This window comes from Lytechinus pictus, chromosome 3 (genome assembly GCF_037042905.1).
Source record: "Lytechinus pictus isolate F3 Inbred chromosome 3, Lp3.0, whole genome shotgun sequence".
In the NCBI taxonomy this organism is placed as follows: domain Eukaryota; kingdom Metazoa; phylum Echinodermata; class Echinoidea; order Temnopleuroida; family Toxopneustidae; genus Lytechinus; species Lytechinus pictus.
In genome coordinates, this window is record NC_087247.1 from 67,557,762 (window position 1) to 67,611,647 (window position 53,886).

At 34.1% G+C, this 53,886-nt stretch overlaps 2 protein-coding genes across 3 annotated transcripts; one reads left to right on the forward strand and one right to left on the reverse strand.

The window, feature by feature from the left end:
• Nucleotides 1–3,406: 3,406 nt before the first annotated feature.
• On the forward strand, nucleotides 3,407–40,281 carry LOC129256786 (MYCBP-associated protein-like). Of its 2 annotated transcripts, none has more exons than XM_064097624.1 (20): nucleotides 3,407–4,063; nucleotides 19,100–19,260; nucleotides 22,647–22,815; nucleotides 23,422–23,528; nucleotides 23,894–24,065; nucleotides 24,526–24,645; nucleotides 24,978–25,041; nucleotides 25,454–25,536; nucleotides 25,865–25,986; nucleotides 26,388–26,506; nucleotides 27,038–27,266; nucleotides 27,872–28,135; nucleotides 28,594–28,740; nucleotides 29,521–29,634; nucleotides 32,663–32,784; nucleotides 33,218–33,327; nucleotides 33,961–33,990; nucleotides 38,640–38,731; nucleotides 39,091–39,321; nucleotides 40,079–40,281. In XM_064097624.1, exons 1-20 carry the CDS (start codon nucleotides 3,922–3,924, stop codon nucleotides 40,184–40,186), a joined length of 2,706 nt encoding a protein of 901 aa, XP_063953694.1. In that variant the 5' UTR covers nucleotides 3,407–3,921; the 3' UTR covers nucleotides 40,187–40,281. The 2 variants fall into 2 exon arrangements, with proteins under 2 accessions (XP_063953694.1, XP_063953693.1); XM_064097623.1 differs by lacking the exon at nucleotides 3,407–4,063 and adding an exon at nucleotides 17,213–17,962.
• A 5,074-nt stretch (nucleotides 40,282–45,355) lies between these two features.
• LOC129256788 (anaphase-promoting complex subunit 15-like) lies at nucleotides 45,356–48,612 on the reverse strand. Its single transcript, XM_054894953.2, has 3 exons — nucleotides 48,514–48,612; nucleotides 48,021–48,134; nucleotides 45,356–47,465 (listed from the first exon to the last, which is right to left on the reverse strand). The coding sequence occupies exons 1-3, from the start codon at nucleotides 48,607–48,609 to the stop codon at nucleotides 47,412–47,414; spliced, it is 264 nt and encodes an 87-aa protein (XP_054750928.1). The 5' UTR covers nucleotides 48,610–48,612; the 3' UTR covers nucleotides 45,356–47,411.
• Nucleotides 48,613–53,886: the final 5,274 nt, after the last annotated feature.

Genomic DNA, 53,886 nt, shown 5'->3' on the forward strand with positions numbered 1-53,886 from the left:
GTCACGCATGGTATCCATTCATCAATGGAAGTGGTCCCCCCGGGGCATTTCCTCTGACCTTACTCCGACCAAATTGCCTTTGTCTGAACACGGCTTATGATGAATACAAGGATTATAATAGTTATGAAAAGACACTGGCAGGATTCATGCATGAACATTTTTAAAAATGTATATTATGAGGGGTAATATGAATGAACAAGTTGATGGATTGCTCTGAGTGGTCTGCAAATATGTAGATCAAATCAAAATTTAATCAAACAAAGCTTGGGGTTACTAGGTAACCACAAGTCAGTACCAGCGGCTGGCATTTGAGTTGCTAAGGCAATTTAGAAATTGAGAAGTGTTTGGATCTTGAATTTTGACAAGGTTAACAATGTAAATGTTTACCCAAGAATATTTGAGGAGATTCCTTGCACTGTTAGTTAAGGTATTTTCACATGCTATCCCTAAGCTACTTAACTGTAAATCTATATTATACATGTATCTTGTTAGGCTATGAAAGACTTGGAAAGAAGGCACTTGAAGTTGAATTTATACCTGATTATCTTTTCTTTTATGAAAAGTAAGATTTCATATATGCAGTGGTCTGTTGTCTTGAAATCTTCCTAATATACCTGTATAATCTGCAATGTATGGCTTAACAAATACATCCATCTACTTTTGGCATACTGAGAGTCACTTGTGGAAACTATGTACATTTAGGATTACATTTGTATAAGTGAGGAGCCTTTTATCATCCTTTCCATGGTGTGCATTTCAAGAGTTTTCAATTAACAGCCAATATGTGTGCAGATAGATGCCTTGGTTTTGTTTGTAAGGTTAAACATTTTTACAAGTTCTGAAAACCTTCAAATTAATACCAGGAAATGTACATGTAGGATTTTTACTGCAGGAAGTGATTGTTTGGTATTTTGTTGGTAAGATTTCTCAGACAATGTAAGAACCGTGTTGTTATAGGAGCTCAATATTTCCCTTACAATATCGAGATTCAGTATTTTTACGATGGATGTTATGCCTCCTAAAGCTGTACGGAGACACACCATAAGCACTAATACCTCTGTTCCTAAAGTGAAAGTAGCTGTTAATTCCAATCGAAGGAAGACATTGATACCAGGAGCACTTGTTCAAGATCAAGAAACTTTTCTCAGTGAGTATAATGATCAGAATGAGAAAGAGATTGGACGTACTAATATATATCAGTATTTATAATTATGTTATTTATGTGAATTTCATTTAGAACCAAAAACATGAGTGTATACACGCTTGTAGCAACTTTTCCATCAAAATTGCCATATGTAGTTTCTATAAGTGTAGTAGATTTTCAGAGTCATTTTTGGAAAAGGTGCACCTGACATACATTCACTTCCATCAATCTCATACAAAAGTGAATTCAAGCCAATTGGATTACAGTAGAACAGTATGAAATAGAATGAACTGAATTGCGTTTCCAGCTGTAGTGTGTTTGACATATCAGACCAATCTATTTCATTGTTCAAACCTACCGGTAACCATTCTTCCCATTTATATGTTCTTAAATATTTTAACTCTTGAATTATTAACAATGAATGTACACCTTGTTAAATATAATCACCGGTAATTTTTCATTAATCTCAAAGTAAATTGTTTGAAAACACCAGCTATGATCTCTTCTGGATTGTTGAACCAGTCTCAATATACATGTACATTATATTTCATGTATTTCATTCATTATTTAATGCCAAGTCTTTGAACATCTTTACATTATTCACCCTTCTATTCAACTGAGAAATTATATTACAACTGTTTTGTTGCCAGAGTTTATAATGAAAGAATGGTTGGGATTCTTAAGCTAAAATTCTTGTTCCACCAAACATATTCTTGCAGAATTAAGCTTCATATCTTTCAATATAGAATCTTTTTTCTTTTCTTCCAAATTTGAAGTTTTTAAAATCAATTAACCCTTTTTCACTTTGCTAAATGCAGACTAGGGTACTAGTGTGACTCATGAAAACATAATGAAAAATTATCATAAATAATTATCCATATAAGACTATTGAGTCCAACATAATTTAAATCAATTCATTGTATTTTCATTAAAAGATAACAATGCATGGCATCCTGGAGGCTTGTTTTACATGGTAGATTTACATAATTATATACAAACATTCTGACTTTCTGTACATTTTATGAAAATAAAAAATACAAAACCATTATTCATGAATATTTTGAAGGGTCGAGACTAAAACCAAGATGTATTAAAGAACACATAAGAGTAAGAGTAAAATTAAGCCTCCAAGCAGATAAAAATGAAAACAGTTTCAAAGTTGTCATTAATTATTTCAACCTGTTCAGTAAGACCTCAGGAAGGCAGTGAAATATTTTGAAAAATACCTTTTAGAACTACTCTCAGTAAAAGAGAAAATAACAGATAGTGGATTTGAATCTTTTGTATATTTTTTATCTTTTACAAATTTAGATACCGACAATTGATATATCAGTATAAAAATGAGGTAAAGTGTGTTCATTGTAAGGGGTATATAAATTATTTCTTCACACCCGGTAGGATGTGAAAGTCATTGTAGCTTGTCCAGTACTGTGTGCGCCTCACTGGCGACTGACTGGAATACTCCCCAGGGAGTGGAGGATGTGCACACATTGTGTGCGGGAATGACTGATTGAATCCGATGACCGGGGTAATAATATATCTGTAAAGCGCTTAGACACGTTGTTCCGATGTATTAAGCGCTATATAAAAAAAACGGATTATTATTATTATTATTATTATTTCTTTAAAAATGTGACTACCATTGTCATTGTTAAAAGTAAATTCTTATAGTAATTGAATAAAATATAATTCCATCAATCTTGTATTTCAGAGAATTTGTGAATAGCTTTCATGCAAATTATAGAGAATTCATTCTTTTTATTATTATTAGACCTTGAACTGATATTTGAAATAGCAAGGGTAACCGTATTTGGAGGGGGGGGGGAGCCATGTACATGTAATTGGAAAGCTTGTTTTTTACAGATATACATTTACATCACTATCCTTTATGTACATCTCAACCAGAAATGCAGCATTAGCCTTCGGTCCAGTTCATGCAGCTGTCATATTTTTAAAAACAATTTCTGTCATGTGGTTGTTTAGTTTTTAGCTACATGTAGTGTAGGCCTACTGTACCTACTTGAATCATCCCCTCCACTTCTTCCTGTACTTCATTTTTTTCCTTGAAACATTTTAAATGTTGTGTCTGAAATTGAATTCATGATGGCTATTGATATTGATTGGATTCTGACAGGCAGGCGGTTTATTTCTTTTTCTTATTATGTCAAAGCGTCAGGTAGTAATTCAATTTTCTGCTTCATGGTGCATACTTTTTCATACCTCATTAAATTTCATGAAATCAAATATCCATTTATCCACAGTAAAGTTGAGAGAAAATTGAAAATGTTACCTCCTAAACCTTGATGATGGCAGTTGACATCAGTCCCTTGGTTTGAAATTACAAGCCATTAGAGAAATAATTGAAGTGTATCTTAAGTTACTGCTGAACACTTCATATGTTTGGTCTTACTAATGGCCTTTGGAAGCATTCATTTGCTAATTGTATAAATATCTTATAGCTGTACATTGTTTCCTTGAGGATGGAATAATATTGGAGAAGTATGTATTTTACGGATTAATCATTCAGTCTTCTTCGTGGCAGAGCTTTTGACCAATACTGAAGACTTTCTGCTTTTAGTCAACAACGCATTCTATTAGCAGGCAAATGAGTTGCATTTTCTGAATTCTTGTCAACAAAATTATCTGTCATTGGGATGTCACTGAGCACTGGATATGTACAGTATCACAAATAAGAATTTTGGCTGGAAAAGCTTTGATAGTGAGAAGATTCTTTTAAGGAAGGAAGACGTCATTGATAGGAGAGTGTGAAGGTTACCATGGATGGGGTAGCCAGGAATTCTAGGAGGCACTCCCTTGCAGTCAATCTTCTACCTAAGATGAGGTTGTTTGGGAGTCAAAGTGGGAGAAGGAAGACTCTTTTCACAGGAATAATGGCCCAAGATCAGGAAAATATGTTGAGTAAGTCTAGGAATGATGCATCATGCATGGAGTAGTACATGTAGTTCGAGACTTTTCAATTACAAGATACTAGTGTTCAGTGTTGGTGCATGTCTATCAATACATTTAGCCATCACATGTACAAACCACCAAAATAAGCAGAAAAAAGTTAAACTTAATTGAGTAAATTGACCATTCAAATATTTGTATGTATTCAGAACAAGCGCCAAATGTTTTTGGTAGAAAAATGAGTTGAGCATTCAGTCCATAGAGTCTTTTTTCCAAGCAATTATAATGTGTGCTTTATCTGTGTTCTCAGTCTTATACTGTCAAAGTTGACGAAAGTTAAATTGAAACTTAGGACATCTGTTATAATTTGTAACAAATAAAATTGAATTCTGAAGCCTTTCTATTAACGTTATTGCTTATTTCATCTACTTGACTTTTAGTGTATCCTGGAATTATTCCCAGTTTTGTAATTCAACATGTCTCTTGTCAAAATCACAAGGTAGAATTTTCAAGATAAAAATATGAACAGTTGGTATTATAGATTGAAGTATATAGCCTATTCAACATTGAATTTATTAATCTGTTCATTATTTTTGTTGTTTCAGAAAAATAAAGAGGAAAAGCCATCTAGATAAATAGAACGAATAAATCATAAATATAGCTTGGAATACTAGTTTTAATCTTGATGCCTTTCTCAGCAAGCATAAAGTACTAGAGTTTATTAAGGCATCTATAATCTTGTTTAGATTCTCTGTTTGTTGTTCTCTACTGCTGTTTCACACATATATGTGTCAACTATCATTTTAGGCAAAGTTCACCGAGGTCTCCTTGTAGCTTTATGAAAGGCAATTGTTTTCAAATATTTGGTCTTTCTACTTTATGGAATATTCTCATCTGAGTGGACTTTGCATTGATAATGATGATGATCATCATCATTTCTTGCTGACCTGCTTGAGCTATATATTGACACTAAATGCATACGGAAGGGTCATTAAAGAATTCACAATAGAAGGCTCAGGAGGGCTTGATTTTTTAAAGATTGAGAGAGGTGTTCATGGGAAATTAACTTTTGTATTTCAGGCTTTACATGTATTTCACCCAATCTCTTCCAATGGATGTTCAATGTATGTGGATATGATTTGGTTCAGCTTTGAAATGTTATGTGAACAGTTGATTTATCAAAATTGTTAATCAGCAAGTTTCTACATTTTAGCAACAAAAATACTGGATTAGTGAGAGTGAAGATACAACAAAGTTGTAATCTGGATTTGAAAATACCATTGATAATTCATGTAAGACTGCTTTCTCCATCCCTCCATGGAATATTTGACTTAACTGATCTAGTCATCATTGGTACTGGAACTTTGCTGGTTTTGATAAACAGTGATTTATAAATATGAATAGAACACCCACTGATAGACTATCAAATGATATATATCCAAGGAGACATCCAAAACCTATAAAGGGAAGAGAATCTTCTATGAAACTACCTCATTCCAAACCTAACTCAAGAGAAGACAAGAAATCTAGTCATGTTACAAGCAGAGAGTTGGCTAGGACAGGTGAGAAAGTAGATGAACTGTTCCTCCCATGTTAGACATTTTATGTTCATGAATCTTGTATGTTCAAACATATAATCATTGTTTTGTGGGCATTACTCAATAATGAAGATGTAAACAAAACTCTGTTTTAAACATTATTTTAAACCAGGGCTTTATAAGGAGCCATGATGAATTTGTAACTGAATTAATTTATTGTAAACTGCATAGTGGGTGGTGCTTTCTGCTAACTGTGCAAGATAACAAAATTCTAACTCCTCCCCCAAATGAATGAATGAATGAACGAGTGAGTGAGTGAGTGAATAAACAAATAATTCAAAAAAATGAATGAATGGATAAATGAATGAATGAATTAGTAAATAGATAGATAGATAGATATAGATGAATAGATGGATGGATGAATTAATATATAGATTAATTAATTAATCAATTGATTAATAAATTAATTGATTAATCAATAAATAAATTAATTTATTAATCAATGAGTGAAATAAGAGGATGAATGAATAAATGAATGAATGAATAAATAGATATTTTAAATGAATAAATAAACAAGTAATTGAATAAATAAAAAAGTAGATAAAAAAAGTGAATAAATAAGATAAATGGATAAAATAAATATGTTAAAATATGGAAGGTAAATCTTCAAAAATACTTGTAATGACATTCAGGAATATTTTCAATTTCAAATGCCCACAAATTATTCACAATTCTGTACTGGGTAAGACATGTATTCATGAATGTAATTTAAAGATAAACTAATGGAATCTGAAAAACTTAAGCTTTACATCTTATTCTTGTTTTGCACAAGTATATTTGAATATGAAAATCAATTTGCCCTATCATGTCTCTAAACCTGTGACATAACCCCAAAATGTATAAAAAGCAAAGTTAAATCCCTTAATAATCTTACCTTTTAAACATCTTTGATATATGATATCCCAAATCTTCCAATTTCAAGTTTAACTGTTAATGATGATGGTTTCTAAAATGATAGTGATCTTGGGGCAAGTAGTGTGCATTTTTAGACATTCCATTCTGTGTACATGATGACTTTTACCATTTAAGCTTTCATATTCATAGACCATTAGTTTCACCACAAGCAATCACTTTGATATAATCTTCACTGTTATTTAATATTTTCCTATGCATAATGTTCTATATAGTATATATTTCATCACAGGCTATGCAAGGTTAAGAGTCCGTCAGTATCATAAATCTATGCTGTTTATAATGCTACCAATATTCCTGTGAAGAAAATTACTTTTATGAATTGTGTATGGTTATATTGTATCATACATGTAGTATGACACCAGTGGCCGTTTCATCATGGACCTAATACGAATGGACATTCAACGAGTGCATTTTATGACCACCACCTGTTTCCAGCTGTCAAAATTGCTGTCTAACCCTTAACTTTCTCTTTACGCGGTTTTTACGACGACCGCCCGGGGCGATTGTTTACACAAGCTCCTTTCGCCCGATGATCGTCACCGATTGATCACTGGCCCTCTTTCGACCAAAGACGGTCATGTTGTAGCCCCGATTGCCAATAGGGAAAGTCCCTACATTACCTAGAATGCAATGCGCAATTCATATCCGGTTTTTCAGTACATTATTTTAGGCTGTCTATAATGTGCGATTGTCGTCTGTCCATCAAAAAAAATCCCGTTAAATTTCATCAATCCTGTGGAATTTTATGCCCAAATGAAAATCAACTTCTGACCAAAGGTAAGCGCTACTATCGACATCAAAAAGACAATCAAAAAGATGAAATTTTAACGTTTTTCCGCAGATTTTTTCGTCGAATTTCAACTGCTTTTTTGCCGTAGATATACGGATCTGCAAGGTGATGTCAATGCATTTCATTTTCGGGTTGTTAGCGATGTACGTAAAAATACGTTTATGCACACCTGTTTTCTTGTTTCTGCTATCATTTTCATAGCGCTAACGTTCGCTGCTGTGCGTTGCTTTTGATAAAGTGAACGAACAACATCGCAATGGGTAGGAGCAGCGTACAATTGATTTCCGCTGTCCATCAGTGAGAGCGAGTTTTACGACCGGCTTGATGGGTGTCAGCTGCCAGCGCTCTGTTTATAAAAGGATTGGGTCAAAGGAGGGGATTCGTTGAATGTCCATTCGTATTAGGTCCATGGTTTCATCAAAGAATCCTGACCAAGAGCAGGTGGTTTGGTTTTCCTGATCTTTTTCATTTTTTATCACCTTCATATGTTAGGCCTACCATAAAGTAAGAGTATAAAAGAGTGTAAGATTGAAATGTTAGATTTATACTTGAGTATATTTAACACAGACCCTTTAAAACTAGTGACTACAAATTATCTTGCATTAGACCAGGATGTTATAATGCAAGATTAACTTTTTTTCCCATTCTGCTTTTTAGATTACTTCTTTTCCTTATCAAAGCTGCCTAAATACAATGTATAAATCTGTTCAAATTTTAATGTGTTAAATATTTTGTTAAAACCAATTATGAAAAGCTTCCTTCCATGATCTCTGATCATTGTCTCACACATTTGACTTAACAGAGGAAAAAAATAATCTTCATTCAATTGTTTTATAATTAACTTTTTCTTTGCTATGAAGAGATACTCCTTTAAGTTGAGAAGATCATATTCCAACTGTATGTCTTTCTCCTTTCTGTCTATTACATGTACTTGTGCAGTTATAGCCTCGGTATACAAATAAGCAGAGTAGAGTCATACTGTACACAATTCTCTATTTCACTCTGAAGTCTTTTTAGTGTGATATTAAATTATTTTATCTATCCATAGTATGAATTCATAGTGCACTTTTTAGTAGGCCATGTCTGATTGAGTGTGAAATTGATTTTTTTATGACCTCATTTTTATTTCTTACTGTATTGCATAGCTTGTTTTACCTGTAGCTAGTCATGAAAAGTCTTTTGTTCTTACAAAGTTGTTTACTACCCCTGGGTAAAATGGGTTGATTATGATTTCTTTATTAATCAATGCTCAATTGTCTGTTACATTGATAATCACTGTGATGTATGAAAGGCTAGTCAGCAGCGAAGTTTAATCTGACCTGTTCCGTTCCCAGGCCTGCCATGGCAACGGCCAACTGCATAGAATATTACAGAGAATAGGATGATCCCATCTGCTCTATGAAATATGGATTGATGAATAGAGACGCAAGCATTCATACTGGATCATATATATAGGCATGGGAGATATCATTTGTTGTTTATCCATCCCTTCATCTAGCCATCTGCTTCTCTTCACTGTAAGCTGTCTTGAAAAAGAGTTTCATGTTGTAGTTACATTAACTGTACCATATATAGTTCATCTATTGGGCTGGTTGTAAACGATGAATCGGAGCAGAAAACCTAGCACTGTACATTCAAGTATCCCAGGAATTGGTAGCCGCAGACAATCTATAATAGGTGGTGATAGCAGATCCCGGCATGGTAGTTCAAGTAAGTTGAAAAGTTAACTGCAGATGTATGCATATTGTTCGTGCGAGCAAAACAGGTCATTATGAAGCACAGGTTTGATGTACTTTCACAGTGAAATTCTATATTTTTAGTGCAGTTCTATACTGCTGCAGAGATCATTTTGTGTAGGTATATAAAATTTTGAATGCATGAAAGTAAATGTTTGGTGAAAGAGTCATATTTAGGCACCTTACTAAATGGTGGCTGTGTATTTTACATGAGAAACGGGAAAGCCATTGTAAAAGAGACATTATAGCAGAAATTAAAAATGCGTGCATTCTTCACAGCGACTTTCCCACTTTGCCCATTGCATTCATTGTCAATGGAGAATGTGAGTTTTAAAGATTAATACTTGGGAGATTCCTGCATGAAAGATGTGGCTCTGATCAGTTACAATGTATGGTAATGTGCCTTTTATCCCTAACATTAGTTACACACTTTAGAATTGCTAGGGCATGATGTGACTGTAATAAAAGGAATAGAATCAGTCAGGAGATATAATTTTATGAAGCCTTGAAACAGTAAGGTTTGGAATGGGATAAAATATTGTTCTTTTATTACATGTATTTTGTAACAGTTACATTCAGGATAATGTATATAATTTTACTTTTACTTGATTGAAAATCTGATCATTGAATGTATTGAAGCCAAGTGAATGTGCATGTCAGCATTTTAAATATTGATGTTATTTGCTCATCTCTTAAGATGACATGGTGAAGAGGGTGGTGCCAGTCTCTCTTAGGTGGCTTCTTGACTTGATAAGAGTATCTCCTGCTCTCAGCTGTCAATCATAATATCATCCAAGAGCAATGAAATTCCGCCCCCTCTAGCAATCAACACCTTATACAATGAGATGTTCTCTTTTTTCACTCTCTTAATCCACTTGCATCTCTCTTTTCAAGCTATTCATCAATAATTCTCTTTCTTTTGTATGGTCTCATCAACTACTTCACATTTTCCCTTTGATGTTTTGGAGGACAAGCACATAAGTTGCGAAGTAGTAATAGTTTGTACGTCTTGATGTGCAGAAGGTTATTTAATTGTGAAAATTTTCAGAGGAGATCTCTTCATTTACTTACACTGTATTTGTCAGATGAGCAATTTATATCTTATCAACCAAATCAGTTCAGGTGGTTCAAAAACCAGAAAGTTCTACATTTGTGATAACTAGTAACTGTTGAAAGTGATCATACATACTGGAAGTGTTTCCATGGTAACTAGTTCATCTTTTCTGGATATAATATTTCATGGCAGAGTCAAAAGTCCATGTGCATTTCAGCAAATCTCTTCATGTTGGTAAGCATTCTTATATTTGGTTTGTAACCTAATCAACTTTGAAAGGAGCCATCTTGACCCTAGTTTTGTGTTCTTGCTCTATTCTATAAATAATGGGTTGTGCCTTTCTTCAGTGCTTAAACTTCATGATGGAACAAAAATAAAACTATTGTAAGAAAAAAAAATCTCACCCTTCTCATCCATCTCCCTCTTTATCTCTATCCCTTCCTCTTGAACACTTCTCCCTTTTTAGGTGGTCTGTCGATGACAGATCACCTATTGATTTCGTTAGAATTTTCTTTCTTTATTTATTTATTCTTTATTTATTTTTATTTCTTCCGTACACTTTTTTGTACACACGTTCACTCGAAATCGACATGGTCAATTTCCTTCAAATTTCTGTCAGTCATCAAGCCCTATGATTTCAAATTCAATAAACTTTTTCAAGGTCATTAGGTCATCGTGACGTCATCCAGGCGCCATTTTGTAAAAATCAGGTCATTATCATATCTCGATAACGAGTTATCAAAAATCAACTATATTTGGTATACATCAACTTCAGGTCAACGGTCAACTAAAAATTTCATCAAATTCCGCGCGCGCACCTCGACGCGCACGTACGCGCGAATTAAAATGTTAAAATGCTCAAATTCGTTCCAAATTAATTTTCCATACGTTTCAGGCCATTTTAAGCATTTTGCAAAAAAACTGCGTGCGCGCGCGTAATTGCATCTTCCAACATAGAATCGCCAAATTTTTTCTGTCATCATATTTGGCACATTTTTTCAAGCATTTTGATACCTTGTTCAACTTTTTCTGCCCATTAATAACGGAACGAGCGTCCGTTTAAGATAATTACCGTGCGCGCGAGCTTTTGTAATACATAGCATACATGGGCAAAAACATGCCTGTACAAAATCCATTGTAGCGCTTTAGGATGCAAGGTGACCCCAAGTTTTTTTTCATATTTTGATAGAGTATGAATCGGAGATATGATTTCATGTTTCATTTGACCCTCAATTAGCTCATGACGTCATCATAATGGCCTCCGAACTCAAAATTTAAATTTTCATATTATGACGTCAGCAGATTTTTGGAAAATTGATTGTATCTCTGCAAATGTTGATCAATTTTCTTTCAAAATTTGATATGTTCTACCTTAGAATATTCTCTACAAATGTAGTCACCACGATATTTCATTTTGACAAAGGCATCATGGCGTATTTTTGCGATTAAAGGAGGCATGTCAATTTTTCACATTTTGCGTGTATTCTCTATGGGACATGACTTTTTCTCAAAACTGGATTCTACATTTTCGTCTTTCGCGAGCAATATCTCTGTCGTTTTATCTTTGTTTACGCTGAGCTTTGAGTATGTTGTAGCTGAGACAATAAGCTATCACAAGTGTGCCCTTTATTTTTCGATCAGATGCCGAGATCATGCTCATATTTCACTTGCAACGTGGGATTTGAGAATTCCATTTCTCGTTTACGTTTAATCGCTATGGGAAATGTTTTGGTATATTGAAATTGAAATTGAAATTGAAATGGTTTATTAAGAAAACTTCATCGCAGCCGAAGGCTGAATTGCGAAATTCTGTACAAGGTAAAATACAAAATATATACAATAACAGTGACTATAACAAAATGACATGTAAAAGTAATAAAATAAATGTTATATGTTGAAATTTAAGAAAGGAGAAGAGTAGAATAATTTTATACATGGGATAAAAGTAATCTTGGATAGTTGTAACAACAGTATGATTCTGTGGGGATAAAGCCAGTAATTCATAAGCTTGCATGAATGAAATAAGTAACAGAAATTATAAACAAATGGCATTTCTTTAAAGAATTGAATATGAAATATAACTGTGCCGGAATAAGGGGGAAAATGACGATAAGGTTGGTAAAACTGCTCAAAGGGATTTTGTCAATGAGATAGGTGCATTTCACCTGGCTTACAAGGAAATAAGAGATATCATAAATCTAATGATTGATTAAATAATTTCTGGTTGTACATGTATAAACATGGAATTAGCATATTAAACGATTATACCAAGATGGGGAAAAAACAACTATGCCCATTGAAAACAAGCAATGCTAGATGTGGTAAAAGTAATATTGAGCACAAATATGTAAGCTTTATTATCGTTATCATTTTGCTACAAAGAATCGTAACCAGAATTTAAAGTAAACGAAAACATAATAATAATAATATTATCGGTAACGCACTTGACTTCGGACCTCGAGACCCCTGGTTCGAGTCCGGGCGTCTCCAACAATTTTCTCCTTCACTTTTTTTTTGTCTATTCGACCTTTCACTGTACAGTACCGTCTCCTTTGAGTATTGAATCACGTAGAATCGCAAATAATGTAATAAACAACCCTATTTACTTTATTATTACCCTATTATCACTTGATCCATTACTTTTGGCGTGTAATCCTTTAGTCCAGAATCTGGCCTATTTAATTTTGATCTCCACCACACTGACGCTACCTCTCCCTACTTACTTGCTACCAGCCGATGATGGCGTGATCATTAAATTAGGACGCCCGGCGAAAAAGGCTGGGCGGGCTGCGTAGCATTATTATGAGTTTGTTGATAACGCCATCTTCGACGGCTTGAATCAAGTGTGTAGGGAAAATAAGGACCGTGCAGATTCTGGACTAGTAATCCCTATGCGAGATGACTTTTTCTCAAATCTGGATTCTACATTCCTGTCTTTTGTGAGCAATTTCGCCGTTATTTATGCTTGGATTTTGTTGATTTTCGAGTATGTTGTAGCTGAGACTATATGCTATCTTTATTATTATTATTATTATTATTATTATATATTTTTATTTATTTCCGCCAATTTTTTGTTCCAAGGATAACTCCAGATCGGTTTTGTCAATTTCTTTCAATTTTGGCACAGTTAAAGGTCATTGTCATAAGACGTGAAAATAACATTTTCAAGGTCATCAGGTCATCGTGACGTCATCCAGGCGCCATTTTGTGAAATCACATTATCAATCATATCTTCATTATCAATTTTAAGAAATTAACAATATTTACATCACATTAACTTCAGGTCAAGGGTCAACTGTCCATGTCATTAAAGGTCATGTAAAGGTCACGACGTGCGCATACGCGCGCGTCAACATTTTAAAATGCTCAAAATCACTTTTTGACCAAAGTAGAGTACGAATCAGGTCATTTTAAGCATTTCAAAAAATTGCGCACGCGCACGGTTATGCGCGCGTTTTCGCGCGTAACGGCATTATGCAACATAGAATCGCCGTCTTTTTTCACATCAATGCACCGATAATATAATTCTGAACATTTTGATACCTTGTTCACCTTTTTCTGACCAGTAATAACGGAATTAGCCTCCATCAAAGTTTACAGCACGCACGCGCGCGCGCACTAACCATAGACAATATATGTGCAAAAACATGCCTATACAAAACTCATTATAGCTCTTCAGGTAAACCGTTGACCCCCGATTTTTTTTTCATATTCAAATAGTGTATAGATGGGAGATATGATTTCATGTCACATTTGACCCTTAATTTTATCATGACGTCGTCATAATGGCGTCGGAACTCAAAATTCCCATTTTGCTACCTATGACGTCATCATAGTTATGCAAATTTGACACTAACTCCTCAAATATTGACCAATTTTCGCTCACTTTTCAATATATTGTAGCTGAGGACATACTCTTTTTAACTTGATGGCTATATTTTCTTTTAAAGGAACGGATCATCCTGAAAAATGGCAAGTTATAGAGGCATGTCATTTTCGCTCATTTTGTGTGCAATCTCTATGGGAAATGACTTTTTCTCAAAACTGGATTTTACATTCTTCTATTTCGCGAGCCATATCTCCATTTCTTTTTGTCGGTTTTCTCTGAGCTTGGAGTATGTTGTAGCTGAGATTGTAAGCTATCGCTAATGTGGTCTCCATTTTCCAATCAGATGCCGAGATCATGCCCGTATTTCACTTGCAAAATTGGATTTGAGATCCTCTCAATTTGCTATGTGTAAAGTCTATGGGAAAAAGTGCGTATGTGTAAAAGTCTATGGGAAATAGTGTAGCTCAGTTGATAAGGCATCAACCTTACAATCCTAAGGTCGAGGGTTGGAACCTCGGGGTGAACATTTTTTTTTTTTTTTCTTTTTTTTTTTCAACATTTCACAAATGGTCCTTCATGACCATTACAAGGTATATAAGTTAAAACATTGCACAATAAAATAGTTTAAAAAATCCTTTTCATATAACATGTACATGTACCATGTGTATCATTTACACCTATTTTCCAAAGTTTCTCATTTCTTTCTTTTCAAGAGTATTCAACACGTTCTTTTCGTAAGAGAAGTTCAGTTTTCATCATGATGATCATATTGATCTCAATAAACATGCTGATTGTCTTCCTGATCATGAAATTAGAGACAGATCACCTAATTCGTCCTCATGACGAATTAAAATTCTAGTTTCTTTTTTGTCTCGCCCACCAGAGGTGAAGGCGAGACTTAGGGATCCAAATGTCGTCCGTCCGTCACAAACTTATAATGACACATAACTCCACAACCGTAAGTCGCTTTTCAACCAAACTTAGATGGTAGATGGACTTGGGGGACGTGCATGTTTTGCTGCAGTCTTAGGTCACATGGTAAGGTCAAAGGTCATTTTCAGGTCAACGTAAAGTTTATATGCAAGACTCTCTTATGACACCTAACTCCGCAACCGTAAGTCACTTTTCAACCAAACTTGGATGGTAGATGGACTTGGGGGACCTGCATGTTATGCTGCAGTCAGAGGTCACATGGTAAGGTCAAAGGTCATTTTCAGGTCAACGCTAAAGTTTACATGCAAGACTCTCTTATGACACCTAACTCCGCAACCGTAAGTTACTTTTCAACCAAACTTGGATGGTAGATGTACTTAGGCGACCTGCATGTTATGCTGCAGTCGGAGGTCACATGGTAAGGTCAAAGGGCATTTTGAGGTCAACGTTAAAGTTTACATGCAAGACTCTCTTATGACACCTAACTCCGCAACCGTAAGTCACTTTTCAACCAAACTTGGATGTTAGGTAGACTTGGGGGACGTGCATGTTATGCTGCAGTCAGAGGTCACATGGTAAGGTCAAAGGGCATTTTGAGGTCAACATTAAAGTTTACATGCAAGACTCTCTTATTACACCTAACTCCGCAACCGTAAGTTACTTTTCAACAAAACTTGGATGGTAGATGTACTTAGGCGACCTACATGTTATGCTGCAGTCGGAGGTCACATGATAAGGTCAAAGGTCATTTGCAGGTCAACATTAAAGTTTACGTGCAAGGCTCTTATGACAAGTGTTATTCCATCCCAGTCATTTCACAATGAAGTTTTGATATAATTCTCTTGCGTGCCCTCGCAAATCACGATATTTCTGGTTATTTTTATAAGTGGGCGAGACACAAAATTGCTTTTGCCTTGTTTTCAAAAGTAGTTTCCCTCTCATTTTTCTTCAAATCTTTGACTCTTCTTCAATGCATTCATTTGTATTGCATGTAATTAAAGATGGCCACTTCGATGTGGAACTTGATATTTCCATTTATCTCTGAAACATTCTTTCTTTGATTTGACCATCCACTTGACATGTAGATATTGCTTCCAGTCACTTTTCTAAAGTGATTGTATTTTTCTATTCTTTCCTAGTAATGGAAAAGCATAAAATACCTTGTAAATAACAGTATATGATCTTGCATACATGTACATGTAGCTTTCTGATATTTGATAGATTAGTTATTTCTGTAATTGTTTGGAAGGGTAAGTATGAAAGGTGGTTAAAACTATTTATTTATAATATCATTTTTCTTGCATCAACAGGTGTATAGATGGCTTTGATCAGCTATGTTCTTATGGTAATTAGTCATTACTTTAATAATGGTTCATGATGTTGAGCATGAAAAATATAATCTTTTGTTATGGAGTTATAATGAAATATATTTTTTCTTTTGTTTGATGAAAATGACAAAAATGCACTTGAATAATAATGACCTTGAATATAGTGATCCTATATAAAGCCAGTTTCTCATGGAAGTCTGCAACTAATCAAAGTTCCATGCCATTCTCGAGGGACTGATCTGATATCTATTTTTTTATGGATTGAAGGGGTACTGGGGCGGACATTTTCATATCAAGAGTAAAATTCACCAAGCACAATGCAAAAAATTTAATCAAAAATATGATAGCAAATAAAGTTATTGAACGTGTGAATGAGTTGCAGCAATGAATACTAGTATCTAATGCACTCAATTAGTTGTCAATCCAATTTTGTTTTTGTTTGGTTTTGGAAGACATGCATAGAACTGTTTCTCTGAAATAATGCAAATCTTTAATAACTTTGTTATTACTTGTCCAATTTCAATCAAGTTTTAAGTGTTTTGTTTGATCTTTCATTATCTGTTCAAATCATATTATTTTTCAGCCTGAAGAACCCCTTAAAAAAAATGAAATAATTGAAGGAGACAAAAATTGTATGAATTTGGTTAAGCATGATTTGTTTTTCAGTGATAAGTACATATGATAGGTCCAAAGTAGTCTAACACAGAAAAGTGTTCAAAGATGGCTGTTGATAGCTTGCTTAACAACAGTGTTTAATGATTTCTTGTTATATTTGCATAAAGAAGCAATAAAAAGGGAAGGTAGCACAATTAGACACTAGCGAATTCTTTATAGTGTGCATTGCTTTCTTGGATACTGTTTGTTCTTTCTTTACTGAGCAAAGACAAAATACATTGAGCCTGAAGGCTGAGTACTATGTACCATGGATTAAAAGCAACCTAATATTTGTTTCTCTCCTATGTACATGTATCTCATGCTACTCACTTTATTATCTCTCAGTTTGTATTGTAATTCAACAAACACATTATGGTGTATCACTATCTGGTTTAGTTTGTTACAGGTTAGATATTGGTAGGATAGTCATCCAAGTCATTTCCATGGGAGCTAGCTAGTAGACAGAACTATTAAACAAGACATTAATTAAGATATCACAGGAAGATCTCTGTCCTCATTTTGAATTTTCAAGGAATTTCAGTTTTCATGATCTGGCTACCAACACTTTTGTGCTTGTTTCACATCTCTGGAGTAATCTTCAGTAGCCATTGTGATAGATCTATCATCTACTTTTTTCTGGATTTCTTGTGTGTTCTATGCTGTCTTGGAAAACTTCTGATTGTAACACTCAAGGATCAAGGCAGAAATATTGCAAAATCTTGAGAGGACCACCTTGTTATCGATGACATGTGAATGTGAAGTCTTCTCTAAGTAGTGTTGTCATGGTAATTGACAACCATTAAGAAGAATGAATTTATTAACCAGCCACTGAAACGATCTTTTTTTATTTCCATTTAAAAACTTGTTCTTATGTACATTAGTTAAAGTATAAGGATATTATGTCTGAAAAAACTAAAATGGATAGATCTACCAAACGTCAGAAATCTCCATCTCGTTTGAGTCCTTCTAGATCATCTTCAGTGAATAGCCTTTCATCAGGAATAAGTGGAACAACATCAAGGAAAGGACGAAACTCTTCCCTCAATGCACATGTTTTACATTATTTTGGTGCAAGTCAGTAGTACTCTTTTGATTCATTAGTAATCTGAATTTTTCTTAATAGTTAACAGCATATGGACTTGTACATGCACACACAGATTATTTTAACGGTATTGGACATGTATTATTAGGTTTGGAACTTGATGGATGTTGTTTGTTTCTAGTATCCTGCATGTTTTAGAAGGTTTAAAAGCATAGAGCTCAATGGTTGACTATAAAACTTAGTCATTTTTCTTGGTGTGTTCAAATAACCTCAACAAGTATTTTTGCGTGGGAAGTGCATTAGAAATTTAACATTAATTGCCTACATCTGCATATATCAAGTTTGGAATTGATTTGCCAACCCTTACGTTGAGTTTGTTAAAGAACAACAACTGAAAAACACGATAAATACCGCTTTATGAAAGAGTTTTTTTTAATTCAGTTCTGTCACTTTTGTGTCACATGCGAGCAGCTCTTGCATGATTTTATATGATTATCTACTGTATAAATCCATAAACTGTCATTTTCTTTTAAAATAGTACAATATTTAGTTTTTGGTAGTTCGATTTTACTTAATTCATTCAAATCGTATTATTTTCACTTTCCAGCATGGAGTAACCCTTTTTTCTGTTTTATTTATGTAAAAAAAATACTTGATATCAAGATTCACTTCCCACTACAGTAGCAAATTTACACTGAAAAAAACAAACAGTTTTGAACAGTTTTGAAGTGAGGAATGGATAGTGATATGATGATGATGATGATGGTGGTGGTGATGATGATGATGATGATGATGATGATAGTAGGGATGGTTGTGATTTTATAGAGATGTTTTAGTTCACAAAATTATATCATATAATTTGCAAAGTAAGATTGCAACACATTCAAAATCAAATTCACAGAAATATATACTGCCTAAGTTTCCCTGGGCTGAGAGAAGAAAAAAATCTGTTGTATTTTGTTTGAATGCTATCTCTGATATTTTTTTTTCCTTGGAATTCTCATGTTTATGTAAATGAATGAAAAGTTAGGATACTTAGTACTGCATAGATGTTCACTACATTACATATCATTTTGTCCATTTTCATTTTCGTAATGAGTACTGAGTAGATGATGCATCCATTATTCTCTGCATTTTCTCTCTTTTTGTTTCTATTATCACTTTTCCAGACAAGCTGAGGAAGAATCGCCGTGAGGGTACACCAGAGAAAGCAATTAGTCCAAACAACTCTCAGAGTTTAATAGAAGAAGAGGTGATACCTCCTAGCAAACAAGTTATCAATGGAGAGGACATTCAAGCACTCGCCATTGACCCCCAGGAGATGGCTAAGGTAAGATCTTTAAAACAAACAAAATAATTGTGGTTTAGCAAAGTTATACTTTTATTACAGATTTTACTTGACACTTAAGGACGTTCCGCAGTTAAAATTATGTCCTTGTCATTTTCACCAAATTTTGCAGAGAGTTACTGTGGTATCTATGCATTATTAAAATGCAAAATATAATATAGGTTCATGTGCTTATTTTTTTTCTACGGGACTTCAAATTCGCCGTATTTGAATGATGTGAAATGTTGCGCATTTAAGAAAATAATGCCTCTCTTAGACCTCACGGATTCATCAAATGAGCTCAAATAATCTTTACTCTGTCGATATCGCATCAAACTTCATCAGACATTCAGGATATGTAACTAAATGGATACTAAAGTAGTAGAATATGTTTTAATTGGCAAAACTATATCTATTTGGAGTCAGCAGCGCCCTCATTTGACAAGAATGGTGCATAAACTTCCAAAAAACAAATCTTCAAAAGACGTGAATCTACTTGAAAATTAAAAAAGTATTTTGTAAGCTGCACTTTTTTCAAAATCCATGTCATTTTCATCAAATTCGGTTAAATTGTAGAGGAATGCGTATCGAAGGTGTAGGGAAGTTAAAAATATGTTGTCCATGTGCTCGTTTTTAAACTATTGGTGTCCCAAGTTGGCTTGAAAATCGCCTAAAAAGTGCCGAAAACTTGCAGTCTCTTAATACCCGCTAAAATGCAAATGGTTCCATATTTCGCTCCCAAACATTCAAATCCATGTAATTTTCATCATTCTCTCTACATTTGTAGAGGAATATATTCTAAAGGCGTTAAAATATTAAAAATATGGGGTCCATGTGCTCGTTTTTAAACTATCAGTGTCTAAATTGTTGGGAGTTGGCTTGAAAATGTTGAAATCCACCTAAAATGCGCAGAAAAGGCGCAAAAGTCTAATAATACCGTCTAAAATGCGAATGGTTCCGTAGTTTGCTCCCTAACATTCAAAATCAATGTCACTTTCATCATACGCTCTAGATTTGCAGAGGAATATATTCTAAATGCATCAAAATATTAAAAATACGGGGTCTATGTGCTTGTTTTTAAACTATCAGTGTCTAAACTGTTGCGAGTTGGCTTGAAACAGCCCAAAAATCAGTCGAAAACAAGCAAAAGTCTGTTAATACCGTCTAAAATGCAAATGGTTCCATAGTTTTGCTCCCAAACATTGAAAATCCATGTCATTTTAATCATACTTTTCACATAGATACTTTAGCACCTGAATATTCCAAATATGCAAAAATTAACATGGGTCCATGTGCTTGATTTTTTGCTATAGAGCTTCAAAGTTAACCCAAAATGGATGATGTTCTAATGAATTGCGCATTCAAAAGAATATGGCATTTTTAGACCTTCCAAGATCACAACAATGAGTTTAAAGCTCCATTACTCAGTCAAAATCCATGAAAATTTCATCAAATTTTGCAATATGATTAATAGTCATATCCGTAAGATGGATAATGTATTTATATTGCTGTCAATTGTTTGCTCATTGAAGTCTAACAACATTCTCAGTTCTTAGAAATTGCGGGAAAGATACTCAACCTAAAAAATGTCAAATTTCAATAACAAACTTGAGAAGTAAAAGACATGCTGCACTTAATTCAAAACCCATGTCATTTTCACCAAACTTTGCAAAGTTGTAGAGGAAGGTATAACTAAGAGGTGCAAACATTACAAAATATGGGTTCATGTGCTTGTTTTCAAGCTATCAGCACTCTAATAAGAGCAAATTTGCTTCTTAAAACACCCGAAAATGCGCCAAAAGCTTTGTATCTATGTGAGGAAAATATCCGAACCACTTTCCATTTATTCAAACTCGGGGTCATATTCATCATACTTTGCAGCACTACAGAGAACAGATAAATTATTTTGTAATTGTAGAGGAATAAAAAAAATGGTCCATGGAATAATTCCAGTTTATTAGCTTCATAAAATAACACACCAGATCTGCAGTTAGTGCAGATAAGGAGAAAAATCAGCTCACATTACCTACAGCTGATTAATCGCCAGTTCATCCATTGTGACGTCAGCGCGCAGAGTGTAAAATATGGGCAGATCATGATGCGCACAAACATAACTGTGGAACGTCCTTAAATTGCAAATTTATGATTCTGAAGGAGACTGCATGTACCTTATAAGAGTTAGTAAACATAATATTCAATATTTTCTGGCTCAAAGGTTATCCTGCATCGTGTTTACACGCTGTCCCAGCTCGCATAGCGAAAACACTGATCAGTGGATAAAATTTCTGTCATGAAACACGCAAAATTCTGGGGCAGATTTTATTTTGTGTTTTCACTGAGAAAAATTGCTGTGTTGCCCCAGTTCGTGGGGTCTGATCCTACTATTTTGGCGGAGCAAAATTACTGTGTCTGTTCCGTGAGCCCGGGCAAGTTGTGTTTACATGCATAAAAAAGGCAAGTCTGCCCCGGCTCACAGATCTGCACCACGAGCTAGGGCAGGGTGTAAACAGGGTAATTTTATCTGGTATGATTGATGAATATATACTAGGGTGTTCTTTTCCAAATTCCTACATTGTTAAATTCATATGTCATTGACAGGTGGCATGATGTAATTAACATTTTTATTGATTTGGAATGTCAAATTTGAGAAGGCATGATGTTCATTACAGGATGATGGTTGATTTCAGAAATGTGCATCATTAAACAAATTATTCTTACAGTGTTTACACTTAATCGGCTATTGCATCGGCTCGCGGTTCTGAACCGCGAGCCGATGCAGCATCAGCTTTTTCATAGCGTGTAAACGCGATTAACTTGCATCGGCTTGCTGTTCAGAATCGGCAATTTGCACCACCAAAGTAGTAGGTTCAGAACCGCGAGCCGATGCAGAATCTGCTTTTTTACTACGTGTAAACAGAAAGCCGATTCTGCATCGGCAATTGGTGCGCATTTTATTTACTTTACCATTGTGACGTAATTGTAAGCGCACGGATCCAGCGTTGTCTTTAATATGACGTTTATTGTTGGTGTGCGTATCATTTCAGGTTTTTCAGCCGATTCTGCACCGCGAGCTGTAACAGCTTGTAAACGCAGTACAACAAAAGCCGATTCTGCATCGTTCAGAACCAAAAGCCGATCAAGTGTAAACAAGGTCTCCGTAGACTTTCCTGGCCTCTTCGTCATGCCCATATTATACCACCCCCTCTCCCCCCTTTGCTTTAAAAAAGTCTCTTGGAGTGTCATTTCTGAAGACATATCTCGATTAAAATATCCAATATTATTGGTTTTATTATTATTCATTTGAGGGAGAGTGAAACCCTGGAATAAGTTAGCTTTATGATATTCTACATTCTGACTTCTAATAATATTACGTTCTTTATGTATATCAGTTGCGAGCACCAAAGCCTCCTCAATCACCCAAGGTTCGTCCATCCTCTAAGAAGGTGACAGTTCGTAAGATGAAACCACAGTCTGAACTCGATAAACCAAAGACCAAACCCATTCTCATTGCCAAGCCAGCACCACCTAATGTTCCACTTATGAAGGAGGACTATATTGGTATGAAATATAATGTCTGTAAAGCAATAAAATGAAATACCGTAATGTTATGGAGTGTATTTCATATATGTCTTGTTGAAATTATTATTAATATTTTTGTAAATTTTTAATTAAAAAAAAAAAATTTTGAGGGGAATTTGTATTTGATTTGAAGTAAGAATCATAGAATGGTGATCTTAATGTTGCCATCAAAATTTTAGCATTTAACAAATGTCATTCAGCATATGGCAATATAAGCAACACATGATACTTAGGCCCGTATTTTGAAGTCGGGTTTAACTTAGACCATGGTCTAGCTCTGTGCTAAATTTATGGGAAGCTAAAAGTGTCAAAAAAAAATTTAAGTTGTATGTTTCTTATGTTTACTGTGCTCTTTTTTTATTCATCGATGGTGAAGACAACCATCTATTTATACTTCCTACACAATTATGAATGATTTTAGAGCCAAATGAGTAAAATATTATATCTCTACTCTTAGTGAATTATGTAACAATTGGCTATCCATACTTAAACCACAACTTTAAACCTGAGTTTAAGTTAAACCCAACTTCAGAATACGGGCCTTAAAGATGTTGACTGAATGATTATATTTGTTGTGTGTATTAGGTGCTGGAGGACCTCGTTTTGATTCTACTGGAAACATCTTACCTCATAGCATCCTAGGGTCTGTAGAAGCTTTCAAGATGGAAGCTGTACAAAATGGACATATGGAGGTAAATTGTAGACCATTAAACTACTATAAAACTTGGATCAAACTATAAATGGTAGTGCAAATTATTGTAAATAGGCTTTAGTGCTCCTAAATACTTCTTCTTTAGTTAGTCCAATAGCTAATTAAGATTTGCAGAACTTTGTTTTGATAAAATAAATGGTAGAGCTGTTTTTATAGAAATACAAAGTGTACATTATTGGATAAAATGGATTGGAAAGTATTTGATTCTCATTTTGTCTATTATATGTTGAACTATGTTTTGATCACTTATGTCCTTTTTTTATTGGATTGATATCATAAAAATGAAAATTTGAATAAAACAAATCATGAAATCTTGCAAATCTCTATTGCCTTTTATTCCCTAAGATGGCTGAGGATCATCCTATTGAACCTCGTCCCAAGACACCAGCAATCAAACCAGAGTATGGTAAGAAGGTTGAACCAAAACCTAGAGATCCATTCATGGATGAAAACCAAGCACTTATTAACTGGCAGAAGAAGATGATTGAGAGAAAGAAGACTCAAGGATATATCTCCAGTAAGTTAACAATAATACTTCTTATTTACATTTTGATATACAGTATACATATGCACGGTGTACAGCATTCTAAATCACAAAGTAAATTGTTTACCAAAGATAAGGGTAGTGTGGGTTATGTTTGTCATATTGCTAAACTTCTTATCTTGTATTGCTATTGACTGAAAATAATATTTTTCTTGTTCAAATTATTCAAATATGGTTGAGAAATTTAAGGGAGGAGATTTAAATATTACTTGTTAAAATCACAAGATAGATCATAGAGGATAACATCAGACCTCACAAAGTATGTTTTATGTTAATGTTTATGAATATTATGATGGCAGAAATATATGAAAATTTTCAGACATTCTATTGTATCGATTATATATATATTTTTTTAATGTTGAAATTGTGGAATAAATAATAATGATTATGAAATGGCTTCTGCAAGATCTTTTTGTGTGTGATTTGTTATCAGAGCTTCTGCAGAAGCCACCTGAGACACTGGTAATGAATCAAGCTGAGGAGTATCGTCAAACTCAGGAGGAAAGATATATCATTGACAGAGCTATACCTGCTATGGATTATGGCAAAGGATGTAAGTTAAAACTCCTCTAAGACCAAGTTCTTTTTTATTCAAGGAAATCATAATATGTATTCCTATACATTCATGATGCTCCTCATGTTTTAACAAATAATAGTGTGAATTATGTGCTTAAATTTAAACTCATTTGCAGAGCCCTTGGAGCATCTTTATCCATTCAAAAAAATATAAAGGAGAGTTTTGATTGATTGATTTGTTTTTGGTCTATTATTTACAATAAAAAAAATGAAAGTGCGTTGTGAAGTACAATGTCTATAAAGCAATCCGTATCAATGACTAGAAAACGATTAGTGAGGTTTTGTATATTTCTTTATTTCTTTGTTCAGATCGTGTTGGAAGTGAATTCTGGAAACAGCAGGAAAGATTTGGAGATGACTTGTCTGGCATACAGTAAGTTAACTTTAAATGTTGATATTTGTCATTTATTTGTACCTTAAAAAATAGTCTAGTGACATGTGTATTATATACAGTGAGATCTACATGTATATCATTTTGCATGAAGAGATACAAGCAATCTTACAATCAATTGTTTGACGTTTCATCATGATTTGCTATACCATCTATCGGTCATAAGGTTGATGATAGATATTATGTTAAAGGGTACTGATTTGATTGATTTCACACAAAGTTTCAGTCAAGCGGTTGTCTTTAGTAATTGCTTAAAATAAAAATGATAATGGTATTTGATTAAATAATGATAATCTTTTATAATGATTATTTAGTTCATATTATTTTTTGGTCTAGGTGGTTTCTAGGTGATATATATCTCTTTTATAATGATTATATTCTCCTCAAATTCCAGTATGACGTTGAGTCAGACAGAGAGAGGTTACCCACCACCTGTAGAGCATATTGGTTACTCAAAGCTTGCCAAAAGTGAAATGGGTGAGTAAATTTTATTTTTCATATATCTTTCCCTCATTCTCAATATCTTGGATGTATGTAAGCAGATAGTTCGAAGGCTAAGTTAGGAATCATTGCTACTGCATAAGGATTCATTCAGATAGACTGAAATTTTCAATCTTGCTCACAATGTTCTTGGATCTTGTCTCATGATTCAAAGGAGTTAATGAAATAAGTATTGTCTTCACCATGAAATGAACTAGATACAAGGAAACTTGCAAGATCGCTACAGTGTGATGTGTTCAGGATTAACAGCAAGAATAACTTTGTAAGTGGTGTCTAACCCTAATATATATTTTGTTTATTAAAGGTGTTGCGTGGAGTGAAGGTAGAGCCTCTCCTGTTCACTATCCTTGGAAACGTTCCCAGTATCTTAAAGATAGGAAGAGACAACTTCAGCTTGTCATTGATGAATTGGATCCATTCAAACCGGTATGTATGCAAACAAATGCTATGAGGTACCTCATGATAGTCTTTAGTTTCCCTTCATATGATCAGATGTAATGATGAAATGACTGGCTAGTAGTACTATGTATGTCAATTACTGTTTGAAGCAATTAGAGTTGCATTTTGTAAATTTCTGTAGTAATAAATGGGTGTGATCATAAGTAATGATGATGTAAAGTTATATGTATAAATAAATAACATAAATCAAATGATTTAAAGTAGCAGCATATAAGATGGCCTGGAAGTCAAAATCAATTGTTAGGCAGTCTGGTACAGGATCTACATTGCAAGATGAAATTGGGAGTTTATGGTAAGTGTTCATATTATATATCAAATATGAGTACAAAATGTTCGCATTTTCTTAATTTGCAATTTGTTTTATACAGGATCTGGAAGGTCTTGAAGTGATTGGAACCAACAAGCCTAAGGAGAAGAAATTAGATGTCTGGACTGCATCAGATGATATTGGGACCTTCAAGATTGGAAAGGGAGGAGACCATAATGTGTAAGATAAATCATTTCTATTTTGAATATACATCTAGTGTGAATGACATCTACTGGCTTGTACTAGGGCTAGAGGAAGCTATCATGCCTTGAACAATATATTTGTTTGGAATGTACTGCTATTGCTTATGGATAAGTCATTGAATTTCTTTGTCTTATGTTTAATTATCTTTCTTGAAGCATGTTTATGAACAGGGGGTATTTCATAAAGCTGTTTGTAGTTTATGTACATTTGGTGACCCATTGTTGTGCTGAATGAGATAACCCAAACTTTACCAGTTTCAATAAGTCAGAAGTGAATTTCCTAAATGAAGTGACCCAAATCAAATGTTGACAAATTAATTTACTTTTAGATGCTCATTATAACAAGCTTTTTACTCCACAACAGTTACAATCTTAAGCTGATACAAATGAAAATAATGAGAACCTGTCACCAGTCTTATGAAAAGTCATGCTTACAGCTCTATGAAACCCCACCATGCTACTATTCCAAACAGAATAAACCACATGATATTCTGATTTCCACTAACAGGATTCCTAATGAGAGTGAAATGCCCGAGGAAGCCATACCAGAGCCCATCATTGGTCCTGCTCTCAAGTTTAATGGTTATCCTGCCCGCTGGACTGGGGATAGTAACAGTCATAAAGGCCAGATTGCATGTAGCTCCAGAGTAACCTTTGAAGCATTTGCTGGAGTTAGGACCACATCTCACTTGGAACTTGTTAATGATGGAACTACAACCATTTATTATGATTGGAAGGTTAGTTGATAAAACAGGAGATTATTTTTACCAATTCATGTGGGATACTGTTAAATTTGAGGAATGATACATGTGAAAATTTTGGAAATTGTCTAAGATCCATAGTCATTAATATCAGAATAGTGTTATGTGAGGTAAATATTCTTTTCTTGGTTTGGATTCAATAACACTTCTGTTATGAAGTAGTGTGTACATGTATATATGTGAACTTAAGCTTGATGAGATCCTGCCATGAGTTAGTTCAATGAAGGAGTGTTGTGTTTTGCTTCGTTGATCATGACAGCCCATGTGTAGTTCCAACTACTATCACAATAGCTACACTAAAGAAACAAAAAGCACATTATTCCATAATAAATTTGGTCATGGTTATAGAAAATTCTTGTATTATATAACAAAAACAAACAAAAACACAGTGCCCTATTCTGAACTCTGGTTCAATTCAAACTCTCATCTAAAGTTGTGGTTTAATAACTATGGACAGCCCATTTAGATGTCAAATAATTTATAGTAAATTTGTAGTGTTGAATCACTCAAAGGGGGACAGGTCTTGAATGTCCATCCCTGTATAAGAATACACATTTTTCATTTATTTTTGTTCACCACAGAAAATCCCCAAGCAGAACCCATTCGAAGGATGTTCTACACCTCGCATCCAACGCTTCTATTTCAACACCAGCAGTGGTGTGCTTCTCCCTGGAGAGAGCCTTCGCTTTCCCTTCGTGTTCAAGTCCCCTAATGCTGGAATCTTCTCTGAGACTTGGCAGCTAGATACTCGCCCAGTGGTATGTGGGGGTGGGGCACTACAGGTTACCCTGAGGGGTGTTGCCTTGCAGGAGGATAAGAACTTGAAGCAGAGGAAGGAGATTGAGGTGGGTATAAGAATATGAAGAGTTTTGGTAATATTTGTTGAGTGGGATTGGAAAATTGTGTGGTGAGGGGAAGGGGTAATATATGGTGAAAAAAATAACACTTCTTGATTTCTTGATGTGCCTTGTGAATGAATGAATTGTGCATAGGGGAAAGTTTTTTTTTTTTTTAAAGAAGAAGAAAGACTAATCCTGTTTCATTAAGGTATATTTTGGCCTAAACTCTGTTATATTTATCAGTCTTCAGAAATAATATTAAAACTCCAATTCTACTTGAGTTCTATATTATGAAATGTCTATTTCTTTCTATTTTCAGTTTCACCTGTAAGGTCTATTCTTATCTCTGTTCCGAAATTCATGTATTACATTCATGTTTACCAGATCCCCCTTTGTATTTATACGTCATTTAATATTTTTCTTTGTTGTCCACTAAATATATTTCATATTCTGTCTTCGTTTAGGAAGAGCTGTTTGCCAAGCAGGCTCAGGTAGCTGTTCGTCGTATCTTGGATGAGTTAGTAGATGGTATCCGAACTCCTGAGAGAGCTCAGTCACCTATTGATGCCTACATCACAGATGAGGAGACTTTTGAAAGGCTTAATCCTGGGGTATGTCAAATTAAATGCAAATTCATAGCAATGAATAGCTCTATGAATACAGAACGTGAAAAATTTGATAAATTTTCATATTGCTTGAAATCAAATTAAAACCTCACTATATTTGCTGCAAAACTATTGTGAGATTTAGACCAATCAACTCATTTGCGTATAAACTGAGGAGATAAACCACACATTCATCAGGAATAAAGCTTTTAGAGACATCTGACTCAGAGAGACACTGAAAAAAAAAACATATGGCAGTATTGCACTCTATTGTGTATTGCAAGAAAATTGCAATCAATTGTAAGTCAGTTTAAGCTCCTAAAATCAATCTTTATTTTTTTTGCAAATGTTGGTCATTAAAGGTTTGCTCCTGTAAAAGGAGAATAAATCAGGGATACAGCTTTTTGTCTTTTCAGACAGAATGAGTAATTCCTTTTCATTTGAGCAAATATCCATCATAGAAAACAAAATCAATTTTGTTGTAAATTCTAAGTGATATCCCGAATTAAACTATCAATTACCATTGATAATATAATTATAGACATGGTTTTTCAGGCATTGATCCAGGATACAGGCATGAAGTTTTTGGTCTGACTTCCCCTCAACCAAGGATATAACTGACTGTCATAACAAGTTATTAGTGTTTGCAGATGTTGTTAAGATAATGTTTAAAGTGTAGATTTATATAATCCAATCTGTGCAACAAATATCAAATCTATGCTCATTTTTTTAACAGTCATGGAATTTGCATTGACCTTTTTGTTTCATATTCATTTCCTATCTCAGATGCACTATGCCAATGAGGTTGTGAGTCAGCTAAAACAGCTTTATGTAGAGCAGTTCAGTGAGGAGGAGAAAGAGAATAAGGAATGGGATCTTGATGTCACTAAGATGAAACGGGTATGTAGCAAGGATGCAATATAAAATGGCCAATAAGCTAGTGAGTTGGTTAAGAGATCTGTATATGAAATAGGCCTGTAATGATAATGTGAATATATGCATTTAATGTATAAAAAAATACAGAAGAGAGAGAGAAAAAAACAAAGTTAAAACTAACTCAGATCAATTCAAACTGCAAGCCATTTTCCGTGATTTTCTGGGATCTACACACAGACACACACACACACGCGCAAAGTTAGCATACAGTGTACATGTACCAGCTGCCGCACGTGGCTTGGCCTGCCTGCCTGTGTGGTGTGTGGCAGGCTTGCATGATCGGAGGAGATTTGCAAACTCTGAATCAAAGTGAACAATCTCACATGATTAACAGTTTTTCCAACAAAATAATCACAAAATCGGCAGGACATTTTTATAATTACATATATATGGATCCTCGGATTAATGATTTGGTGATGTAGTCGTAGGAGCAAGTTATCGAGTTTTCATTACTAGATCGGTCTAGTTGTTTCAGCTTTGGTTTTGAGTGAAATTGAGTCTTATCGTGTTCGCACCGATAACAAGAAGACAAGACAATGGGAAGAGAGATGGTGTGATGCCGCGATGTTCATTTTATTAAAGTTTGACAATGTTTCACTTTGAAATTTTATTTGTTTCTAAAGCATTTTAGTTTTCTAACAATTTTTAAATATATTATAAAAAAGACAAATATCAGTAAGATTTTTGTTAGATGATTACATTTGTTTTGTTTGCTTGAAGCTTGAATTTTTTTTCCTCTTTAATTCTTTCTTCATTTCTTTCTTTATTGCTTTACTCTTTCGTTCATTTTCTTTCTTTTCTATCTTTTTTTCTTCATCCTTTCTTCTATCCTTCTTGCTTCCTTTTTTTGTTCTATCTTATTTCAAATCTTTCCGAGCTTTCTTTCCTGATACTTTCTCTCTCTCTGTTCATTTTTTGTTCTTCCCTTCCTTCCTTTTCTTACTTTCATTTTATTTCCTTTCTTCTTTCTTTCCTTATTTTTTTTTGTTCCCTTCCTCTCCTCTTCTCTTTTCATTCTGTCTGTCATTCCCTCTTTCCTTTTGTTCTTTTCTTTTCCTTTCCCTTATTCTTTCTTATCTTCCTTCCTGATTTTTTATCTTTCTTTTTCTTTTTCCATTCCTTCTTTCTCCATCCTATCTTTTCTAAATTCCCTTTTCCATTCCATCTATATTTATTTCTATTATTTCCTAGCTTTCCTTCCTTTTTTCTGTGTTATTTATTTTATTTTCTTCATTTTTCCTTCTTTACATGTCCCTCATTGTTTTTCTTTCTTTCTCTTTCCTTCTTTTTTTTTAATTTGATTTTTTCTTTCATTCTTTCATTTCTTAAAATTGTCTTTGCATCCTTTTCCCTTCCTCTCCCTTTTCTTTTTCTTTCTCTCCTATTATTTTCTTTCTTTTTTATTCTTTCCTTCCTCTCTTTCATCCTTTATTTCGTTCTTTTTCCTTTTTGCTGTTCCCTTCCTTCCTTTCTCCCTCCCTTCCTGTTTTCTTCTTTCTTTTTCTCAAGGAATGAAAAAAAATTATTTCCTTCATTCATCCTCCATGTTTTTTCTTTTCCTTTTTTCGTTCAAACATTCATTCATCATCCCTTCCTTTCTTTTTCTTTCCTTTTTTCTGTTTTATTTATTTTAAAGAATGAAGGAAACCTTTCTTCTTTCCTTTATTATTTCTTTCATCCTTTTATTCTAACTTTCTTTCTTTTTTCCTTCATTTTCTTTAATTCATTTTTTTTTGTTTCTTCTTTTATAATTATTTTCAGTGATTCCCTTTTTTTATTTTGTGCCACGGTTTGGTCGTTTTGCTTCGTTATATTTTACAAAATACTTTTTTTAAAATCAAAATACTGTTTTTTTCCTCTCAGAATACTGTTTTTGCTTTTTGGAGGTTGGCATCTCTGATCATATCTTTGTAAGTGTATTGGTCTAGTTCATAAAACATGGACATAAGAGTAACCAAGTATCACCGAACATCTTGTGCGAGTTTCAGGTCACATGACCAAGGTCAAAGCTCAATGGACATTGGCCAAATTGGGGGTATTTGTTGAATTACCATCATAACTTTGAAAGTATATTGGTCTAGTTCATGAAACTTGGACATAAGAGTAATCAAGTATCACTGAACATCCTGTGCGCATTTCAGGTCACATGACCAAGGTCAAAGGTCAATAAACTTTGGCCATAATGGGAGTATCTGTTGAATTACCATCATAACTTTGAAAGTTTGTGGATCTGACTCATGAAACTTGGACATAAGAGTAATCAAGTATCACTAAACATCCTGTGCGAGTTTCAGGTCACATGATCAAGGTCAAAGGTCATGTAAGGTCAATGAAATTTGGCCATGTCGGGGGTATTTGTTGAATTACCATCATATCTCTGTAAGTGTATTGGTCTAGTTCATAAAACGTGGACATAAGAGTAACCAAGTATCGCTGAACATCTTGTGCGAGTTTCAGGTCACATGACCAAGGTCAAAGATCTATGGACATTGGCCATGTTGGGGGTATATGTTGAATTACCATCATAACTCTGTAATTATATTGGTCTAGTTCATAAAACTTGGACATAAGAGTCGTCAAGTATCACTGAACATCTCATGCGAGTTTCAGGTCACATGACCAAAGTCAAGGTCATTTAAGGTCATTGAACTTTGGCAACTTTAGAGGTTATTTTTAGATTGCTGTCATAACTTTCAAAGTTTGTAGATATGGTGTATACAAAGTGGATATAGGGGTAATCAAGTATCACTGACAAGTTTTAGGTCACATGATCAAGGTCAAATATCAATGAACATAGTATTATTATATGAATGATGTTTTTTGTGAATAATTATTTTATAGTAGTTTTCAAAGTCAGCACTGCTGCTATATTGAATAGCGTGATGCAGGTGAGACCGCCAGAGGCATTCCACTTGTTATTCCTGTATATTATTTTGAGAAAGCTTGTATAACTGATGGAATTATATTTTCTTGTTTGCGTTTGTATTTCCAGGAGTTCTTGGGCATAGAGGATGAAGAGAAGAGAGAAGATCTCTTGAACAGAATGAACCAAGCCGTTACTTCTCTTTACTTCCCTCCCTTTACACCCATACAACATGAGATGTACAGAGTAGCGTAAGTAGTACTTAACAGAGACATGTTAGTCAGGTTGACATTTTAATTGGATTACTCATCTTTAATCAACATTATCACATATTCTGACCATGTGGTTGTTTGAATTAAGCCAAGGTGATGACTGTACTCTGAAACAAAAAAAACAATTATGATGTTGTAAGTTCAACTGAGTATATGGTATGGAGTGCTTTTAATCAATGATGATTATGCAGTGGTATGCATTCCAAGTTCATAATCGACCAGTGTAGAAGTGTATTATGAATTAGCATATAACTTGTCACTGTTAGATGATACATGGTGATGATTTGTAAGCACAACTCTGTGTGCAACAGACCTGTAAGCTATGATAATTTATGTTATTATCATTGTGATCTTTCCATGTCATGAAGCTTATGTTATGATTTAATTCATGTCTTGTCTTGTTTTTTTTCAGGTACAACCTCATGATGGAGAATATTGATAACATAGTAACCCAAGCAAACACTATCAGAGTTAATATGGGTATACCAGAGAAGGTTGAAGAACTACCGGATACTGCGGAAAGTAAGTTTATTTTCAAAAAAGTTATTTCTATTTAAGAAATAGAGAACAGATGCAGATATATCAAGTGAAAGCTATTCATTTTGCAATTGTCATGATAAATTTAAAGAATAAACAGAAATTTAAGATCAGACAATGAATGAAGCAAGAGCTGATGGAACAGAGTATGCTAATGCCCACATCTGAAGGTTTTAGCCATGGGCTATTGCATTTCATTCTTAATCACATTTTTTTATATCAAGAATTGTCTTTTGTTGAAAAAAAAATGATTGCTTCATATAAACAATTTGAAATCTTGACATTTTGCTTTGTTATCAAGAAATTGGATTAAATAAGAAAACAGCTAGCTAGACATATAGTATGTCGGCATATGCTGAACGTCCAGATGAGATAGCCCCTTCCCCAAATAAGGCTGTTACTGGCTCCTCCCACCAAAAAATTAAAACATAAAATGAAAAATATATAACTAAGTTAAATATGCATTCAATATGTCCAAGACTTGAAGCAATCCTTTACATCAATTTGTATATGCATAATTTGTTCTTATTGTTTTATTGTAATTAGAGATAAATAAGTTTGATATTTAATGTTTTATATATTGAATTCATTTTTCTTCCATTTTATTTTAATTTGCAGTTCTTGCAGCAAATGATACTCTGAGAGGAGGTATGAATATTTCCCTATTTTTTGTTGTTGTTGTGCATGGTTGATTGAATCCAAGGGCATTTCCAGATTGGTACCCTAACAGTGTTTGACTCAATGGCAGCCAGGATGATTAAAGATTTGTGTCTGTCATTCTTATTTTATTTTAGATAATTAGATCTTTAAAATATATTCACCATCTGATGCAAAACATTTATATAGCTTTTGACTAAATCTGTTATTAGATCTGATATTGAAAAAAAAAATCATGAAAAACATTAGATTTCTTATTAGAATAGATTTCTCTGAATTCATGTCAAACACTGTTAGGTATTATAATCTTTTATGTATCTTTGTGGCTGTTGATGACAATTGTGTAGTTGGTTTACATTATGACATTCTACAAAGTGGTATTTCATTGTTCCAGAGAGTGCACTTCTTGTGAAGTTATTCAAAATCATATGAACTGGTAAATTAATTTATTGATTGAATAAATCAGATAAATTATTTCAATTATTCAGATGAAAAATAGATCACTACATTTCAATAATAATTTTAAACTGTTTCATCATACACCGCATCCGCATGGAAAGGAATTTGGCTATAAATGTTTTGGTTATTGATGTAAATTGTTTGATGTGTATGCAAATTGAAAAATATTTTGAAAACAGTTATGTTTGCATAAGAATGCAAGGCCTTGGTATTAATCAGAATATTACAAATGAAATACCACTTTGATATTTTTTAGTACAAATTAAAAATAATGGTTATGGATTACTAATTTTAATTCAGAGTGCTTTATTTGCATGATGCACAGTTTATGAAAAAAATAACCTGCATTAAATATTTTGCATGCAACATTAAGAGAAATAATTGCGCATAGTTTATTGCACTGTGATAAATATTTTGTTTTGGCATGTTTGTGCAAGTCAAGTCACAATGATTACTAATTTTCTTTTAACTTTGAATTGTTAAATTGTTAAATAATGACAATAATATTCCGCTTTTATATACATAAAATAAAAATCAATTTTTTTTATTCTTCGAAATAGAAATCAGGTATATATATAAATGTGATAAGCGCTATGTATATATAATCCTACGAAAGGGCGAAGTCTAAGAATGGGTTTATTCCGTCATAATACACATTAAGATGTTAAGTCGAAGGTAGAGAGCGTTAAGGCGCATTGCGAACATTGAAAGAAAGAAATTCGCCTTAAACGCAGATGTAGAAAGATAGATATATATATATATATACACAGTGCGTCCCACAAAAAGCGAAACCGAGATTTAGCGATGATTTATCATAACTTAATCCCAAATACAACAGACAAATGACCTACCATTGTAAAGCTTAAAATCGCTGAATCTCCTCTTTCATCTGAAATTACTGAGATTATTTCTCATTCATGCATGAGTGAGCAAAAACAATCTGAAGAGGGGATACCAAAAAGTCACTTGGCGGGCTGTATCTGGGTTTCAAAAAGAAAACCACATCTTTTTAAAGTTCAATATCTGCTCTTTAATTTGATACCTCAATTGCAGAAAATGGTCAAGAAATAACAAAGTTTTGGTTGTTTGAAATAAGACTTAAATTTCAATGATTTCATAAAATGGTTTTACAGGCTAGTGTACAGACTCACTCGACACTGCGTTTTGTTAATGATCAGCCATGCATCAAGTCTTTTGTTAACCATGCGATAGCTACTGTGGGAAACCGGTGAAAACACGTTTATTTAATGAAATTATGGAAATACAAGCATTGTTTCGATGGAACAGAACTTTTTACTCCTTGACCATTTTCTGTGATTAAGGTATCAAATAAAAGAGCAGATATTGAAGGTTTAAGGCATGTGATTTTCTTTTTGAAATTCAGATACTCCCCCAATGAGTTTTTGGTATCCTTTCTTCAAATTGTTTTTGCTTACTTGTTTTTGCGTGAATGAGGAATAATCTAAGTAATATCAGATGAAAGAGGAGATTCTAAGCTTTACAATGGTAGGTCATTTGTCTGTTGTATTTGTGATTAAGTTATGATAAATCATTGATAAATCTCGGTTTCGTTTTTTTTGTGGGACGCACTGTGTATATATATTATATATATATATATATATATATATATATATATATATATATATATATATATATAATATATATATATATATAATATATATATATATATATACACACACATACATATTTATCACATTAAAACAATGTCACAGAGCACTTTACACATACCTCAGTATTTGGATTTTGGCTTCCTGGCATACAGTGTCTAGACAAACTCCGACCCGATTGCTATCATTTGATATTGCTTGTTCATTTTACCCTAGTTTTATTGTATTGTTTGCACGCTTGCTCGTTTTGTTTTGTTTAACCACACAATTTAATTTTGTTTGTCACGGCTTGGCTTCTGCGGATACATTATGTTCCCTTTAATGGTTCCATCTCACCCACTCACTCACACTCAGGTCCTCCACGTTATAAGAGAAGTAAGTCCTCTCCTCTCCTTGACCTTCCATTCCCTTCTTTCTTCATATTCTCCTATAATATTTGACATTCAATAAGGAAAACCTGAATTGGCGTTTTCTTCCTTTTCAATGAGAAAAGGATTAAAAATTATTTCTCAAATACTGTTCACAGAAATGTTTGAAATGAAGCAGAATGTTTCAAATGGGAATAATGGTGGTTCTAACTAATATCACTAATGATGCACTCTAACATTAATATCAATTATTGTTATTTGTATAGGATGGCCTTGTCAGTTTTAATTTTTTTTTAGTTTTAATGATTTACTTTCTGTTAGCATTGCATGTATGTTCTATGATTTGCATGATAATAATCAAATGAATGAGTTTCCAAACATATTAAAGTCATTTGCATGTTTGGGTGAATTGCTTACAGCATGGATAATATGCTGCATGAAAAGTTAAATCTTAAAGGTACTTCCCATATTTATAGCATTAATACAAATCCCTTAAATTTAAATCATGTGAAGTGTTGCTTACATACCTGAAATGGATATGTATGAAAATGTTTCACCTCAGTAATTCAATCATATCCACCATGTGAGCCAGTAATTGATGTAAGAATTAAAATTATGTTCAACCTTCATCTCAGTGGCGTACGCAGGGGGGTGGTTACAGGTGTTCAAACCCCCCCATACCCAAAACGCCCCCTAAGGATTCAACCCCCCCCCCTAAAAAGTGTTGAAGACTTTTTTTTTTTTGGTTGTCAACATTTCTCTCAGCTTGAAACAGGCATGATATTCTCTTGATTAAAATCGGAATTCTGATTTTAAGCTCAAAGGGCCAGATGAGCTTATGCCGTGGCGTCCGTCGTCTATCCACAAATTCAAAATGCTTCTTCTTCGTCATTTCAAGTCCGATTTCAATTGTTTGCTTTATATGATTGCACGAGGTGGGGGATTCAAAACTTCTACACAGAATTTTGAAATTTTGACAATATTTTTTTTTTTTAATGTGAAATTAATTCATGCGTATTTTTCAAAATTCACATAAAATGCTTCTTCTTTATTTGTTGACTAATTTTAATTTGTTTTTTTCTTCCATCTGGTAGAGCTTCATGAGGTTCACCAAACTTCTACACAGAATTTGGAAATTTTGACATAATTTTTTTTTTTTAATGTGAAATTAATTTATGTGAAATTAATTTATGCGTATTTTTCAAAATTCACATAAAATACTTCTTTTTTATTTTTTGACCGATTTTAATTTTTTTTCTTCCATCTGGTAGAGCTTTATGAGGTTCACCAAACTTCCACACAGAGTTTTGAAATTTTGAGTAGAAAATTATTTATGCTTATTTATACAAAACTTATTCATAAATCTAAAATAAAATGCTTCTTTGTCATTTGTTAATCAATTTCAATTCTGTTTCCTCAATTTATACAGTGTCAACTGGGCGTAAATTAAAATTGTGTTAAATTTCTTTGCGAGATGCCGGATGAGCTCAACATCATTGATGTGCTATTTTTTAATAATTTTTAATCAGGTTTTTATTTTTTTTCATGTAAAATCCTTTGCCCAAGAACATTCTCATGCTGTTTTTACTGCTTTTTAAAGTCAAATGGTATAACTATCATGCAGACTCACCTTGAAAAATCACTTTCGATTTCTTTACTATGCGGGAGCTTGTAACCCCGAACGGGGCGCCTCGGACTTCAGCGGTGACTTATCGACCCTTGGCTATTTTTCAGAGGGGAAAATGAACCCCCCCTCCCTTTCAAAAATCCTGCGTATGCCACTGCTTCATTTCCCATTGCAGTAAGCTTTGCATTCAAAATATCTCCTTTGATTTAGGTATTGTTTATCACCATTTTGAAATTCACTAGGCTTTGAAGAAATCATACATGTTAAATAAATAGTGCATTTATTTTCATTCATCAATCCGCAGTTCATGGTATTAATGTTGAATATATCATTTAATTAAGGTCCTACCATTTCTCTTGGGTTACTAGTATATGCAATCATTTAGTGCCATAGGGTTTCAAAAATCAGTAAATATCCAAAATTCTCATCCACATATACAGGCACAATAAACACTTGTTTTAAAGAGTGGCTTAAAGTGACGAGGGGGGGGGGGTTGTCATGAGAATATTCTGTGGGTGAGAAGTGAGTAATCAAATCATTTGTTTTCAATTTCCACAGGTGAACTCAAGAAGAGAAAGAAAGAACCAAAAGAAGAAGAACCTACAGGAGGGAAGAAGGATAAAAAAGATGGCAAAAAAGGCAAGAAAGATGTAAGTTAAGATAATCATCTTGATTTATCAAATAACTATTTTACAGACAATAGGAGAGGGGAAGGTCATTGAAGATACTATCAATGAAAATTGTTCTTTGCTGTACAAAGAATTGTACTTCTGTACAACAATCTTGTTTTCTGTTCTGTTATTTAACTTTAAAAAATGTTAAACGGTTTCAACTGAATTTCAACTTTGCCAACACTGAATGATTGCTGCAATCTTCATAGACTGTACATGATTTGCAATTGCTATCAGCCTCACTTGGTGCGATGGAATACATTATCACCAATAGATTTTCATTTCATTTGTAGATTTGGGATAGTTTGTAAAACATTTTTTCTTGATTTGCTTTTTAGGACAAGGATAAAGACAGACCAAAGAGTAAAGGAGGAGAGAAGACCCCAGGTAAAAGCAAGAAAGCTGCTCCTAGTCCTACTCCTACAAAAGAAAGAGAGAAGAAAACTCCATCAGGAGAGAGAAGGGGGCGTATCCGTACCCCTAGTAGTGGTTCAATAGAGAAAGTACATATCTCTGTGACTGGTGATCCTATCATGGATGCTAAATACAGGAATAAACTCTACATACAGGTTAGTGTGTTGATAAGAATATTCTTAGAAACTTAGAGGAATTCAATCAGTGATTTAATATTGATGTGATTGGTGATATAAATGGCATTGGTTTGCAACAACTTGTAATTTATGCATCTCAGCATAATATGTGTTGATTTTTAAGAAAAATACAGAACATGTTATTTAAACCTACAGCGGAGAGACAGAGAGAGAGAACTGGCATGTGTGTGTATATGGTTCTTGCATCGCAATAGATCACTGGGCAGAATTCTTGTATTCATGTAGCTTTATTATTTGGAACACTGATAAACAGCACACTTAAGATTATTGCTTTTTATCACCATTCTTTTTTATTCAATTATACAATCTTCTCTTTGGAAATAATATATTTTGGGGATTTCTGTACAGAATTTATTTATTTTTGTATATATAGATAATGTTGTGTATTTGAATGAAACAAGTGGTTTTTAATCAACAAAACAATGATCAAAAGTTTGTTTATCACAATGTTAAAATGATCAATATCCTCCGTCGTGATGCATAAGATCTGTAAAGGTATTTATTATATTTGAGAAGATTGAAGGGAAATATTGAGGAATTTTTAAATTGCACATGATTGTAAAGAAATCCCTTTTGCACCTAAAATGTTCATATCAGAATACCAGATTTTAGGGGAAATCAGAAGTTACTGTCACCTTGTAATGAATTATAATAAGAATGGAACATGAGTAGGTCTAAATTGAAATATTTCTTGTTTCTTTATGTCCTCACACAGGTATATGCTCTACTATCTGAGACCGTTGATAAGATGACTGCATTGTTTGAAGACATCAAAGAAAAACAAGATAATGCTCTCATGCAGCAACTTATGCAAAAAATGTGATTCAACAAAAAATATCTTTATTAATATTTAATATTATATTTAATATTTAATGTTATTCTGAGGTGGATCTTTCTTACATTGATATTAAAATTTTATATGCACTGTATAATATGTGAGATTAATATTTATGTGTATTATTTATTTAACACAACAAATTAATATGAGATTTATGAAAGCTTGATCTGATATCAAAATATCTTGCATTGAGCATAAATGCTTTAAAGTACTATTTCTCATGCAATTTAGCATAACAATTTCACCATTTAAGTAAAGCTTGAATTGATTACTTTCTTCATAGAAGTCCAGTGAAATGCTTTAAAGAGCATCAATATTTCAAACGATTCCAGAGACTAGAACATTTATACAAAGTTAAAACTAGTGATGTCAGTCTATCATCTTGTTTATCTCGTTTCATCCAGTTGTTACAATTGTCTTCAAATATTGAAAAAAGCCAGTTGATGCAGTTCTTAAAATTGATATCTGTGCATGAAGAAAATTGAATTAAGCTACATTTGCTTTTCAATAATTAAAGTAAAGTTTGATATATCTGTAACTTATGACTTAAACAAAATAAACATTGGTCTGGAAAGTACACATATAATTCCCATTTGGAATAACTAATTTACAATTGCCATGTAATAAAAAAACAAAAGATGGAATTCGCCATCATTTCAAGTTCATTTCAATTTGGAAGGGGATGTTGGGTTAATCCAAATTGATCTTAAGAAAGGTAGATAGTGAAGAATATTATTTCAATATTTAAAGGAAAGTGTTTGATTTAGATCTAAATCTAGTCTATTTAACCGAATGGATATACCCTATGACTAGTAGAAATTGGTTTCTGTGTTTGAAAGGTTTGTTATATTCTATGCTAGTGTAACCTCATGACAAAGCCTTACAACTTTAGTTATTTTCATGCTTTAAGTGACTAAAACGTGACCTGCCGGCGACATAAAAAGATTGAGTATTCAGATCAAGATGAAGAAAGAGAAGCATGAATTTTTCAGGAGCATGCCACAGAGCTTCCAAGTCTCCCGGATCCTGCGGGAGAATACGGGATTGCAATCCAATCTCCCGTTCTCCCGACCCCATGCCAAAATCTCCCGGATAATCAGGATTTTTAGCTGTTAAATTGTAATATTCATACAAACGACTGCTTTACGAGTCTAGCATGTTCAACTCCCTAACACCCACGTGGAACCTCCTTTACATTTTCATTTTACTCAGTAACTTTTACCAGTTTTTGTATAATCGTACATTGATTTCCAATGTGAATGAAGATAATTTTACTGAACGACTGGTGAATTAGTCTAACAAGCCATTTTATTTCCGGGTTCTGCAATGTGTGATGGAAACACTTCAGCGGCACTCCATGCACATGCCTCCCTGATGCGGCCCTGCCTGGTCTCCGGCCGGCCACACTGCGCCAGGCCAGGAGGCTACGAGAAGGGAAGTCCATGAGCACTGCGAGGCATTTTTCTTAAGCTTGTGTGCACTTAATTGAGCTGAAACTGTAGATCAACGATGGGATTAACAAGTGGATTACTTTTATAAATTACACCCCGACTTTCAGGAATAATTTTATTGACAATCCTGAAAAACAGAAGCAAAGTGGAGATTTTTTCGCCTACTTTCACTTGGGTTGATCGGATTCGAACATTTTCTCTTTCGTTCGTGAGCTAGCCTGGTGCTAGCTGTGCGAAGCACGCCCCGTCCCGATTCATCCACACTACAATCGCATTGTCAGTGACCATGGAGTCATCCAAGACCAAGAATACAAAATACTTTTCGAAGTATAAAGATCATTTTCAAGCGGAATGGGACTGTGTGACAATTTTCACAGGAATCCCTCAGAGACTTTAAACAGGCCACATATAAGTCTTTACAGGGCCAGGCAAGCTCATTTACCATGTTTACCACTACTGCAGCCCCTTCCCCCTCTGGACAATAAATGTATTTTCATGTTGAATGCATTCTTTTATAAATTATTTAAAAAATCTACTGTATTGCCTGAAGTATATGTTTAGTCAATGACAATTCATGAAATCTCTCTAATGTGCATTTAATCTATCTGCAAAAAGTTTTGATGGTTTAGGCAGCTGTCAGTTACTATCAAATGTTGTTTCTTAATGTGTTTTGCTACCCAAAACTCCCATCCGTGGGACGTTCCGCCGCTCCCTCACAAAATCATACCTCCGCGAAATCTACTGGATTCTATCTTCCCAATGTTGGCAGCTCTGATGCCAGTACTTGGACAACCTCTGATTAATTGACCAGTTTACAGTCGTTGTGTGAATGTATATTCCCTGCCATTGAATATGTGATGCAGAGTTTAATGATGCAAATAATATGCTTGATGACTGGCTGCAACACAAGGGAAGTGATTCAAACTGTCAAACATTAAAAAATCGAAGTCTGGTTAGTAAAGGCACTTTTGCTGACTCATTTACTCTGGTTAAAAGTGATTATTATTTTTCCAATTGTCCAACCTGTGATACAAAATATCATATCAGACACGGGCCATTGTATCAATGCTAGTGCAGTATTCCATTACAGAATTTATTGTGACTCAGAAAATAAAATAAAGAGATAGAGCATAACTTCATATAAAACTTTATTTAAAAAAATAAACTATATATATTACAGCACATTTCAGTGTAAATTTATGTTTATGGTAACAGTTGACAGCATTACTGATTGCAAGTATGCAACTAAAGGACTTTAAGTGCTCCTCGAGGGACCCAGTAATCAAGATTAATTCCCTTCCACAGGAACACTGAGGTCCTTGTGCTGGTTTGCATGACCAATAGAGCCATTTATTTGACAATTTAACTGCCATATTCAATATTTCTCCATACAATTTGTCATGTTGTATTGGGTATTCATGCATTAGTGACGGGCTCATGAAAAATCTAATTACTAGGTCCATTGGAAACAATTAACATTAAATTGAATAGTTTCCTCAGGGTCATTCCATCTGGATTCACCCAGTGGTTGCACCCGACCCTCTCAGTTTTTGTTGTAAATTGGTACACATAAAATTCACCATGGCCCACGCACAAAACAAAAAAATTAGTCCAATTAGTCCGTCGGTTCTCGTGCTACGGCCCGCCCTTTTCTCATTGTTTTGACAAAAATGGGCATGACTTTCAATGGCCATTGCGCCGTAACGTGTTGACCAATTTTCACGAAACTGGTACCATTCAAAAGGAAATTCAGAGAGGAATCCAAAACATGCGTCAAATAATGTATTGGAGCGATTTATAAGGTCATGACCTTTGACCTTTACTTTGACCTTGAGTTTGACCCCCGAACAAATAATTTTTTTACTTGATTTTCGTGTATGTTAATCATTAGTATGATATCAACAAAATATATTAAAACCAATGATGATATTTTATTTCTTCACATTTTAAAACTCTTCCAAAGATACCAATTATCTGATCTGAAATTTCAATCTAGTCCCACATGCTGATATTCATGTTAGTAAAGTGTTTACCAATCCCATGATATATGATTTCTTCCCATTTTAAGTTACAGTATGCAAACAGATGAAAAGAAATTAAGCTTATAAGTTGATAAATGAAACATTAAACATTTATGCTCATGAATAGGTATCTATTTAGGCATTTTGATATTGGGCAATATATAATAACTCATTAGAAAACTGCTGGGAACTGCAATATCCTGCTTTCTAGTCAGCTGTACTCCCCCAAAGTGGATACATCCTTCAGATCCTTGAAGCATCAGCATTAGATACATTTGTTATAATGATGATGCTAGAGATGGATGATCAATTGGACAGATAATATTGTATCTAGCTACCCAGCAGGTATCCTTTTTCACTGCCTCCCCATTGAAAAAAAGACAGTATCTACATTTTGCATATGTTTAGATATTAAAGGACAAGTCCACCCCAACAAAAAGTTGATTTAAATAAAAAGAGAAAAATCCAACAAGCATAACACTGAAAATTTCATCAAAATCGGATGTAAAATAAGAAAGTTATGACATTTTAAAGTTTCGCTTAATTTCACAAAACAGTTATATGCACATCCTGGCTGGTATGCCAATGAGGAGACTGATGACGTCATCCACTCACTATTTCTTTTGTATTTCATTATATGAAATGGGGAATATTCTATTTTTCTGCTCATTGTCAAGTGATACAACGATTAATTCCTCCCTGAACATGTGGAATTAGCATTGTTTAATACTATATGGTTCAGTCAAGTTGGTCCTTATCGTCAAATCTATAAAAAATGAAATATTGTATAATTTAAACAATAAAAAACAAAAGAAAAAGTGAGTGATGGACATCATCGACTGACTCACCTAGTTGTGCATATCACTGTTTTGTGAAAAATAAGCGAAACTTTAAAATGTCATAACTTTCTTATTTTACATCCGATTTTGATGAAATTTTCAGCACTATTCTAGTTTGATTTTTGTCTATTTTTTCAAGTCAGCATTTTCCTGGGGTGGACTTGACCTTTAAGCATTTTGTGTTTTCCAAAGCTGCTCAATACTATTTTATTTCTTAGTATTCTTTAATCATCAAATTGTTGAGTATATGCCTATTTAAGGCTCCCAAAACAAATATTGTATTATTATTTATTTTTTTTTTATATTGAAGAAATGTACCAAAGATAGGCCTACTCTTGGAAAGTCGAAGCGAATGCTAGGTTTCTCCATGGAAAGATGCAGTACATGTATCTACAGATGGACCAAAATTCCATTAAGTTTTATTATCACTTGCTTCATTAACCATGAAATAATTTGTCATTGTGTATTTAAAGGGGAAAATAATACCTTAGACACACAGAGGGCACCCTGATAAAAATGAGTTTAATTAACATGTTCTTCATCTGTGGGTACTGCATTTTCCATGGGAAACTGAGTATTTGCTCAAAATCTACATTTACACAAATATCTCAAAACATAAAGACAACATTTGTATGTTTGGCCTGAAATAGGCTTTCTACAATTTGATGATATAAAATAGTATGGAGCAACTTATAAAAATGTTAATGCTTAATAATAATATCTTATCTTGTGCAAAATGTAGATACTGCATTTTGCCGATTACTTAAACTTTGCTATTCAGAAAGCAATTAGGAAAACTGGATGTGTCATGTGAAAAGAGTGGCTTACTGACTACTCTTCTGAAAAAAAAAATGAAAAAAAAGTCAGACACTGCGTTGTTCCATAGGGGTGCAGTGTAAAGATGGATAAATGTACCTGCTGGATAGTTAGAAAAAATATTATCTCTCCAATCGATCATCCATCTCTAACATCATTATGATACTTCAAGGATCTGAAGGATGTATCCACTTTGGGGGAGTACAGCTGACTAGAAAGCAGGATATTGCAGTTCCCAGCCGTTTTCTAATAATGAGTTATTATATATTGCCCAATATCAAAATGCCTGAATAGATGCCTATTCATGAGCATAAATGTTTAATGTTTCATTTATCAACTGATAAGCTTAATTTCTTTTCATCTGTTTGCATACTGTAACTTAAAATGGGAAGAAATCATATATCATGGGACTGGTAAACACTTTACTAACATGAATATCAGTATGTGGGACTAGATTGAAATTTCAGATCAGATAATTGGTATCTTTGGAAGAGTTTTAAAATGTGAAGAAATAAAATATTATCATTGGTTTTAATATATTTTGTTAATATCATACTAATGATTAACATACACGAAAATCAAGTAAAAAAATTATTTGTCCGGGGGTCAAACTCAAGGTCAAAGTAAAGGTCAAAGGTCATGACCTTATAAATCGCTCCAATACATTATTTGACGCATGTTTTGGATTCTTCTCTGAATTTCCTTTTGAATGGTACCAGTTTCGTGAAAATTTGTCAACACGTTACGGCGCAATGGCCATTGAAAGTTGAAGGTCACGCCCATTTTTGTCAAAACAATGAGAAAAGGGCGGGCCGTAGCATGAGAACCGACGGACCGATTGGACTAATTTTTTTTGTTTTGTACGTGGGCCATGGTGAATTTTATGTGTACCAAATTACAACGAATTCTGAGAGGGTCGGGTGCAAAATTGCACATTCATTGGGTGAATTGGCATGGAATGACCCCTCTCACAGGCCTGGTCTTTGTACACATACTTGCAATCCTTTTATGATACTTCATTACACCTTGATAAAACTTTGCCTTTTACTGAATTATTTTTCTGAATAAATGAAAAGAATTCCGTCCAAGATTTACTCATGTGTTTCACTTATTTCAGTGTAATTTCTGCTTTGATTGAAACATGTCATCGATCAGCGTTAAAGAGAACATAATAAAATCAACAGTAACCTTTACAGGAACCTATACAATACTGGAACAGTTCACTCCTGCTGTGAGTTAAGATCTGTGGACTAATGCTTAAAGAAGCTGGTACAAAGTATGATGTCATGAGTTCCGCCAAAGACACTGCAAGGGGAAGACTGGACACTTCAGTGAGATATTGTAATGATCAATTTTGTAGTTCCAGGAAGGGCACCTAATAGCATTAGGTAGGTAAACTTCTGCATATCGGCACGCGGTTGTTTTTGAAATGTAGGGAAAATGAGGTGGTGATGAAGGAGGCAAAGTATATTTGTTTCTAATTTTGTTAGCATTTTTTATTAAAAAAAAAAAAGAGTTAAAATGTAAAAATTGCCCCCTCAACCCCAAATGATGATCTGCGAATACCTACCAAATGCTGTTGGTCACCCTTTCTCAGTCTTTCATTACATGCGCTACTGACTTCCCCTTTTAGTAACTTTGGTATCCCCAAGCAACTCCAGATTAGTACACCTGAATTTCAGATCACACCTCTATAGAAAGCTAGTTTCATCTCCCCTATTCACCATTCATGAAAAATATTATGTACGGAACTAATTGAAATTTACTGTATTTATATCTATTTATTTTAACATTATCACAAAATTAAAATATTTCTGTCTGATCTCTAAGGTAGTTAAAATCTATATAAACATAGAGATCTTTTTGCCACCCAGTAATATTACACTTTAAAACCACCCTTGAAAAATCAGGACAGAGAAATGCTTATGTTCACAAATTTTCTATTCAATGGACTGAGTCACTATCCCCTTGCTCTCCTGTCCTATTTCATTCAAGCTTTGTAATTTTGCTTGTAAGTAATAAGACTTAGCAAAGCATAAATGCTGAGCAGGCCATTACCACTTTCTAGCATTAATACCATTCATCACTCTTGTAGACCAACCCATATGTCCTCTTCATTGTTCATGTCCATTTCAACCTGTATTGTAAAACAAGAAAATATACACATTTCCTATTACAGCGACCAAAAGTAATACATGTACAATTTAACATAGTAGACCATATGAAAATATTATTTAAAAGACATACAGATTCTCTACATGATGATGATGTCAATGAAGATGATGATGATTCAAATTATAAAGCACTTGTATCCACTCTGAAGAGTGCTCAATGCACTAATTATCGTTATTATTCAGTGGATATCCTTCATTAGTTGTATGTCTTCAAATGAAAGCTTAAAATAATTTCTGAATATCTAGTCCATGGAAACTTACTGTATGCTCATTGTGAGCAAACACTCTACTACCAACTTAATCAAGGAAAAGTGAGTTCTTTGATATCAACAATCTTAATATGATATATCATTGCTGTGAAATGTTAAGGTAGACTGTCAAAAGAAGATTTTAACATTTTCCAATGCATTAATATCTTTTGTACTGGACTAAATTATCATGGGTTTGTTCAGAATCACTAGTCTTGATACTTTTTAAAAAGTGGCTCAGTGCTTTCACACAAGGTGACATTTACAAACCTCTTCAGGTGACTCTTGGTCATAATCATTCATCTCCTCAGCTTCAGGGTCTTCTGCTTCTTCTGATTCCTCTTCAGATTCAATGTCACCTTCATCTTCCTCTTCATCATATGTCTAAAATGACATTTGATAGAGAGAGGAAGAAGAGGAGAAAAGGCAAGAAGGAAATGATAAGCTAATATTGTATATCAAAGTGGAATCACCCAGATTTACATTAATTATTTTGATGTCATGAAGGTTTTTACAATATGAAATGCCTTAAATTAATCCAAGGCTACTAAAGCCATGGCATGGATCCCTTCTTGGTTGGCTTCAATGCCTCTCCCACTGGCTTTACACAAATGTCTGTACCCCTTCTTATCTTTCTTTTTCCTCCAGTAATATAGGAATACACTCTCTGAAAATATAAAAGATATGATCTTTCCTTTTTTGAGGGGGGAATTAAGTGGTGTTGGGTCTTTTAGAAGAAATACAGACATCTAAAATTACTTACCTCTGATGCTGTCTTTCCAATAGGAATCACATCTTGGTCTTTCTCAACTATACTCTGAAGCTGGAGAGAAAAGGAACATTGCATTTCAATGAACATCAAGAACTACTATGCAACTTGCTTTGGATCAAACAACAATATAATAGAGTTGCTTTGGATCAAACAATGATAAAACAATACACTTCCATTTAATCAAACAATAATAAAACAATTAATTTTCCTTGGATCAAACAATAATAAAGCATTAAATAACAAGAGTGTCGCTGTGGCAAGCACATAATACGCCTGCCTGTAACAAAGAAAATGGAGTTATTGGCCAAGCAGGAGCAGCAAAAGTGGAAGGTGGCAACTTCACCTTTGACCTTCTGACCTCAAAATCAATAGGCTTCCTGGGATTCATGCTAATATCATACACACCAAATTATATGAGCCTAGGTTAAGTTAAACTAAAGTTATTGCGTTTACAAGGACTTAAGAAGGGTAAGATAAAAACATGTCAGTGTGACCTTGACCTTTGAACTGTTGACCTCAAAAATCAAGTCTTCCTGAGATCCATGCTAGTATCATACATACCAAATTATATGAGCCTTGGTTAAATTAAACTGAAGTTATCGTGTTTACAAGGACTGCAGAAGGGTAAGATGAGAATGTCACTGTGATCTTGACTTTTGAACTTTTGACCTCAAAATCGACAGGCTTCCTGGGATTCATGCTAGTATCATACAAAATTATATGAGCCTAGTTTAAGTTAAACTAAAGTTATCGTGTTGACAAGGACTTCAGAAGGGTAAGATGAAAACATGTCAGTGTGACCTTGAACTTTGACTTTTTGACCTCAAACATCAAAAGGCTTCCAGAGATCCATGCTAGCATCATACACACCAAATTATATGAGCCTAGGTTAAATTAAACTGAAGTTATCGAGATTACAAGGACTGCAGAAGGGTATGAATAATGTCACTGTGATCTTGACCTTTGAACTTTTGACCTCAAAATCGACAGGCTTCCTGGGATTCATGCTAGTATCATACAAAATTATATGAGCCTAGTTTAAGTTAAACTGAAGTTATCGCGTTTACAAGGACTTCAGAAGGGTAAGATGAAAATATGTCACTGTGACCTTGACCTTTGACCTAAAAAAATCAATAGGCTTCCTAAGATCAATGCTAGTATCAGTTTCCAAATATCGGCACGTAAAGTTATGCGCCGCGATCAGTTTTGGCGATTTCAATCGCGCTCCACACCCCAGAATAATTACTTGATTGTTGAGAAAATAACTTAAATCAGCTGCGCAAATTATTACTATCAATAATTTTGATATAGAAATCGGTACATAATATTTACTTTTATCAAACGGACCTATTTTGGCTCTAAACGTCAGACGTCTTCGCTCAGCTGGGCACGACTTCATTCTGAAGATGAGCGCGCACGTAAAGAGCACGCATTTCTAATTCAATTGGCTGATATGTCTGATGCTTGGGAGAGTGCCACATTTGGAAGGGTGTCAAATTTTCCGCCATGGGGAACCCTCACGGCGGCCATTGCAGATTTTTTTGTGATAGATCAAACATGTGCGATCTCTGCAACGATATTTCCGGCGGAAATCACTTCCCCCTTATGAGATTTTTTTTTGTCATCGATCTTTTGGAGTCCATAATTAGAGAGGGTCATAAGAATCTTTGGAAGTCAAAATCATGGATTTTACCCCCGGATTTAACCCCTGGAACATTTTTTTTAGCAGCAACCTGGATCTACTGTGTGCAGTTTTACTCTATATGGGCTATAACCTCATTCCTGGACACTCACACTAGTGCAAGGTTAGTATTCCTATACTAACCTCGTTTGGCAGTGGATTTCTAACTAGCGGATCGCGTGTGCTATGACGTCACTTCTGGCATCCACAAAACACGACTTCTATGATTTGATTTTTGTGTGTGCGGCGGCATGTATGATGGGGTGACCGTAACTTGTGCACATTTTAGAAATTATCTTGAAGTTAATTTTCAATAAAAAAATTCTCATAGTTCACACAAAAATTAATCAAAATCATAGATACCAAACGTAAGGCAAGATCCTGAAGTCAAATTCTCTTCACGCCTTATTAAGTAGGTCAAGGGTTTCGCTGGTATCGCGATCTCAAAATTCCATGGCGATCGATGAACGCGCGCTGGGCTGAATAAGTGTCATAAAAAAGTGTGACCTTATTTTTCGCACGATAATTAGTATCAAATGGAGGTTAAAAATGCCATGATATCTTCGGTTGGTATCACATTTTACTTACATATTTGGAGACCTGTCCTCTGCTTGCAAACTGGCGATTTCTTTTCGGAGCGGATGCAAAGGTAACAATATTTGCCAATGTTTTACCAATAATATTACAAATTGAGACCTTCCCTTCAAGAAAATAACCATACTGAGTAATTTTGGGTCTCTATCTGTTGGTGATATTAGTTTTTCAAGATATTGATTAGATATTGAGATATTCGACCTTGCTAAAAATTAGGTAACGTGCGAATTAAGGTCACACCACCATAACGAACCCTTGAGATAGGTACATGAACTCTCTGTGCGCTTACTATTGCGAAACTGTCCCAAAAGCACGTTTTTGTTTTGTACCAGGGTTGATGTTGTGATGAGAGGGCTACCCTTACAAAAGCTTACACTGTTCTCGTATTTGAATGTCAATATGCACTCAGAAGCTATTGGCAAAGACTTTAGACCACCAACTACTGTGTGCCAAAAAATTTTGTCAAAAGGATTACTGGAAGTTGTTCTACACGAGCCAGTAAAACACTGAAAATTTTGGTCATTGGAATTGTGATTATAATTCATGAAAGTAAGTGATAGAATTTATTTTGGCAAGAGTTATAGTAATAGTAATAGTATTGCATCTATTTCCGCAAGTAATGCGCCCTTGAAGGGTTCACGAATACTTCCAGAATCACTACAATATAGAGAAGAGGACAATAATCGTAAATAACTTCAAATAGTATTGTGCTTATTTTCGCAAGTAATGCGCCCTTGAAGGGTTCACGAATGCTTCCAGAATCACTACGATGTCATAGGGAAGAGGGCAATAATCATAAATAACTTCAAATAGTATTGCATCTATTTCCGCAAGTAATGCGCCCTTGAAGAGTTCACGAAAGACACGAATGTTTCCGGAATCACTACGATGTCATAGAGAAGAGGACAATAATCGTAAAGAACTTCAAATAGTATTGTGTCTATTTACGCAAGTAATGCACCCTTGAAGGGTTCACGAATGCTTCCGGAATCACTACGATGTCGTAGAGAATTATCGTAAATAATAATCCTCTTCTCTACAACCTCGTGGTGAGTACGGGACCGTCGTGAACGCTTAGATGTTGCATTACTTCTGGACATCGTTCATGATGATTGTCCTTTACAACATAGTGTTAATTGCGGAGGAATCGTGATCTCTTGTCGCATTACCCCAAAAAGCACTCCTAAAAAAATTATAAAGATGAGTTTAAATCGATATCACCTCAAATCATTTTTAAATCATGTTCGGTTGATCGTTCATTAATCTGTGATGTTCGAGACTTCTGTTTAATTTTATTTGCCTTTGCAAAAAAGTCAGGAACATGCGTCATTTAGGCCTATATTTCTTCGAGAGCAAGAAAAATCATTGCTAAAATTGATTCTAAATTGTTGTATAGCCCATTACAACACGGTTAAATCATGTTCTAAATGATCTAAGAATGTCTGACGACTTAAACTACTTTTTATTTGCCTTTGTGTCCTTGTCGGGATATGCGTCGTTTATATTTTTTCTAATATATGAAAGATTATTTCTCAAGATACATAAAATTGTTTCTAAATTGCAAACTTAGGTCTCCAAAATTCTTTAAAAAGATGTTCCAAATAATCGCGCATGTCGGCGACTTAAACTACGTTTTATTTTCCTATCCATCAACAAACTACTGCATTTGAGCCATTTATTTTCCCTTTTCCCCTTCTTTCTTTTTCTGGTTACTTAATCATTGTTTATTTGACTAAGCTCGATCCGAGACTAAAGGTACGGTGTACGCACTTTCGTTCGAGTTGTGTATTTGCATAATAATAGCACGGAGGCGAGATAGGACACGCCCACAATTTCTCATTCAGTGCCGAGCTTTGTCCATGTACGTGTCGCACAAAATTTCAATCTGAAATTTGTACACAAATCTGTCACAATTCGGACCCACTTTAGCCTCAGATTAACAGATATTTAGATCTCTTTGGAATAATGAAAGTCATTCATTGGGGGTTTTGGAATATGCTGATTCATATGAGGTACTTTCTAATGCTTTTAAACTTAGATTTTAGTTTTGATAACCCTAATTTTGTATATTATTAATGAAATTTAGCATCAAAATCTCATCACTTTATTGGTCAAAAGTGATGATTTCAATGCTGAATTTCATTAATAAAATAAACAAATGTTTTTCTACAAAATAATTATGGCAATACGGTCACAACATTTTTATATGTCCTATTGATATATTGTACAAGTTCAGTTACCAAAAAAGCAGTGTTTGCAATTTTTAAGATGCTGTAATTTGAATAATTAAAAAACTACTGCACTTGTCTTTTCTAGACCTTTCAGTTGATACCATATTTGTCAAGAATCAATAATGTTAAAATTTTCATTTCACATATGGTGGTGTGACCTTAATTCGCGTGTTACCTAATTTTGCGCACAGTCGAATATCTCAATATCTAATCAAAATCTTGAAAACCGATATCACCAACAGAAAAAGCGACCCAAAATTACCCAGTATGATAATTTTCTTGAAGGTAGGTTCTCAATTTGTGAAAATATTGGCAAAACATCGGCAAGTTTTGTTACCTATTGCATCCGCTCCGAGAAAATCTGAACTTATCAACAAGCTTCAAGAAATTGTCAGTTTGCAAGCAGAGGTCTCCAAGAAAGTAAGTAAAATGTGATGCCATCCTAATTTATGGCATTTTAACTTCCTTCTGAAACAATTATCTAACCTTTGTCCACTCAAGGGTTCATTACCTGCCATATCCTGCCTGTGGGGAATCTATAGGTAGGACTATGGTATGCCAATGCTGTACACAGCACACACTTTTAAAAATCATTAAAATATTGTTTTTGCGACCAAAAATACTAATTTTCCATACACTTGCAATTTATTTCTCATTAGTAACTTGGGAGTAATTTTTTTATTCACCAGAGTGCTCGAAGCCTTGAATTTTTGGCATATTTTTGTGTACGCCCTCTATTGGGGGAAAGTAATATGGCAAGACAATTGTAATTTTTCAATCTCTATTTTTAATTAAGAAAAAATAATTTAAAGAATCAAATTTACTTAAGAGCCAAGTTATATGATGAATAGCTGTAAT

Excerpts from the sequence above, each read along its gene's own strand:
- LOC129256786 (XM_064097623.1), top strand. The coding sequence starts at position 17,788 with ATGTCTGAAAAAACTAAAATGGATAGATCTACCAAACGTCAGAAATCT. Across the intron at positions 22,816-23,421 it reads TATGAAGGAGGACTATATTG|GTGCTGGAGGACCTCGTTTT; the intron begins GTATGAAATATA and ends TGTGTGTATTAG. Across the intron at positions 24,646-24,977 it reads TATGGATTATGGCAAAGGAT|ATCGTGTTGGAAGTGAATTC; the intron begins GTAAGTTAAAAC and ends TTCTTTGTTCAG.
- LOC129256788 (XM_054894953.2), bottom strand. The coding sequence starts at position 48,609 with ATGTTCATTGAAATGCAATGTTCCTTTTCTCTCCAGCTTCAGAGTATA. Across the intron at positions 48,135-48,513 it reads TTGGAAAGACAGCATCAGAG|ACATATGATGAAGAGGAAGA; the intron begins GTAAGTAATTTT and ends ATGTCATTTTAG. Across the intron at positions 47,466-48,020 it reads ACCAAGAGTCACCTGAAGAG|GTTGAAATGGACATGAACAA; the intron begins GTTTGTAAATGT and ends TTTACAATACAG.